A 72,089-nucleotide genomic window follows, 5' to 3' on the forward strand; every position below is an offset into this window, starting at 1 on the left:
CCATGGGTTGCACACATAGTGCCAAAACAGTTGTTCATCAACTTATGATGAATTCCGTGGGTTGCACACATAGTGCCAAAATGGTTGTTCATCAACTTATGATGAATTGTGTGGGTTGCACATATAGTGCCAAAATGGTTGTTCATCAACATATGATGAATTCTGTAGGTTGCACATATAGTGTCAAAAATACACATAGTACTGATATACAATTGTAAAATATAGGTTTAACACACACATTTATAACTCTTACTATACATAATAAATGCACTCATCTGGCCTGCCTCGCTATTATATCCAAAAAAACAAATCTGACTACTCGACAACTTTATCTTTGCCTTTCGTTTTGCTTGACTCGGGAGCTTGATTACGATCTACTCAAACATCCATTAAAGACACATATCATACTAAATATTATTATATTCTCTAACATTTATACTTTAACAATACTCAAAAGTACTATTATTAAATTTTCTATAGCAATCTCAACCTATTTTAAAATTCATGGCACACTAGTATCGGTACCCCTACCATGGTATCGATATGTCTATACTATAATACTGATACTTCCTTTTAGTATCGATACCATTTCTATATTCTGGATCCATGGTATCGATACTTTTCTCCTAGTACCGATACTTTTCTCCTAGTACCGATACTTTTCTCCTAGTACCGATACTTCTATACTATGGTATCGATACTCTATTACAGTATCGATATTGTTCATCTGGTTTCTTCCAAATTTAAGCCTGTAGTACCGGTATTGTTCTTCCAGTATCGATACCCTTACCCAGATTTTCCATTTTCAACCCGATTTTTACCCAAATTTGGTCAATTTCCCTTATTTTTACCTCCAACAATACTATCAAACTCCTCTTTACTTATCCCTACTAACTTTCCTTCACTTATTTCAATCTCCAAAGAACATTTCAATCCAAGAATCATACCACTTTTTCTAACATGTTTTCCATCCAATGCTTCTACTCTCTTATTTACTTCCTTGACAAGTCAAATATACTAGTAAACATCAATAAGAACTCATATTCTAACATATCATTCAAAAACTCATTTTCTTAAATCTCAAATAATTCATTCATCTCCTAGTTTTAATCTTATTTAACATTTCCTTAACCTTACGTATCACCTAAGGTTGCAAGAACAAACCAGAATCGAAAGTAAAAACTAGTTAGATGATGTTTACTTTTAGCTATGGAGGAGAGCACAACCCACGGGAGGAAGAAGAAGAGGAGTAAATAAATAACTCAACTTAGTTTTTAACTTTCCCCTTTTCTTAAATCTCTAATAAAAGAAATGAGTTTTAAATTCATTTCACTCTAAAAAGACTAAAATGTCATTTCAATCATCCATTTCTTACTAATTGGTTTCACTCAAATCATTCCTTATAATTTAACATTTATTAAATTCAATCCTCAAATTTTTTAATTCTTTCAAAATAGGCATTGACCTACCATTTGGGATATTACAGTTGTCAGCATTACAATCTAAGCTATCATGGTTTTTAATGGCATTGAAATGAATCATTTCTTTGATATTAAGCTCCTACATTGTTGATAAAGCACATTGTTGTACTTGTTCTGTCAAATTCTGAAGCTATTAACTCATTATGTGTGTCCCCATTCACACCATTTCTCTTTATGGCACCTATCACCACCAATGGTTTTTGTTTCCTTTTGATTAAAAAGTATGTCTTCTCTTTTTAGCTTCATTCCTCCTCTCCTTTGTTGCAGATGCTAACTTTGCCTTTTCCGTATGGGCTTTACGGACACCGTTTTGTTCATGTGAAAATGTTAAACAAAGAAAATTATCAATAAAAATGAACAGATGAAAAGAAATGGTAGTTTACTGATCAATATTGGTTTTTGGTTAATAATATATATGATTTTGTTGGTACATATTAGGTTTTAAATTATAAAGTACAACTAGTGGGATAGAGATTAGTGGTGTTTAATTGTGTTTTATCTCTTCAGGTCTGGACGGAAAGTTGTTAAGGAAGAATTTAGATTTTAGTCAGCATCGGTTCACTCCTATTACATCTGATGGAGAGTCATTAGAAAATGACGGTGATAAAAAATAGACGAGTTCAAATTCCTTTCTTGGAAGGGAAGAAGAGAGAGAATCTGTAAGAAGAAAGATTAGATCATTAGATCCCTTCGAGAGTTTTATTTTTTTTATTTTTTTATGCTCTGTGTCTTTGATGTTACAGGATGATTGTGGATGAATGGAATGTGACACCTACGTACTGATAAATGATATCAGGATTATCGTAGATCTAACTTATAGATAATCCGACAATGAAATGATTAAATCTATCGATTACTTGTCGGAGATGTGTATACAATTTCATGGAACGATTAAACAGTTAGAAATAGAATTTTCGAAGGGATGTGAGTACACCAAATATTACATAATTTGAAATACTATATGCTAAACAGGTTCCATTAAGTTAATGCAACTAATGAATCATGTGAATATATTTTTGAACCCTCGTATCTTTGCCATTATTGTCACCAAACATGTTTCATAATATGCACAGTAAAGGCAAGAAAGAAAAGCAGTTTAATTTTGATTCTAAGATGTAGAAATTTATTAAAGCATTACCCCCTAAACTAATTTCATACTTCTTTATAGGTCAATTTTTTATACACAGAAAAATTAGCTGCCTTAGCATTTAAGTTTATCTTCCCCTCTAATGGAGTTCTTGCAATGAGCAATGGCAGCTTGAATTGCAGCCTGCAACTCTTCCATGGTGCTATCACTGGTTGAAGAAGGAAACCCTGGGGTTGCAACAAGGAGACCACTGTTCGTCGGAGATGTCCTCATCGACGCAGGAGCCGACGAATAATCTCCTCTCCTTCCTCTCATCAAATCATCTTCTTTTTTGTTTCTCAAACCTAAATTACCCGAAAACGAATAAGCTTGCCTACGGACATGGAGCTTATCTCTCTTCCCTTTGAAGAACAACAAAGGCCGTACCATCCTTACGTATCTTTTCAACAGATGACTCACGTCGAATCTCATCTTTTTCTTCTTATGCTTCTCCTTGTGCTCAACGTCGACTCGTCCTTTTTGCCGTTTTGTGAAACTAAACAACGAGAACGACTTGGATTTTTCCCTTGCTGTTGATTCCATGTTGTTGTGAACTTGTCTGCCATTGATGCTTCTGATGTTTCTGTCGCTTTTGCTGGTTTTTTCCGGCTTCTGGTCGTCCAAAAGCTCTCTTATGGGAAGCGTGAAGCTATCCAATGAGTTGGTGGAGGAACGTGGGGAAACCGGGAGGTGAGAAAGGAGGTGTAGAGGGAGCAAATGGCCGTGGAAGAATATATCATCGGCCGGAGTCAAATCAATGGCGATGGAAGACGGTGGGGCTTTGGCTGTATTGGAAGAAGAAGAAGAAGAGTGGAGAGATATTGTGAAGGAGAATTCATGGGAAGGAGAGGAAGATGCTGAAGGAGGTGATGGAGCAGAGGATACCACCATTGATGATTGTTGCTTATCTGCTGATCCTTTTACTTTCTCCATGATTGCTTGCAAGCTTCTCTTTATGGAGGGGATAAGGAGATTAGGAGACAGTGGGGGAAGAGACAGAGAAGAGAATTTGGTTTAACGCGTCTTTAGTACAAAAATGGGACATATATTTTGGTTTACATTTTGTTTTTGCATAATGCTTCAATGGAGAGGAAAGGGTGTGGTGGCCATTGATGCACTAGGAAGATGAGATGATACATTTAGCAGTATATGTATCAAAAATGGGTTTGTGGGTCCATTTCTCCAAGACTACAGCTTTCTCTAAAACTGTTGATCCAAAAGAAATTTAGATCACAAACATCAAAATTTCCCCTCAACATGCAGATTATGGGATGCAAACCTAAAATCTCCATTCCCTATGCGAATTCATTTCACATAGGAATCTTAAACAAAGTACCAAACTCTTTTATCCTTACAAGTTACGGTAGTTCTACTGTCCGGCGAGAATCTTAAAAGTTAATTTTAATCTAAAATGATATATTATCTATTTCAAAAAGTTATACAATTAATAATAATTTAATTATAATCGAAAATATTACATTGCAACGAGTTTTAATTTAAAATATTACTTTATCTACTCTAAAAAGTTACACATGTAATAATTCCGATTACGACCAAGAATGTTACGTGAGTTTATTGACGATAATATTTTAGGTTATAATTAGAATAATTATTCAATTTACATGATTTATTATAAAGAATATAATATTTCGGTTTCAAATTAAAATATTACTCAATTTACTTTAAAAAGTTACATAATAAATTTTTCGATTACCACTTTTTTTAATCTTATATTAATCGGTTATATTTACATCCCTTCAAGTTAAAGTATAGGAAAGTTAAACTTTCTCTTTTAGTATATTGTTGTGTGGAACGAGGTTGTTTTTTTTTTCCCAACGTGTTCATCTTCACAAGGAAATGATGTCATTCATAGAATCGAAAGGTCTGAAGTTGGAGTTAATTCCGTTTTATTTTCAAAGTAATTAATGTTTAAAGTCGGAGTCTACTTCCATGGTTCAACTAATTTGAAATACACATTCCTTTTTGCCCTTTCTTCTATTGGAATAGACCACCGATTTTCAATATTTTAAGCTGATTTTGATCACTATCATCCATTTTGGTGTAACAAATTTCAGCGGTTGCCCATTGATGGTTGAATTTCCGGACAGAAGAAAATAAATTTTAGGATACACAATGTGGTTTGGTCTTTGCTTTGTATAAATGCAAATGATTTTCATGGGTTTGGGTGGAGAACGTCCCTACCATGTGATAATCAAATGTATTTTTGCCATTAAGATCAAATGTTTTCTTTTTATCATTCGTTAACACAACATGCAATGGATGTACTTTTAGCTTAGCTCTAGTTTGAGCCTTTGACAGGGAAATTGCGAAATCAAGCGTTGGTGTAATGGATGGTTTTCATTCACCAATCAATTTAAGAATAGGATAATGATAGATAATAATAACAATATTGATTCCTATACTTATTTAGAGATAAAATCTAATTACACGATGTAAAACTCTTTAATTTTTTGTATTTTTGAGATTGTTAGATGAGTAAAAATAGACAGCCGACATTAACAATAAAAATAAGATGTTCACTGGAAAAAAAGATATAATTTCAACCGTCTCCTCCAACGATCCTAAAACGTATAAACCTTAATAAATTTTACATTGAGTAAATGTATTTAACTCATTTAGGGGCAATATCCACTTAACAATGTAAAAAAAAATTAGTTTTACACGTTTTTAATATCATTAGATGAGTGAAATAGACGTTTGAAACTAACAGTAAGAAATGAGAATATACTCTTTGAAAAAAAAATCTCAACCGTTTATTTTTACTCGTTCAACTATCCTAAAACGTATGAAGTTTAATAAACAATGAGGCAATGATGGAAGAAAAAGAATGAGAAGGTAGACCCACACACGTGTACAGAGTGGTCCTACAAGTTGTAGAGCAGGAGTTTGGGTCTACCCATGGGGGAAATTTTGTTCGTGTAGTTGAGGTCAACATCTCAATCATGGAGGCATTATTTTGGTGGATTGACTCATCTCTGCCACTCAAAATCTTATTTTATTTTACCCTAAAGATAAAGAAGAAGAAAACAAGACATAAAACAAAGATTTCACCCTCATTACCCATTAACATCCTTTTGGTGGGGAACCTTTTTTAGCTTTCCTCCTTTTGCCGCTGGCCACTCAATATCTCCATCACTCAACAAGCAGAACAATAAATTCTTACAAAACAAAACCCAACAATTCTACCTTGTTAACTAAAACCTAAGAATCCTTTGGATGTTTTCTCTATACAAATATTTCTGCTCTCCTTTTGTTTTCTTTTTCTTCTTATTTTATAATCAGAATTTCAGCCCCTTTACTGAAATTTCGGTGTATGCTTTCATACTTTAATTTCATCTGACGTAATTTATGCGTTTAATTTTGTAATGTTATTAAAAGAATCCAATCAATAGACATGTAAATTTATTATTGTTTACATTTGATTGTTTAAACTTCTAAATGACAGTGTAAGTTATAACCGAATAATGACAAAATAGAAGATTATAAGTCATCAATAAAATAAGAAACTACCAAGTTAGACCTATTAATTACATATGGAAGGAAAAGGAATCAAACTTAATCCAATTAAAATTGAGTGATTAAATCTCAAATTTCTTACACATTTTTATTTCTAAATTATAATGAGGATAACGCCAAAAAGAAGTCTGGATGAGCACTAATTCGGTGTTTAATAAAATTCTATATTTATCTAAGTTTATTTTAATTAAAAAACGATTAAGTGTATTGGGTTAAGTAAAGATTATTCAAATGAAATGCAATTTTATTTTAAAACCGAACCTAACCTAATGTTGGTACTTGGCTTCTTAACAGAACTTGAAGGGTACAGTGGGGGGGGGGGGGGACGTGGAAAGCGAGTTCACATGTATGTTGACTAGAGTCCACATCCTCCAGCCAAGCAATGTCTTACTAGTAGAGATGAACATTTGTCGGATTTCAATCCGATCCGGATCGGTTTTTATCCGATCTGGTTTTTTCTCATAGAAAAAAAACCGATTTATAAAATAATCGGTTCGGTTTTTAACCGGTTTGGAGGGCCGGATATCCTAACCGGTGTAACCGGTTTCGGTTTTAAAAAAACCAGTTTTTTTAAAAAACCGGTTATAAAAAAACCGATTTTAATATTCCAGATTGCTCATAGGGAACCGATTCCCCCCCAAGGGGGTACCGATTCCTCACTGAATGGTTTAACTCCGAGATTTCCAGAATGTTCGGAGGGAACCGATTCCCCCATAGGGGGTACCGATTCCCCCCTATTCAACGATCGAAATATTTGAATTTTACACTTAGGGAACCGATTCCCTATGAGAGGAAACCGATTCCCTATGAGAGTGTACCGATTCCCCCACGCTCCAAGCATTTTTATTAAATGTTTTCACACTTAAACGGCTATATTATCTTCATTAATTATCACTAACGTTCAGAAGTGATTTAAGGTGTATTTAAGCAAGCTTAGAAGCCATTGATCAAAGACAAGAAACATCAAGCAACTAGAATCAAGAGAGAATCAAAGAGAAAGCATCAAACCTCAAGTTCGATAAATTCAAATACTTAATTGAAATACTTAATTAACTCAACATAATTGAAATACTTAAATACTTCCAAGTTTGATAAATTCAAATACTTAAAAACTTCCAAGTTCGATAAATTCAAATACTTAAAAACTTCAAGTTCGACAATTGAAACAAAGTTTACGATAATTGAAATAAAGTTATAAAATAAACTACATTGCCATCTCTTCTCCATCATCTTCGCCTTCTTCGTTTGGAGGGGATATTCCAAGTTCGACTTCTTCAATGTGTAAGTTTGCTTCCAAATCGGCATCAATTGCATCTTCTAGGGTGGTGATATGTTGCTTACGAGCCGCTCCATCCAAATAATCCTTTAAACAAATGCATACTTCCACCGACTCGGGACTTAGTCTTGATCTCCGTTGCGATATAACCCTGCCACTAACAGAAAAAGCGGATTCCGAAGCTACCGTAGAAGCTTGGACGGTTAGTAAATCACGGGCCATGGCGGCTAGAATCGGAAATTGTGCTTCATTTTCTTTCCACCAAGCCAAAATATCCAAACTTTCAAACTCTTCAAATGTCATTTTTGATAGAAAATCGCATGACATATAATTTCCCAACTCGCTACTTGGGGTGGTAGTACGTGATCGTTTGGATTGGGAATTTACAAGAGTGTTAAAAAGATTCAAATTTATGTTACTTGGACGTCTACTAGATGATTCCGCATTCATTCTCATTTGATCGTGTATTACACTACTTGATCCGTATTTAGTTAAATAAATTGCAAACATGTCTCGAAAACATTTGTTAAAATAATTTATTTAGTTTTGGACAAAGTTGGGTTCATCATCGGTTAGATTAAAAGCAAACGCAATTTGTTCAATTAGTGTTTCAACCCCACCAACATTTAACGTTGGGTTTAAAGCGGCGGCACAAGTAAAAATGGGGGGAATCTCCTTAAAATATTTTAAAAGTTTTTCTTTCATTGCAAAGCCAATTTCTTGAAAAACTTCGGTTTCAAATTCAAAGTCATTTAGTCGGGTAGCCAACAAAAATATTTGATTAAGAACCAACGGGCTAGTAGGGTAATAAACACCGGATAAAAAAGTTGTTGCATTTTTAAAAACCTCAAGCAAATCGGTTATTTTGGCTATAGTTTCCCAACTCGAATCCGGATAAATGTTTGGGACATGACCCCTCTCGAAAAGCCAATCATAAAATGTTTGCAATGTTTCCCTTTGCCTTAAGGCAGTATGCATCATCATCCAAGTTGAGTTCCAACGAGTTGGACAATCCAAATTAGGACCCAAAGCTTTTTTATTAACGGACTTACAAAATCGTTTATAATCATTTAGTCTTTTGTTGTTGTTACAAAGAACCGATTTTATCATTGTTTTAAATTCTAATCTAATCGGCTCAATAACCTCCAAACCGGCTTGCACGGATAAATTAATTATGTGTGCAACGCAACGGGTATGAAAAAACGCACCGTCTAAAATCGGTGAAAGTAATATTTTCAATCTTGGAACCGCGTTTGTATTATTCGATGCATTATCAAAGGATATAGAAAAAACTTTATTTTCTAATTTATAAAGACAAATTACCCTTTTTAAAAGTGTAAATAAATTAGCACCGTTATGTGGCTCACCGAATAATTCAAACGCGATTGTTCTTTTCATCATTTGCCAATTATCTTGATCTAACCAATGTGACGTAACGGCTAAAAAAGAATTTCCGGTATTATGAGGGGAACTCCAAACGTCACATGTAAGCGACACACCATAACGGTGTTCTTGGAATCCTAAAATCATTTTTTCCCTCGCCGTACGCCACATTTTTATAGCATCTCTTCTAAAGGTAGTACGACTTACTTGAGTATAGCGTGGTTGCATTAGTTGTTGAATTGTTATCGTGAAATCTTCATCATCAAAGTGGTCGAACGGCAATGCTTTTGTAATCACGAACTTTGTAACGCTTCTCGTAATTTTTCGTTGTCGTAAACAAAAACACCACCTTGCGGTGTAAGATTCGATTGACTAGGATCCTATCTTGAGCGAAGTGCCTTGCATGATTTTGTCAAATGGTTCTTCAACGTTGTGTTTCCTTCCGATGCAAGAAACTTTAGACAAAGTTTACAACGCGCCCTCCTCGAGCCATTTGACATCTCACATAAATCGTAGTGATCCCAAATGTCTTTGTTTCGAGTGTGTTCGATCACTCTCACGACTTCAAGGTTTCCCCCGACGGAAGATTCAGCCGTGTTACTCATGATGAACAAAAAATTACAAAAGTAAGATTTGAGAGATGTTTAAGTGTTGTGTAATAAGATTTGAGAAATTTGTAATCAACCAAATACATCCCCAACCTATTTATACATGTTTAGGGTGGTAAAATGGTAATTTTTTAAAGAAAAAAACGGTCAAAAACGGTCACAAACCCCCCCCCCAACGGCTATATTAACGGCAAGTTTTTTAAACCCAGACCGGTTTTTTTCCGGATAAAAACCGGTTTTTTAACCGGTTTTTTTCAAACCAATTTTTTATCCGGTAAAAAAACCGGTCTAGGTTTTTTTCTCCAAACCGGTTTAAATAACCGGTTTAAAAAAAATCCGATCCGGTTAAAAAAAAACCGGTTTTTCCCAAATCCGGTTTCGGATATTTTTTTCGCAAAATCGGATATTCGGATTTTTTGTGCACCCCTACTTACTAGTCCCCACAACAAAAGCTGATCCCAACATATCTATACAGTTTCAAATCGCGGCCGCAGTCGAGTTTTCGGTCATTTTGTGTTTACCGTGCTTTTGTCCGTCGCGGGCGCTATCGCGGGTGTAGTGGGGTAATTCGGTCGGCGGTGAAACCGCTATTTCGCGGGCGCTATCACGTTTTCGGAACGTGATTTAAAACCCTGTATCTATCCTCAAACATGGGCTATCCTCAAACATGGGCAATATCCAGCTACTAGGTTATCAACACATTATACTTATTCACATCAACCAAGCATACGTGTATATGTATGGCTAAACGATTAAAGAAAAAACTTTGAAATAGAACCAGAATTCTTGAACCTCTAGTGGGAAAGAATAATGGAATTTGCAATTTCTTTCTATACCAAAGATTACCTTCCCAGTTGTCAAATTTGGAAGGAAATAACAAATAACCAATGATACATGAACAAATTTCATTCAGCAAGCTAATCACCCAAGTTTTCTTCCTAGCATGAAACTCCCTATATTATAACAACATTACATCGATGTCATCTATCATTTAATGTTGGCTCTATTAATTTGGAGCGATTGGTTTATAATGCGATGAATACATATGAAGAAAAGGAATTACCTCTGAGGCATGCCACTATCCCACTGGTTGAGTCCATCAAAAACCTTCCAGCTATTTTTTTTCTTTCCATTTTCACTCGAGGTTACACACGTCTCCTCACTCCCAAAGCCACCTTGGGAGTATTGATTCAAATGGGTGTTTGATGCCCTCAAATAAGAAACTGAAGGAAATTGCAATATAGAGAATGCACCATTTTCCCCATTCATGACCACCACTAGAACAATCCTTAGGGCCCACAAAACCCAACAGTATTTAGAAAGGTCTAGCTAGTCACTGTCACTACCATGTCTATCTGAAAACAAAAGAATCAAGTATTTTTACTTCAGTAACATATATTTGAAATGAAGAAACATTGAGAGAGAGAGGGAAGAAGCCGTTACTTCTTGATGGTCTTTTCCCTTCCATGGCTTCTCTCTTCCCCTGGCAACTAGAACAAAGGAAAGGACCGTCCCATGGACGAAACTTTACTGAATTAGATTTGCCAGCATGAATCGAAATACCCTCTCCAGGTTTCATCTCTATTTGACAGATTGCACACATGAACAGCTTAAACATGTTGCACAGTGGATATTTTGTAACCAACCTGCACCCAACAGCAAGTCATGCCCCACAGAACAGACAAAAAATATAAAATAGATCTGATAATTGATCTGTGCTGATCGATGTGAAAATTTAAAACTACTAAACAATATAGTGGATTCTCGTAAACACAAACCTTTCTGAAAGCATAGCAGATCCCTCTTCAAATAATTCTTCCACCACATCAGGCTCCATGTATTCTTCTTTATCATGAGAAGATGATCCAGAATTCTTCTTGTGAAACATGGACTTAAACATACCTTTGCCTGGCTTCTTTGGTGGCGGCAAAGGAGCAGCTGGCTTCTCTGGTGGTAAGATATCAACAACAATGCAGGTTGTATCATCTCGAAGACCCTTTGACTGTACAGCTTCCTGTTCATTGAAGAGCAAGGAATAAGAAAACATGAAAGCAAACTTATACTAACATATGCAAAAGCCAAAAGGGCATAATGCTCCCAGCAGCAATATTTGAAGAATATAACGCAAAGGAATATGAGTGTACTTTCACAATCTGAGCAGCAGCTGCATCTGGTGGCAGTCCGCGACAAAAATCAAGAGCTTCTTCAGCTGATAAAGCATCCCAAACACCATCACTAGAGATGATCATCCTACCACCAACTGTAGATAACTGCAGAAAATAAACTAGTAGGTAAAATAAAACGATTATTAAGAATCAAGAAAATTTGTTTTCTAGTTTTAGATAAAACATTCAGTCAAAACCAGAACCTTTCAAAAGAAAACTGATTAAGAATCTATATGCAAAAGCACTTCAATGTGCGAGTATAGGACACGTGAGGATATGAAAATAATGGCTCTACTATGTACATAACTAGCATGAACTTGAAATGGTCGTATGTGGTTAGAAGTTCAAGGAACTCCATTACAGCCAAGAACATATCCAAACTCTTAAAACAGTTGCATGGGGGAGGGGGAATTAGCATGTTGTGAAACAAAATGTACAGAATAACGGTTATATCCACATCACTCCATGATGCTCCACCCCACTTCTTTTTTATTTTGATATTATAAAAAAATGTTTATAATTTATTTATGAACATATTGGCAGTATATATAATTACTGGTATATGTAAAATGTAAATATATAAACATATATATAAAATAAATATCACAGATATGATATTAGTATATATATTTGGTATATGTAAAAAATCACATATGGAACTAGAAAACACATAATTCCAATTGCCCCCCTTATAAAAAATGTCAAGATCTGACTCTATTGAGCACACATGTTAAGAATATATCAATTACATTATGCATGAGGATTATGAAAGACAAACCTTTACTTGCTTTACATATGGAACAGGAACGATGAACTCCCCAACATCCATATCACCAATGGATCGTGAAAGACACAAGCCTCCAGGCCAACATCTCAAAGGACCAATCTATAAAATAACCTCACCGTTAGGTCACCATCTTTGATCCACACAATTTATCAAATATAGTTCACTCATACTGCAGATACTGAAATTCTCTAACGAGAATCAATTTATCATCCTTTACAAACATATGAGTATCATGATAATTAGATCTGGCAACAAATCAAGACAGATACTGAAAAAGTTGTAGATAATTATAACTGTTACTGTTAGAATCAGCCGTGTATAAGTATTGTTTGTTTATGAATCTTTTACAATAAGGATAAGTCTTAGGAGTTTATTTATAAACCATTGTAATCTCCTAAATTCAATAATGAGATTTCTCTTTCATTACCTCTTTTATTCTTTCCTTCTTCTTCAGTCGATTTCTTTAGATTATAAAAGTTACAAAAAAAAAGTAAGTTCTACAAAAGGGTTCTCTAATTCACATTAGTTATCAAATAAGTTTACTGTCTTTTCGGTAAACTGCCAAAAGTGTCATGCATGTCTGAACCTAGCTTCTAGATTGTGTTTTACAAGCATTGTAGTTGCACATCCATTAACACTAATATCTCGAGGGGGTTAAGTTTAGGGGTAGAGGAGATACCTCTGCACCACCACCAGCATTTAGCCGACCAACCTCAGCCCCACATGCAGTGATCCGTTCCCTCCTAATAAGATGAAAACAAAAAGATCTCAATATTTAGGGGGAAATTAAATACAACAAATGCCATGACAAAAACTTACTCCACTTCATTGCATTCAAGCCTATGATCAGCTGACAAGTAATATATTCCACCTTCAGCTGATTCAAATATGCAGCGGGAATCACCAACAGATGCAACTGTTATAACCCATCCTTCTATTATCACAAATGTCACAGTTGTTCCTGATGTTTTTGCTGGAAAAAAGCAAACCATGTCTATCAAATACTAAACATGTGGTAGTAAACACAAGAAAAAGTTATTACTCAGTTCAAAAAATTAAAAGCACAAAAAGCGCCTACTTAATAATATGGTTTCTTCTCTTTATCGCAGTTCCCAATTCAATTGAATGAAGAAATTACGTGCTTATGTACACGAATTCTATAAGCTCATCTATAATCGTCTTCAAATAGAGGGTAAAATAATTAATTGGTGAAACTGCCTGGTGTTCTGTTGGTAAAGGTGGTGAATTATCAAGCTGGACACATATTGGTGATGCCAGCTTGACTATATCTAGACTAACTCAAAATTGACATCGCAAGACTATCAGTTAACTGTTGACGAAATAGTCATAAACCAAAATCTTACATGATATTATAAGAATATTGGCAAGCTGATCCATTGACAGACATCTTCTAACCTGCTATCTCTTTTAGTTGTACAAAGGAAAGCACTATATTTCCAAGTAAGAATCCGAACCAAACAGCCACACCGCTAACCACTCGTAGTGCAAATCAACTATCAAAGAACAATATCTACCAACTTCCAAAAAGCGACTCTTCCAACACATAAGCATGCTCTCTATGGAGATTCTTAATGATAAACTACCCTACATGGACCTCACAGAAAAATGAAATAAAATGATGGGAGAAAATAAAAGATTTAGTTGATTGAAATGGGATACAATCTAAGTCTACACTGATATGAGCATATGTCCTACCATTGCATGAACAATATGCATAAACAATAGCAACCACTCCGAAAGTAAGTGTATGATTATAATGTGATAAAAATTATATCTAGACAAATACTCCTTTCTCGACCAAAGCTTATCCGGTAAAACATCTGTTATAATCAAATATGTTTACATAAAAACAAAGCAACTCATACCTCTTTGTTGAAAATCTTTATCAGTTCTAACAAATCCTGCAACCAAAGCTCTTGGAAGGGCAGCAATCCATTCATCTCTATTAAGATCTAACGGCATGGCACTTAGAACATTATTTAGAAGATTCTCTTTAGTGTAAATAGCAGCAGCAGATCCATTGTGTCCATCAAAGAGCTGCCCAAAAAAAAAGTTTAGCAAGACCAACCTATAAATGAAAAAAAAAGGAAATAAAGAAATGATATGTATATATGTGTCAAATCAAACAAATTATACAGATAAATACACCAATATACCTAGCAAATAAAAGTTTATAAATACTCATATTCTAGTGATTCAAATTATAAGATTTTATTGTATCAGACACTTCAAGATCAGAGTATAAAGTATGTGATTACTGACGATCTAGTTAGTATGAGAGACCAAAAGTTCATACCCCATAAACTGAGAATGTGGTGAAACCATCTCCCATCGCTCTTTGGCATTCTGTTTTAAGCAACGTAAAATCTTCGCCTTTCTTACTATGGTTAGCTTGTCCGTGTACAATCACCGGGTCTTCAATTTTCTCACTCGCTAATTCTCGTTTCAGTAGAACTGACAGCGGAACGGTTTGATGCTCGCATCTCGAGGTCATTGTTCCAAATTTTCAAATCCAAAAACCACGTCAATAGCTAAAACTCAACCTCACAGACAAGATCTCTAACCCTCCATAAATTACACTAAAAGATCCTGTAAAATGCACGATGCAGCTTCAATAATCAAATCTAATCGCAAAATAATCGAAATAAAGAACTGAATACATCAATGATCATATTTAACATATAATATTAGACGGAAACGGCTAGGGAAAACATCAAGATCTTCCAAAAAAACTGATTTATATAAAAATTCGATAGACTAGATTCTTCATCAAAATCCAAAAACAAAATCCAAATCAATGTAGAGAATAACAAGTAATAAACAGTCCTACATATCTGCTCATCATAACAGAAAAATAAAATGAATCTAGATGTGTAAAGAGAATAAACTGGGAAAAAGATAAAAATCATATAAATATCCAAGGAAAAGAGATTGAAAATTACAAAGGAGGATTAAGAGAAATCGGTCGGTAGCCAATGATGAAGGAGATTACAAGCGAAGAGAATGAGAAGACGACGTGAGGAATTGGATTATTTGCTACGATCGAGAAACGCGGATCATGGCGTCCTGCGAAATTCCTCTCTTTTTTCTTTTTTGTTCGATCGGAAAACTGTTTTTGTGGGACAAAAAAAAAATAAAGAAATGAGAAAGAAAAAGGAAAATTAACGCCTTTTTCACAATACGGAAAGCCGGAAATGGCTTTTTTTTTAAAAAAAACAATCGCCTTTATAATATCTGGCGTGGCCAAAACTGCAGACTTCTTCTTCACTCGAGTCGGCTGCACAAACCAAAGGAGCCGTTCGTTTTCAAGCCGACGTGTGTAACTACTATGTTCTTTGGGCCCCACGATGAGTTTTAGGGTAATTGTGAACCGTTCGATTAAAGACGATTAAGAATCCAATGATCGTTATCAAATATGTTTCGTGGATATATATATTCGTGGGCCACACGTTCACCCCATTTTCCTCTTTTTAAAATCTAATTATAGTTTATGTACCTTTATATATTGAATTTTAGTATTTAATCTCTTCAATTTAATTTAATATAATTTGATTCATTTTAATAATATTATAAATATATCTAAATTGATAATACTCTTAATTATTATTGTTTAAATCATAATATAGAATCAATAATAAAAATATGATAATCGAATACTAAAGTTTATTTTAAGCAAAATTTGTTTCATCATTTTAATGTCATCCAATAATAAAAGACAATTAGTATAAACTAACTTACTTCAGTAGTTAAAGGAATCGTTATTGTTCCTAGAATGACATGTTCGAGCACCAGCAAATGTGATTGAGCATTCATTATCAAATAGTTGAGAGCATTTAAAATATATACTACTTTATAATCATCTTTAGCTTAATAAAAAAGATAATTATTATTTTAAATATTAATAATTTTGATGTGAGCACGAATTAAGCTATCTTAGAGGTTAAGAGACTCGTTATTATCTCTTGAAGTCCTGGATTTGAACACCGTAAATATCAAAGATAAGAACGTTCATTATCATATAATTAATATATACTACCTTATATTCGTTTTAAATTTAAAAAATAATTTTGATATATATATATATATATATTAATTTAAGAGGGGTGGCGCCGGTTAAACAAAACGACATGTAGGCTATGAGAGCGGATATTAACAAGGGACAGTCAATTTGTCAATTTCTCCGCTTCCCTTACAGGACGGGGGAAGCGATGATTTTGCAAGCAGAAAATAATAATTTTTAAAGAAAAATTAATAAATTGTGAATTTTTCGCTGGTTATTGTGACGTAGGTGTGAGCTAGTGTGGCCATGTGTCCACGGGAACTAATTTTCTCGAATTGCCAACCTAACCCTTTGACCTCCATCTGGAGCCTGGACGACCGCGCAATTCTCGGAGCCAATTGCTCTCTCTAATTCACAATCCCAACCAATCCCACTCGCTGTTAACCCCCGTGATTCTCAAATTCCACCTTACATCGTTTTTCATGTTATTTGCTCTTCTCCCTACTTTGGTATTTGAAGGATGAACCTGAAAATAATTAAGCTTGGCTAGAAGAAAAAATACGTTGAATTGGAAGAAAAAGAATATATATAAATAATAGTTGAACCAAGAAGAAAATAAATGGAATGGAATCAAACATTGGTACTCGTTTTAAGTTTGGTTAGGGCATGTTTTGCAGCGCGGGAGCGTGAATAGAGTTTGTATTGTTGTTCTTGGAGAGCATGTTTGCATTGCAAGCTCGAAATTGAATAAGTGAGGGGCCAGCTTTTGGCCAATCAACCAACACAGCTCACCACATCACATTCCTTTGCCCCCACACCAAAACTACAACAATTTGACTTCCACGATCATGCCCTGACCCTCTTCAGATATCACACCAATTATGGGTCCTGGAGATAGGGATTCCAACGGTGCACCCCCGGAATTAAGGGTGCTAACTAAGTTTAGCAGCTCGAGCTAGACTCGGTTAACATTTGATATGAGTGGATTTAATTTTAATTTTAGTTTGACTCGAAATCTTAATGAATTGAACAATGCTAAACTCAACTCAATAAGTTCGCGAACAAGTCGTTAATGTTTTTATAATTTTTTAGAATGTTGATTGTCTTATTTTTTTAAGATTAATTATAAATTCTGAAAAAAAAAATCTAGAATGGTTGTATTATGTTAATTTGGCGTGTTTGTAAATTGTTACTTTGATTGTAATATGTTAGTTTAATGTATTTGTGAATTGTTTTTTTTTTTGAAATAGGGTACTTTGTATTAAGAAAGATTACAAAGTACAACACCCCAAAGACCTCATTAAAAATCCTCTCTAATCCTAAACGGAGGAAAAAGAGTGTGCCTTGAGGTGGTAAGAATCAGCACACACAAAGCTAAAATAACACACAAACCATACTCCCGCCCTATAACAAACCCACAACCATTACAAGAGATACAACACAAACATACTATAACAATAAACTAAGAACTAAAAGGAGGTCGAAAACCGACAACAAATCCAAAGTAAAGAGCCCAACACATCAAACACACCACCACCCGAAACCAAAGCTTGATCAAAGATTAGCCCTGGGTCATGGAGAACCACACTAGCTGAAAACTACCTGCCAACAGATTCGTCCAAGGATCGGTCATAAAAGAGAGATCCAATACTACAAAAGACAACCCAAGCACTCAACTCACACTATCTGTCAACAGATACCTCCAAGGAACGAAACGTTTGCAGCAACTAGACAAGGAACCAGAATGTCCATGCTAGACCACCTGCATTGAAGAAAGAAAAAGCAGACAGCAGTTGACCATAATCAAAATAAAAACCCTGAAACTCACATTAGAAATTGTATTCACCTGACAACCTCCTAAAATCCACAAAAACAACCAGCACGCGCTAGCCTACATGTCAGAGCACTATCTCCGACAGCCTCTTAATTCCCCATACAATACTTACCCCATTCACCTGATCTTTAAAACGCCCCTTTCGAAACAGAGAAAAACAACGCCCATTGCCTCACCCCTTCTGACAGCAACACTCAACATTCACCTCCTCCTAACAACAACACTCAAACAAAACGGCCGATCACCAAAGCACAAGACTGAACCCATCCACCAAAGCACATGCCACTGGACACCACCACCGACCAAAACAGAAAACGGAGAAATGAAGAACTCCACCAGCAAATAGCTAAGCAACCGATGAAACTTGAGCCACAGAAATTCTGACTACAAAGAATTCAACCTACTAAACCTACTATTTTGATCATTTTTCTGTTAAATTTATTAATTTATGTTTATATTAAATTCTACAAACTATTATTAGATTTTACATATAGACAAATATTCTAGCGATCTTAACAAGTAACAAGTCGAGTTGAACAACGAATTTTTTAATGAGCACTAATTAAGTAAAATTTTATCTAATTTATCAGATCTAATCAAGCACAAGTCAAAAAAATTTCAAATTGAGTCGAGTATTTTTCAACTCATGATTAACACTGTCAATAAACACTATAGACTAGGGGTGCTTATCGAGCGAGTTGATCATGTATTGGGCAGTACTCGACTCGTGCTAATTAAAAAATTTTGTCGTTCGACTCGACTCGTTGCTTATTAAGATCGTTAAAATTTTGCTCGACTCGTTGCTCGTTAAGCTCACCGAAATTTTTACCTTGTTTTTTAATGATATGTAAAATATACTAATACTATATAGGGCTTAATATAAAAATAAATTAACAAATTTAACCACAAATTATTAAAAGGGTGTATGAAACAATTTTAAAGTCTAAACTCCAAAGTAACAATCCACAAATATATCAAATTAACATATTAAAACCAAATAACAATCCACAAATAAATCAAACTAACATATTAAAAACATTCTTGAAAAAAAGTTCAGCAATACATAATCAATCCTAAAAATAATAATTCAACATATCTTCACTCCTTTCATTGTTTCTTGCAATCACCAAACTACAAAGTTATAAAAAATATTAAAAAATTAACGATTTACTCGCAAACTTATCGAGTCAAGTTATATTTTGCTCTACTCAACTTATTAGGATCTCGAGTTCGAGTCGAATCAACCTGAGTCAAATTTTAACTAAATATTAACCGAGTCAAATTCAAACCGCTTACAAGCTACTCAACTTATTAATCTGCTCCTTCCCATCTTGACATCATTTATTGCTTATAGATGGTAGTTGGAGGTGAAGACATCAACACAGTGTAAATGCAGCAATAATAACTTTATATTATATAGTTTAAAGTTGGAGAGGTAAAAATATGCTAGTGTTAAGTAAATAAATGAACAACACAAGTATTTTCCCAACCATAATATTTTTGACAAACTTTAAGATGAGTTTGATTCGCAAAAAAATTTATTACTAAGAGAAATTATATTTTCACGTTTGGTTCACGAAAAAATCATTACTTAATAATAATTTACTATCAATAGTAACATTATTTTTGTTAAAATAGCGGGGATGTCATTACCTTCAAATTCTTAGGTAATGAACAATTCTTGTAATACCCCAAATTTTTTTATAGTGACTAAAAGATAAGTTTTGAAAGTTTAGTGGCTAAAATGTAAACTTTGAAAAGTTCAAGGACCAAAAAATGTAATTTTAAAAAAGTTATATATTTTATTTATCCTGTAAATGAACAACTTGGTCTAAAACAAGGATTTTCACGGGAATCAGATTTTCGGTACGGGATTTGTATAAAGCATAAAAGTTCGATATTGGAATCGGATAATCGGATCGAACCGAAATTTTCATGGAAATTTTAAGGATGTTAAAAAATGGTTGTAAATAGTATTTCCATATTTTAGATCAGAGAAATTTTGCTCAGAACAGTGTAATTTTATTGACTAAAATGTAATTTTTGAAAATTACATGGCCAAAGTAGAAGATAAAAGTCAAATTGGTTCTTCTTTGACTAAGGAATATTTTAATGTAAGACATGGTAATGAAAATTGATAAATATCAAGTTTCATTAATGGTATTTTGAGGATTTTTCATTAATTGATTTTTAAATTCAATTTAATTGTTTAAAAGTCATGAGTATCATGAAAATTGCTAGAAAAATCAAGAATTCTTCTTCTCTATCAGCTTGCTGCCGTGAACCCCTCCAACTTGAGAAATATTTTCTTTTCTATTTTTGAGCTATTTTAGAAGAATTTTGGACTAAGTTGTGAAATAAGAAAATGTTCTACATTCAATTCTCTACCTTTTGGTATACGAAATTCTTGCTAAACATGCTTGGATGTTAAGATTTAATGACTAGGGTTTAGAAGGGTTTATGGATTTTATGGATTTAATGAAAGATTTGTATGTTAGTGGTGTTGGAGATTAATTCTAAACTTTGTGTAATAACCAAAATGATGTATAGGTGCTTATATATCACTTGGCCATGGCTAAGGTTTTAAGAGATGATTGGATTTGGATTAAATTTGATGTTGTGATAATTAGAATAGCATGAGTTTGTTGTAAAGAGGTTGAATTCATGCTTGAAATTGAACAAAATGTCCCCCTAAAGTGACATGGGGTATTCGGCCATAGGGAAAATATTAAGGGAAAAATGTTGAAAAATTTCCTATGGTTTAGAAATGATATTTGAAGTATTCTATGTGATTTGGAGATTGATTTGAGTCAATTTGAAATCTTAAAAATGAAAAAGGGCTAGTTTAAGAGTTTTAAGGATTGTGGGACATTATTATATAAATGTGAGCTTTGGAGTATTCAATGATAATATTTAGTATTAAGATGCTGGAAAATTAAGTTGCAAAGTTGGTTGGAACCAAATTGCAAGTTTGGTAAAATTTAGGGGTGGAATTCGAAAAGTCCAAGAAATATAGAGACTTGATTTCAAGTTTTTAAATGTGAAAGTACCATTTGGGTAAACTAATATATTGCTGGAAATTTTATTTATGTACTGATTTTTGAGTTTAAATGTTGAGTTGGGATCGAATTTCAAGTTTAACAAGTTGGGTGGTTGAAATTGAAAAGTTTCAGAAAGTTAAGGATGAAATTGCAAATTTTTAAATATTCAAGTGTTGATTTGCATATTTTATTAAGGTGCTGGAAATTTTATGTGATTAATGTGACATGACCACAATAGTTAAAGGCTATTATGAATTTAATGGGAAGTTATGATGAATTCTAGAAAGAATTCATAATTTGTGGTTTGATTGTACAATTAGCAAAAGCTGAAGGGTTGATAATGAAAATATATATTTTTGGAATTTAAGGAAATATTTTGATAAGTTTGAAATTTTGATGGGAGTACGATTTAGTTTTATATCGATTTAAGTATCGATTTTATTTCTATCGAATTTTATATTTACGCTTAGATTATATTAGTTTAATACTAACATATACCTTGAACATTTTATTTTATTATATGACGTCGTTAGACCTCAATAAATCTATTGATAAAAGCAACTCGAAAAAGAAGGAAATTGAGAAGATTATCGAGGAGGAGATTTGACAAGAAGACTTAGGTGAGTGCATTAGTTTCGTGTTTATGTTATCGTACAAACATTGGATTGCGATGAGTCAGTGACAGAGTTACTATGGTAAGAAGTGACTCCTAAGGTTATGTGAATTGTGATTATAGCCTAAAGGTTCATTTATTAAGCTTATATAATTATGAAATTAAGCTAAGGGTGTTAATTAAGGAAAGTTGTCTAGAAATTAGGATTTGAACAGTGATTTTAGAAATTCACCATAAATTATACATAATTGATTAAAGAATGATCTCTAGACCGTTAAATTAGTATGTCAATCTAGCTTCGTTTAAAATAGACATATACTGATTTTGAGTTGTACACAAAAACATATACTGATTTTGAGTTGTACACAAAAATATATGAATTTGTAATCGTGAATATGTCAGAAAACAAGGCAACAAATTATGCTCAAAACAACTTCTATCAGTCAACTTTGAAAATTTGCTATTAACCATACAAGTTGAGCTACAAGAGTTTCCTTATATGGTTAGATTCGTATTCGAGTCTAGTTTTCATTGGTACAAACAAAAAATTTTAGCATATATATTAATACATAATAATATTTGTTTAAATGAAGTGCAAACTGCCAGAATATGGAATTTTGATAAATTGTGTATTGAAAGTAGTGGAAGGTAAAAGATTTAAATCTAAAGCTTAGTTAGGCTTATATTTTGATTAAAAATAATAATAAAGTGTCAAAGTGAGTGTAGTTTATTTATTTGATTATTATAACCGAGGACGACTTGTGATAAGTCAACCTTATTTTATTTTCCAGTATGATTTATAAATTTTTAGTATGAAATATTTCTATAATATTTTTTCAACAAGTTTTATGAATGATTTTGGATATGAACTGCCCAAGTATGATATTTATGGTGGTGAATTATAAATGTTAACTGTTGTAAGATGATTTTCAGTTATCAAATATTTATAGATATCATATGTTTTACAGTTATCAGACACATATTAATAAATGATTCTATGATGATACATATAAGCCCATTGTATGTTGCATTGAGAGTCATAGGTACATTTGGCATGCCATTTAGTGATTACTTTTCAGTTATCAATTATCAGTTCAGCTTTGGTACATTCGTGTACCAATGTTCAACACCGTTGGTGATCAGGTTATAATTGCACTAAATTGCATCATATCGCAGTTTCAATTATAATACTTTATGAAATGTATATTTTATATCATTTTAGTTATGTTATTGCCTCACCAAGTTTTAATTAGTTCGTGGATATTTTCATGCGTAGGCTCGAATAAAGTAGAGGACGTGAAGTGAGGAGTTTGCCAGCATCTTATGGAAATCAAACCTACCGACAATATTAGTAATATATCCTAACTTTGATTTATTAGTGGCATGTACATTATATCTGTTAGGTTGCTTTGTCACATTTATTTTCAAAAGGGTCCATAATAGTAATTTATGACTGTTAATTTTGGTTAATTTTAGTTATAGTCGTAAATAGGAATGAATTTTACGAATGATTTTTAAATGGTTTTAAAATTAAGCAATATTTGTTAGTTGTATATAAATAAGAAACCACATGGAACTGCCTAATTGCCGCATAAGATCAACGTATTTTAGAATGAAAAATTATTATTTTACGAATATACATGCCAAATGAAGCAGATATAAATTGATAAAGAATTGTTTTAAAAAGAAACTAAATTTTCAGCATTTACTTTCAATAAACGTTTCTAAAGTTGATGTGACATATTTAGCTCGTATTTTAAGTCATATACGAGCTATGTGTGTTACATTTATTAGTATCAGAGCAGTAAGTTTAGTCGATTCTCAGCTTAAATCAAGCATATGTTATGTTAGAAATATGTACATGCCACTAGGATATCAAAAATACTGACCTGATATGATTTTATTATTCTATTAAGGATGTTACTCTTTACTAATGTGATATGGAAATGTATGTGTTAGATGTCGGAAGTTAAGAACTAGAGTAAGAACGAAGATAATACTAGAAATAGAATCAAGACTAAAACCGATCCAAATGGATCTGGGAGGACTTTAGTATCTCGCCCTATAAGGGTTAGAGTTGTAAGGGATTTTTCTCCGTTTTGTGAAAGAAATGTCCCAGAGTTTAATAAGGTAAAAAAATTAGAGGAATATATCAGAAGGTTTAAAAGGATTATAAGAGAAGTTGAGAATGAGGAGAATCCGGAAAGTATTGAACTTTTCGATGATCCTGGAATTCCTATAGGTAAGTAGATTGTATGCTAGAAGTTTAAAGAAAACTAAGTTCTCAGTGAATCGGATGATAATTATGTTATTGTTTGAAAATATTTAAAATTAGTTCAAATAAGAATAGTTGTTTATTTGAAGAACTTGAAGAGTTTCAAGATTTATAGTCACTGGAGTAAGATTATAGAAATGAGAAAGTATATGAAGAATGACTTCAAGTAATAGAGTAGTAATTTAATGTTGGAAATATAATTCTTGAATAAGTTGTATTAATAAAACATTACCTTAAACATGTATTTTCTTAGAATTTATTTATTATAACAACGAAACTGTTGGGTCTTAGTGTCAGAGTAAAGCGGATAAGTAGAAATTTCCAAATGTATTCCCGGAAGAATAACCCAGATTACCTCTTAATCGAGAGGTAGAGTTTAAGATTGATATTGTTCCAGGCAGAACACCTATTTCGATAGCTCCTTACCTAATAGCTCCAATGGAATTTAGAGAGCTTAAGGCTCAATTGCAGGAGTTACTTGATCAAAGTTTTATCAGACCACATATAACTTTATATGGTACATTGTTACTATTAATTAAAAAGAAAGATGATTAGATGGGGCTATGCATAGGTTATCGTCAGTTGATTATAATGACAGTGAAGAATAAGTGTATTCTCTTCCAGAGACTGATGACCTGTTAGATTAGCTCAGGGGAACTTCCATATTTTCAAAGATTTATCTTCGATTGGGGTATCACCAGTTAAGGAATAAAGAAGAAGATATATCGAAGACAACTTTCAGGACCCGATACGGTCACTATGAGTTCGTAGTCATGCCATTTGGATTGACTAATGCTCTAGAAGCATTTTTGGATTTGATAAATCGGGTGTTTCAACCGTATCTGGATCAGTTTGTAGTCATATTCATCGATGATATTTTGGTATATTCTAAGACTCAAGAAGAACATGATGCAAATCTTTGCGCTATATTTCAGGTGCTGCAAGATGAAAAGTTGTATGCTAAGTTGTCAAAATAAAAATTCTGGCTGCCAGAGGTTGCTTTTATGGGTCATGTGATTTTAGTAAAAGGAATCAGAGTAGATCCCAACAAAGTACAAGCTATAGTGGAGTGGAAAACTCCGAAGAATGTTTTTGAAATTCGAAGCTTTTTGGGATTAGCAAGTTATTATCAAATATTCATGAATAATTTCTCGATGATTGTTTATTCACTTACCAAACTACTTATGAAAGATGTACCACTTGTTTGTATTGAAAAATGCCAAGAAAGCTTCAATATGCTTAAAAAAATTCTGATAGAGGCACTGATATTAGTGCAGTCAAAGTTAGGCAAAGATTATGTAAACTACAATGATACATCCCATAATGGTTTGGGATATGTTCTAATGCAAGAAGGTAAAGTGGTAGCCTATGCTTCAAAGTAGATAAATACACACGAACGGAATTATCAGATGCATGATTTAGAACTAGCAGTTGTGGTGTTCGCCTTGAAGATTTGGCGTCATTATCTATATGTTGAGAAATGTTACATTTATACAGATCTTAAGAGTTTGAAATATTTGCTCACTCAGAAGGAATTAAATTTAAGGAAAATGAGATGGATTGAGTTTCCAAAAGACTATGATGTGATTATTGACTACCATCCGAGGAAAGCTAAAGTAGTAGTTGATGCACTTAGCTGAAAAATATTCTTTGTCCTGAGCGCTTTAGATCGATGTTTAGTTTTCAATGAAAAATGATAGTATACTTGTTGCAGAGTTGATGTTGAGATCGGTATTGTCAGATTTGATTGAATGTTAAGGAGATGATAAAGTATTTCTCAAAGTTTTACCTTAGAAAAAAGTTTTGAGCTCGAGCATAAAAGAAAGTTAAGTCCGAGATTTATCGGTTGTATTAGACTGTAAAGAAATTTGGTCCAAAAATTTACCAGTTAACATTACTTCTGGAGAAGGATAAAATTTATAATGTGTTCCATGTACCGATGTTTTGAAAGTATATATTAGATAATTTACATGTGATTACACAGAGAAAATCAAAATTCAGTTAGATTTGTTATATGAAAAGAAACCAATAAAAGTTTTAGCATATGGAATCAAAGAACTGAGAAATAAGACGATTCTGTTAATAAATGTTCTTTAGCGGAATCATAAAGTTGAGCAAGAGACTTGGGAACAAGAAGAAGATATAAAAAAGTGTTTCCTCATCTGTTCATTTCAGCCATGTAATACATATAGAAAATTTGAGGATGGATTTTGTTTAAAGGGGGATGAATTGTAATACACCAATTTTTTGTTTAGTGACTAAAAGGTATGTTTTGAATGTTTAGTGGCTAAAGTGTAAACTTTGAAAAGTTCAGTGACCAAAAAAATAATTTTGAAAAGTTATATATTTTATTTAGCCTGTAAATGAACAACTTGTCTAAAACAAAGATTTTCGTGGGAATCAAATTTTTGGTACGAGATTTGTGTTAAAAGCTATAAAGCGAAAAAGTTAGGTATTGGAATCAGATAATCAGATCAAACCGAAATTTCATGTAAATTTGAAGGATGTTATAAAATGGTTTTAAATAGTATTTTCATACTTTATATCAGAGAAATTTGGCTCAGAACAATGTAATTTTTTAGATTTGACCGAACAATGGAATTTTAGTGACTAAAATGCAATTTTTGAAAATTAAATGGTCAAAGAAGAAGGTAAAAGTCAAATTGGTTCATCTTTGACTAAGGAATATTTTAATGGAATATATTCTAATGGCAATTGGTAAAAACATCAAGTTTCATTAATGGTATTTTGGTGATTTTTCATTAATTGAATTTTAAATTCAATTTAATTGGTTTAAATGTCATGTGTATCATGAAAATTGCTAGAAAAATCAAGAATTCTTCTTCTCCATCATCTTGCTGCCGTGAACCCCTCCAAGGTGAGAAAAAATTTCTTTTCCATTTTTGAGCTCTTTTAGAAGGATTTTGGATTAAGTTGTGAAATAGAAAAATGTTCTACATTCAATTCTCTATCTTTTGGCATAAGAAATTCTTGCTAAACATGCTTGGATGTTGAGATTTGATGACTAGGTTTTATGAATGGTTTATGCATTTTATGGATTTAATGAAAGATTTGTATGTTAGTGGTGTTGGAGATTAATTCTAAAGCTTGTGTAATGACCAAAATGGTGTGTATGTGCTTATATATCACTTGGCCATGGCTATGTTTTAAGAGATGATTGGATTTGGATTAAATTTGATGTTTTGATGATTAGAATATCATGAATTTGTTGTGAGGAAGTTGAATTCATGCTTGAAATTGAACAAAAAGTCCCCCTAAAGTGACATGGGGTATTCGGCCATAGGGAAAATATTAAAGGAAAATGTTCAAAAATTTTCTATGGTTTAGAAATGATATTAGAAGTATTATATGTGAATTGGAGATTGATTTGGATCAATTTGGAACCTTAAAAGTGAAAAAGGGTTAGTTTACAAGTTTTAACGATTGTGGGACATTATTGTGTATATGTGAGATTTGGAGTATTCAATGATAATATTTAGTATTAAGATGTTATAAAATTAAGTTGCAAAGTTGGTTGGAACCAAATTGCAAGTTTGGTAAAATTTAGGGGTGGAATTCGAAAAGTCCAAGAAATATAGGGACTTGATTTAAATGTGAAAGTGCCATTTGGGTAAAATAATGCATTGCTGGAAATTTTATTTATGTGCTGATTTTTTAGTTTAAATGTTGAGTTGGGATCGAATTTCAAGTTTATCAAGTTGGGTGGTTGAAATTGAAAAGTTTCATAAAGTTAAGGATGAAATTGCAAATTTTTAAATGTTCAAGTGTTGATTTGAATATTTTATTAAGGTGCTGAAAATTTTATGTGATTAATGTGACATGACCACAATAGTGAAAGGCTATTATGATTTTAATGGGAAGTTAAGATGAATTCTAGAAAGAATTCATAATTAGTGGTTTGATTGTACAATTAGCAAAAGCTGAAGGGTTGATAATGACAATACATATGTTTGGAATTTAAAAAAATATTTTGAGAAGTTTAAAATTTTGATGGGAGTACAATTTAGTTTTATATCGATTTAAGTATATATTTTATTTCTATGAAATTTTATATTTACGCTTAGATTATGTTAGTTTAATACTAACATATACCTTGAACATTTTATGTTATTATATGAAGTCGTTGGATCTCAATAAATCTATTGATTGAAGTAACTCGAAAAATAAGAAAAAAGTGAGGAAATTGAGAAGATTATCGAGGAGGAGATTCAACATGAAGGCAAAGGTGAGTGCATTTAATTCGTGTTTGTGTTATCGTACAAACATTGGCTTACGATGAGCCAGTGATGGAGTTACTAAGGTAAGAAGTGACTCCTAAGGTTATGTGAATTGTGATTCTAGCCTAAAGGTTCATTTATTAAGCTTACAGAATTATGAAATTAAGCTAAGTATGTTAATTAAGGAAAGTTGACTAGAAATTAGGATTCAAATAGTGAGTTTAGAAATTCACCATAAATTATATAGAATTTATTAGAGGATGATGATGATCTCTACACCGTTAGATTTGTATGTCAGCCTATATTCATTTAAAATATACGGTGATTGATTTCAAGGTGTATAGAAAAAGATATGAATTTTTAATCGTGAATAAGTCAGAAAACGGGACAACAAATTCTACTCAAAACAGGTTATGTAAGTTAACTTTGAAAATTCACTATTAATCATAAAAATTGAATTAGAAGAGTTTCCTTATATGGTTAGATTTGTATTCGAGTCTAGTTTTCAGTGGTACAAACAAACAAAAATTTAAGTATATATATTAATACATAATAATATTTGTTTGAAGGTAGTGCAAACTGTCAGAATATGAAATTTTGATAAATTGTGTATTGAAAGTAGTGGAAGGCAAAGGATTTAAATCTAAAGCTTAGTTAGACTTATATTTTGATTAAAAAATAATAGTGTTAAAGTGAGTACAATTTATTTATTTGATTATTATAACCGAAGACTATTTGCGATAAGTCAACCTTATTTTATTTTCCAATATGATTTATAAATTTTCATTATGGAATATTCGTATAATATTTTTCAACAAGTTTTATGAATGATTTTGGGTATGAACTGCCCAAGTATGATATTTATGGTGGTGAATTCTAAATTTTTACAGTTATAAGATGATTTTCAATTATCATATATTTATAGATATCAGATGTTTTACAGTTATCAACCATATATTAATAAATGATTCTATGATGATACATATAAGCCCATTGTATGTTGAATTGAGAGTTATAGGTACATTTGGCATGCCATTTAGTGAGTACTTTTCAGTTATCATTTATCAGTTCAGCTTTGGTACATTCATGTACCAATGTTCAGCACTGTTGGTGATCAGGTTATAATTGCACTAAAGTGCATCACATCGCAGTTTCAGTTATGATTTGGCACCATGTTGTGCCTAGTGCGCACCTTAAACTCGCATACCTTATATTCTCTTACATATACATTGAGCTATACAGATAAATATGAAAGTTATGATGGAATATGAAAATGAATATGAAAGCTATGAATGACGTCCAGTTAAAAGAAATCATGATATTGTGATTTTATCTGATATTATTCATCAGAATCTTTATGAGTTTATAACTTAAAATGACAGGAATATGAATTGTTTATGATAGTTATTATTGATTTACATGATTTTTGATGAAATCATGTGAGGATGATTTTCAGGTTTCAAGGGAAAATCAACTTGAACAACTCGGTTCAAAAGCTTTAGTATTTTCATTGAAATTACAGCTTCATGTTATAATACTTTATGAAATTTATATTTTATATCATTTTAGTTATGTTATTGCCTCACCAAGTTTTACTTAGTGCGTGATGATTTTTATGCGTAGGTTTGAATAAAATTGAGGACATGAAATGAGGAGTTTGCCAGCATCTTATGGAAATCAAACCTACCGACAATATCAGTAAGATTTCCTAACTTTGATTTATTAGTGGCATGTACATTATATCCATTAGGTTGCTTTGTCAGATTTATTTTCAAAAGGGTCTGTAATAGTAATTTAGGACTGTTAATTTTGGTTAATTTTAGTTATAGTTGTAAATAGGAATGATTATTACGAATGATTTTTTAATTGTTTTAAAATTAAGCAATATTAGACAGTTGTATATAAATAAGAAACCGCATGGAATTGTCTAATTGTTGCATAAGATCAACTTGTTTTGGAATGATAAATTATTGTTTTACAAATATACATGCTAAAAGAAGCATATATAAAGTTGATAAAGGAATGTTTTAAAATGAAACTAAATTTTCAGCGTTTTCTTTCAGTGAACGTTCCTAAAGTTGATGTGACATCTTTAGCTCCTATTTTGAGTCATATACGGGCTATGAGTGTTACAATTCTCACCACCTTGGACTCCTAAAATAATAAATTATTTTCATATGAATCATTCTCGATTCTTATTTTTCATGTTATACTCAAAATTATAAAATAATAATAATAATATACAAAGAGTTTTATCTAGTAAACTATTAATAAATTTGAGTAGTTAAAATTTTTTTGACTTCTCAAGTAGACAACCGTCATAGGAGGGGGTCAGAGTGTTATTTTAGTGGTGGTTCTCTGAATTTTTGGAGATAACGGTCTGGTTTCTTGTGAAGAATATCATTTGTACTTTTGCTCTATGTTGTATGGCTATATATAATACACTGGACAGGTGTCTATTAGGAGGATGACGTGACATTCATTTTGATGAGACGTCCCAAGAAGTGATGATAAGGATTGATTAATCATATAGTAAGGCCACGTGTATCAACATGTGATCGTTAGTGAGTCTGCAATGTATGTTCTTGAGGTTATAGACGAGGGTCACATGTTAATTAATGGGAGTTCACAAGATACAATTTTCATAGCTCAAGATTCGTGTGAATCACGGGATTACATGTAGTAACAAAATTATTTTATATTAATATTTAATATATTAATCATTTTATAATTTTAAGAAGTGAAAAAAATGATATATTGTAGAAAAATATAATTATTTAAAATAATATCTAATTTTGAGTTATTAAAATAAATAAATTTTATATATTAAAAATTAATATCTTTGTCCACCGGAGACTTTAACATTATTTTTCATATTTTATTTTATATAAATAAATATGATATTTATGAAAATTATTTTAAAATATAAGTTTGATATAATAATTATATTTATTATATATTGAATGTATTTTTCTTAAAAGTTAATTTGTGTAACAATTAAAATATTTTTATCAATTTTCATTCAAATATTTATAATTTAACATAAAATTTTAACTTATTGAAAAAACATATTCGTCCAACCAAACATTATAATCTTAAATTCCTACTAAACATACCTAACAAGGTAATATAATATTCTCATAATAATGTTATATTCTAATAATTTTATTCCCAAAGGTAATCTTATGTTAAAGACACTACCATTTAACTTGTAACATGGAAATCAAACCACGCAACAAGTGAGACAATTTAATTATTTCAGTTAATGTTTTGTTGGAAAAAGTATATTTTTAGAAACTTTGAGTCATATTTTTAAAAGGTACATGTGGAGGTTCGATTAATAAAATTATAATTTTATATTTCACTTCATGAGACTTTTACAACAATATATCATATACTCAAAATAGTCAAGTGATGAATAGGAAATTAATGCTCAAAGTAAGCTATTCATGAATTATGTTGAGAAAGATGAAAAGCTTAAATCTTATATTGGTGGTATATCAAGTGTGAAAGGTATTTATATACATGAACCAACTTGGGAATTATAGAAGAGAAAATAACCTCAGTGACCGAAAATTCCTTATAATATACGATTTTAACCAACTTTTTTACGATTTGCCAAAATGACCAACAAAATCGCAATGCGATCTCTAAATCGCAACGTGATCTCCATTATCGCAATTCAGTTTCCAGATTCGCAACGCGATTTTGACCATCGCATTGCAATTTTCGAAATCCACGTTGCGATTTTAGATAATCGCAATGCGAATATGTAAATCGCAATGCGAATATGTAAATCGCAACGCGATAACACGTGATCGCAACGCGATAACACGTGATCGCAACGCGATAACACGTGATCGCAACGCGATTCTGACTATCGCAACGCGATTCTGACTATCGTAACGAGATTTTGACTATCGCGTTGCGATAATATAAAATCGCAATGCGATTTTCAAAGCGCCATTAGTATCGCAACGCGTATTTTATCTTCAAATTCCAAACACGAATATTTACCTGTAATCGCAACTCTTAACCTAAAACCCTAAATCACAACTCAGTCTCATCTCCATCTCTCATTCTCTACGGCGACATCCGTCCCCATCTCCGACGAAATCCGTCCCCATCTCCGGTGAAATCCGTCCCCATCTCCGACGAAATCCGTCTATCTCCATCTCTTAGAGCCACCCTCACAATCATTCACGATCAGAAATGGAAAATCAACCAAATCAACCACCGAGGGTTAGTTTTTTTAATTATTTTTATTTTGAAATTTTTGCATTATTATTAGGTTTTTCATATTGAAATTAATGATAAGTTTACTGGTAATTTCAATAATAGATTGCTTCCAATACTGCTATTGTTTAGTCTTTAACCCTGTGAAGTTAGTATTTGTCTTTGTTTTGTCTTTTGGTTGAAGTAATGCAATTCATTCAAGTTTCAATTTTAGACAATGACCATTTGAAACCGAGAATCGCAACGCGAAATGAAAATCGCAACGACAAAATTCGCGTTGCGGTAGCCATTTCGCGTTGCGATAGTCAAATTCGCGTTGCGATAATCATTTTCGTGTTGCGATTTTCATTTTCGTGTTGCGATTTTAAGTTTCAGAAACTATTCTTCTTCTGCAAATTGAAACTTGAATGAATTGCATTACTTCAACCAAAAAACAAAGACAAATACGAAATTCACAGTGTTGCAAAATTAAGCTTGAAGAATAAACTACTACGCTTTATGTTTATTATTGTTTTTGGTATATCTTCACAGTGTAGTTTTTGGTATATCTAACTTGATATGTTTATTGTTTTTGTAGAACTTTTTTTTGGCTCAATTGACCTTAAGGAATAAAATAAGCCTAGTCACTACAATTGTGTCGAAGCTTTCACTTGTACAAAGACAATTGTTTGAGGATACTTGCTTCGGGCCATGGCTGAAAGTACAACATCCGGGTGGAGATGTTATGTTGACCCATTTGTGGCTTCAGACCATGACACGCGATCTACCCGAGAGTATAGAACATGGTAATGAAGAGATATGATTTTATTTTCCACCGGCGCATACGTGTTTTGGGCTGGAGGAGTTTTGCTTAATCACTGGCCTACGCTTCGGACACGATGATGTAGGTCGATACACTAGTCATATTACCCGCCCATCATGGTTATCCCGGGTTTTTCCTGAGCTGTCAATGGAGAAGCCGAATTTACACGTCGACGACTTGACGAGATTATTTAATAAGAAAGATGGTTTTACTCGGATGGATGACGTCGATGTTGTCCGAGTATGCCTTTTAGTACTTTTGCATGCTGGCTTTTTAGGCAGAGAGGGCAGACAACCTATTCCTAAGGACCTAATATTATTGGTAGAGGACCTAAATGCATGGAACCTATTTCCGTGGGGTTCGTATCTATGGAAAGCTACCTGGAATAAGTTGTCGTCTGCCTTTGATGACCGCAAAAGTTTGCGTGGCGATGGTTCCAAATACACTTTGTTAGGTTTTATTTGGGCCTTTAAGGTAAGAATTTCTATATAATGTTTCCAAAATTATAATTAATTATTTTAACAATTACTAATGTTTGTGTATTATATTGTTTGTAGATTTGGATATTTGAGGCTTTTCCCGACAAGCAGATATATGCATTCAAAACTTCAAATGATATTCCTAGGGCTATTTCCTGGAAGAGGAAACGACGACTGTTGATTTGGGAAGAGTTACTACGGTATACGACAATAAATGATGTAAGTTAACACAAATACTATCATATATAAACAAGTTATTACTAGTACACGTTTAACTTTATTTGAGCTTTTATATTGTTAGGAAGCCAACACTCCATTACAGAGGCTGACACCCACGGAGGCTGAGCTTGCCACTGATTGGTGGCAAGCTAGTAAGCGTTTTTTTGATGGCATGGATGATGAGCAACCTCCACTTCGAGAGCCATCACCTGATCGAACACACTATACACCTCTACAACGAGAGTCATCACCTATTCTGTCACATCATCGAGCCTCTTCTCTACCATCACCTCATGATAGGCGACCGGCAAAGATGCCACGACATTTTTCTCCCTGTTCTCCACCTCCACCTCCACGGGATGAGTTAGGGGAGTTACGTGATGAGGTCAATGCCTTGCGTGAGGAGGTCAGTACTTCACGCGATGACAATGGTGAATGGCGTAAGGAGGTATCTACTTTAAGTGGTGAGGTAGCGGCTCTACGTGAGATGGTAGCATCGTTGCAGAATGAGGTTCATACTCTACGCAACGAGGTAAGTTTAAGATTTTTCATTTAACTTGATTTACTCGTAATTTCACTTAGATTAACCATTTCACTTGGATTGCTTAGTAAATTCATTCGGTTGCTGCCAATACTGCTAAACAGTTCTAAAATAACTTAGTATTTGTCTTTGTTTTGTCTTTTGGTTGAAGTCAGTAAATTCATATTTGTCTTTTGGATTGCTTAGTAAATTCATTCGGTAGTAGTTTATTCTTCAAACTTAAATTTGCAACACTGTGAAGTTAGTATTTGTCTTTGTCTTTTGGTTGAAGTAATACAATATATTCAAGTTTCAATTTGCAGAAGAAGAATAGTTTCCCCTAGATCTTGATCAAATTTTGGATATGTAATGTAATATAATATATATTTATAAACAGCCTTTAAATAATTACATAAAAGAAGAAAATCCTTGTCAAATTTGTCCAACTCTGTCATTGTTTGGTAACGTGTCTCGTTTTTCACCGACTTGAGCTTCAAGTAAAACTTGGAAGTAACTCTAAAAGAACCATCTTATGGAGAAGTGGAGAAATATGATTCACTTTCAAGGGTCTCCACGTGGAATTTTTTAATCCCAGTTGATGACAATCACACGGTAATTTCAAGCTGAAAACTGGGATTTTCAGTGCCATTTGTTGATCTGTCTTAGCCCCCTTATTCCCCCCCCCCTTTTAACTTGGTCATTACCCCATAGTATACAAGAATCCCAGTATATTCAGTAAGCTGTAAGGCCGCTGTCAGCACAATCAGGTCAATTTCCACAGCGAAATAAAAAAAAAGAACTACAATTCTTATAACAATCAATGTCCTTTAAGAATATGTATAATATGAATTATGTTCGCCAATATAAAGTGTTCGCTTCATTTTTCTCATTGTTTGTGGTGTTGTTTACAGGTAGTTATTATGGAAATTCAAAGTCAAGCAATGGAGAAGACGAAGAGAAGGCCAAGTCTAATGGTGGAAAGCTTCTCCTGGGTGTTATCTCCATCAACGGGAGAGCTAATTTATATAAGCTCAAAGCACCCCAAAGAAGAGACGATGATAATGAAGATGATGAATTCTTTTCTGCAGGGAGTTGTTTCTCAATGTGTTCGAGTGGTGGTGCAAGCAGAGAAGCATTTATGTCGACCAAGTCGAACTTTTCCCATTGTTGGAGCATAAACAATGTCAACTTCCCGGAGACTAGTAAGTTCGATTTGGAGGATTTTCCAGGGCGATCAATCCTGAGGGAATTTTGTGAGTGGGATGTTGCTGTGTAAACGCAATGCTTAACTTTGTAGTTACAGATCCTAATAAATGATGGTGGAAAATCTTCTCATAAAAGAAGCATGATTTTACACTTTGATTTACTGTTGTTGACAAACATAAGCCATTTATTTAGCTACCAAGGTTTTCCAGGAGAACACCAACCTGTCCCCTAATATTCATAGACATGATCTAAAACAGGGGGGGGGAAATGTTAACATGAACTCCCTCAACACTATAGTGCTACGCTCTTTGCTCCACATAAGATCCAGAAAGCCCAGATGTTCCAAGAACAGTAATCTGCAACGAAAGCAACCAGTCAAAATAGATTTGCATTATTTATAACAACCAAAATATTTGCGCAGGAACACAAGCAAATTGGCATCAGTATTTATGCACAGTGCTTATGCAAACGACTACCATTGAAAAATATCATAAATGCAGCAAAGAAAAATGAGCGAATGGCAAATGAATCTATTCGCTTGTTTTACCTTATAACCAAACCAGTTCTGTTATGGCAGATTCTCTAAACGAGTTAACCTTTAGCCTAGGGTTCAGATTGGTGTTACAGAACACCAGATGGTTAGGATGTTAAACACAGATTAGGGAAGAACAAATAACAATTAGTACATATGATATAATCTGAGGTGACTTTCCTTGCTGTTCTCAAATCTTATTTACTATCTGGCACCTTAACGGTAATCATAATTCTCTTGTTTCACAAACATGAACTACAAAAAAATGCTACGCAGTGCATGAATGAACTATGTTATATGCCCTCGAGGTAGATCATGTAGTCATAACCGAATTTATAAATACTTTGCAAATATTTTTAGTACCTTTCCCCACTCAGCACCAAGGTGACCGCATCTCATCTTTAGGTAGATCATCTTTGATCCCAACTCTGTCTCCACCTTCTTTTTCAAGTAGGTTTCATCAGGACCAAATGCATCCAAGTAAGTTGCATATTTTTGAAAAACTGTCTTAAGTGCAGCCGAAAAATCACTTGACAAAGGTTTTACATTCTGCGAAAGAAGATCCATTTCATCAAATGCCAACAGTTGGTAATAGTAAAGATGGAGAGAAGAATATCATCAGGGTCTTATAGATTACAGTAATACCTCTCCACTCATTCCAATGCTGTCATCAAGTTCCATTTTCATGCTGATCAGAATACCACCAAACTCTTCGACAGCTTCAGCAGCACGGAAGACATTTTTCAAAGCTTCCTGGCCGGCTTTGTCATCAGTATTCTTGGACAAGGCTTTCTTTGCATCCTGTACCACTGAATAAGGAAGCTCATCCCAACTTGCAGCCATTAAGTCCTTAAAAACATTCAGAATCTCGGTGTCTGTTATGACAGGCATATGCGATACATCATCGCTAAAATAGCGCGTGCTCCCCAATCTATGGGAAAAGGATGACCTGCCACCTGAATATTTTTCCCTCATAAATAAATTGCGTTGAACTTGATACAAATTGGTATTATTACAAGTTACAAAATGCTACACAATCCACTAGAAGTTCTTAGTAGTTGTTCTGAGAGAATTATAATCATAAATATAATCATAAACATACACCAAAAGCACATCAAGAACCCATCAATTTCTATGTTAGCAAAACACCAGAATCCTAAGGGGGTTCTAAAGAGCATTAATCAGACCTTTTAAAGAGCAAGTAAAAAAACTTGAACAGGTAAACAACCAAAAGGATACAATTTGGAAATCCAATGAAGAAAAGCCAGCCACGAGCTATATCATTAGAAAATACTAAATCTAAGTCGATAAACCCAGCGACTACCAGGATAATGAAAAACGAGAAATGGGTAATCAAATAATGATAGAAGAGTACCCGAAGGAATGTTTGTGGGCGGATTAGAGGCGGAAAGTGTTGAGATAGAGTAGAGATTCCGGAAACCCAAGTGGTGGTTGTGATTGGCGGAGGCAACGGCGATAGACGAGAAACGGGAAGATCTGGAACAGGCAGCTCTAAAAATGGATCTCAGAACCATCATCTTCTCCATTTTTTTAGGCTGTTTGATATAACCAAATATGCAGGAAGACAAAAAACTAATCATATGACAAGAGGAAGGTTGAAATGGATCTGGAACAGGAATATTTGTTACAATTTGGGGCTGGGCTTTTGGGTTGGTTATTGGGCTCTCCATTCGCATCAGCTGGATATGAGCTATTCTGGTGATGCAGGCCAGTTATCGAGTTAAATTTCGAGTTAGTTATGTAAAATATTTTTGGATTAAGTTTTTTGAATTAATGTTTAAATTTAATTATAATGATTTATAATATTATGATATAAATTGATTTAATTTAAATAATTTTATCTAACAAGCTATTAAAATAAATGCATCCATGCATCAAAGGCCCCAATACAATCAAAAGTCTCCGAATTTTTACCAAAACTCGTGAAGCGAGATTTGAAAATTCGATGGTCGAAGGCCTAGAGTATCGAAATTGGTACAAGAGTTTCAGTATCAAAACTCTTCACTTAGATTTGAAATTCTTAAGCACGCTGAAATTGAAAGCATCGAAATCACTATAAAAGTTTCAAGTTATCCACTTCAAGTGGTAGCTGTGCATCACTAAGCTTCGTAAAATTCATTGTTCGAAATTATTTTTCTGTACGCTAAACATTTCCCTTATACTTTCTTCTTAATTCCTTTATATGATAATTTTTTTAACACCTGCCCCTTCAAAGCAATGAATCTCAAAACACATACAAACACATCGAACAAGCTAGCTAAACTGCAAAATGAAGAATCTCGAAAGAACTACCAAAAATATCAAGGTAAGGAGGGAGGGAGAAATTAACGAGACAACTTAAAAGTCACTTTCAATTTTCACCAAATAATAAAGCAGTGCGCTTCACCAACAATCTATGATACCAATGTAGATGCGGTTCCGGAATTTGAAAACAGTATACAGATGCTAAGGAGTTTAGAACACCACCGTGTCAAGCATGGTTCCCAAAGTCTGAACTATGTTGGAGGACATTAAGTTTGAGACATGTTCCTCCAAGTGTTTCTTGGCATCTTGTCGCCCAACATTTGCAATTGCCAGCTTCTCAGGTGGTAATTCGTCTTCTTCCTGCACTGCCTTGTTGTATTTTATAGCTAAATTCAGCATTTCCTGCACATATCATGGCAAACATGCATCATAACTTTGACTTATGGAAGACAACATTAAGTAAATAAGGAAAGAAAATTATTTGGCATTCATTTCAACTCTTTAAGCAACGTTCTAAAAGCAGCTTTTATAACAAAGTGTTCACAAATTAGAAAAATAGTCCATATATTTGAGAACCCATTGCCTTCTTTTCACGGGTATTCATAAAGTACTCATGGCTTACAAATGTTTTTTTCCTATTTCATGCTGAGGATACCTCACTTCAGCAAGGGCCAACAGCATACACACACACACACACAAGTAACATGGTCAACAGTTAAACAGCATAGACTAGGATGATAAAGTCCATTCACTCACTTGAACAGTCTGCTCATTAGTTTTGGAATGGGTATCAAATCGTCTAAGTGTTAATCCATCTGTCCACTTCTTCTTATGAAGATTCAGCAACATCTTTTCCTCAAGTTCATTCTTCCTGTAGTTAATGGCTATGGAGTAATAATGTCTATTTAATCCATGGATTAATGCCTGCAATGAAAATTATGAGATGAAATAATTTCCCATATAAAAGATGCACAAAAACAGTCAGATATATTCTTCTGGAACTCACTTGAATAGATGGCTTATTAAGATGCCCAATATTAGATGTTGTCTGACGTGGTTCTTGGCCAAGCATCATGGTTTGGGGGTTGATCAAACGGAATGCATCAATCACCACCTTCCCTTTAACACTCTGAATTGGGTCCACCACCACTGCTACAGCCCTTTGATTCAAAGCTTCAAAACTCTGCTAGCAATGAAAGATGTTAAACGTCCAAGGATAAGACTTTGACACATTTTTTTTTGTCTTCCTGAAGATCAAAGCTTCAATCTAGGAAGGTGGCAGAGAGAGAGAGAGAGAGAGAGAAGGGAGCAGGTGAGAGTTTACAAAAGTATGAATCACAATTAATACAATGCAGTGTCCAAAATGATGCCTTCCCTCTCCTATCCATTACACGACTGCAACCATTATGCCCTAACGTTATCAATTAAGGACAGCATAGTCAAGATATACCACCTATTTGAACCACCCCCGCCCTCTAACAACAGAAAGAAAGAAAGAACCAAAAAGTTCAGGGATAATAATCCACTAAAACAAAAAACTATCAGGAAACTCGATATAGAGCCAGATAAGTTGAATGTTTTCATTTCTTTCCAACAAAAGTATGAGCGATCAATGACCTGCATGCTAACTAATGATATTAAAGCTCATATTCTGACAAGAAAATCTTCTAAGCAACAGTAACATGGCAAGTTGACTACCATGTATATGATGCAGCGCTATGCAAAAAGTTTAAACCCAACCTGCTGTGTGTTAATGTCAACACCAGAAAGCCAGCAGCCAAATCCAGGATGCGAATGGTACCAACCCACCACCATCTCCGGCCTGCAACACCAAGCAAAAATGTCAGTTCAATCGAGAGCAACATGTCATCAAGGAGTACAAAACCATCAAATCTTGTTGAATAAATATTATCTCTTCAAATCTTTGGGTTATTACCAACAATATCATAAATTTATATGAAGGAAAGTTGATGGTAGCTAATACCTTCCTGTTTTGTTTGAGCATATCAAGCATATTTGTTTGAAAAACATGATCCACAGCTTCAACACTGACACCGGTACCACTCTGTGGCATTGCAAAGACATCCACCACACGCACCGTGTACTCGTCAACAAATTCTCCCAACATCAAACCCATAACTTCCATGGGAACTCCAGCTCTTCCTATAAAGTGTTCACGTAAACCAAGCACAGAAACAGAATTACAAGTTTACAACTACTACCAAGAATAGGTTAAATTAAACCAAAAATTGAAATCGGAACAGCTGACATTTGTCATAGGCAAATACCTTCCTGTTTGTTTGAGCATATCAAGCATATTTGTTTGAAAAACATGATCCACAGCTTCAACACTGACACCGGTACCACTCTGGCATTGCAAAGACATCCACCACACGCACCGTGTACTCGTCAACAAATTCTCCCAACATCAAACCCATAACTTCCATGGGAACTCCAGCTCTTCCTATAAAGTGTTCACGTAAACCAAGCACAGAAACAGAATTACAAGTTTACAACTACTACCAAGAATAGGTTAAATTAAACCAAAAATTGAAATCGGAACAGCTGACATTTGTCATAGGCAAATACCTTCCTGTTTGTTTGAGCATATCAAGCATATTTGTTTGAAAAACATGATCCACAGCTTCAACACTGACACCGGTACCACTCTGGCATTGCAAAGACATCCACCACACGCACCGTGTACTCGTCAACAAATTCTCCCAACATCAAACCCATAACTTCCATGGGAACTCCAGCTCTTCCTATAAAGTGTTCACGTAAACCAAGCACAGAAACAGAATTACAAGTTTACAACTACTACCAAGAATAGGTTAAATTAAACCAAAAATTGAAATCGGAACAGCTGACATTTGTCATAGGCAAATACATGGAAGGCAGATCAGCAAATTAAAAATTTAATTCAATAAAAACTCTGACATTTGTCATAGGCAAATACATGGAAGGCAGATCAGCAAATTAAAAATTTAATTCAATAAAAGCTAAACTGCAGAAGGAAAATAGGCTAAGTCCATCGATTGTTTCTATCATTTTTCTGAAACAAAACTATGATGCGGATAAACACTAATCATATAAGCAAGAAAAAGGAAAACTAAAAGGAAACATTGTAAGCAGAAATTGAGAAGGAAGGAAGGAAGGAAGAAAGAGATTACCGTGTTTGAGCATTTTGAGAAGGGCCAGAGAGGAGATGTAGACTTGCTCCGACGAATCAAGAGTAGGCGAATCCGGAGGCGGGTGACCCAACGCGCCACCAGCACCGGCGAACATCCTCTGCAACCTCTCCATGCCGGACATTGTCGATCAGAGTTTTGGAAACTTTTCTTGGGAGCAAGACAACTGAAATGAGGAGTTTCCTGAACTTTTGCTCTCTTGAATCCTTCTGGGCTGTAAAACGCCATAATATATAATACAGCTCATCATGTCGGTCCAGATCCGGTCGATCCAATTCGAGCAATAGCCAGTGGACTTAAATGACACAAAAATCAAATACATGGGCTTTTATGAGCCTACCACTTAATAACGAGGATCTCATCTTATTGGTGATGATTGGGTAAACTACACAATATCATTGAATTTTAGGCATTATATTATGTCACTAAACTTTTAATTTTATCAATTATAGTAATAATGATTATTGAACTTTATACGTTGTATTATGTCACTGAACCTTTATTTTTATTAATTATAACAATAATGAATATTGAACTTTAAGCATTGTATTATATTACTGAACTTTTTATTAATTATAGTAATGAATTTTGTTTTTATAATTATGACAAAATGATGTTGTTTTATTGGATAGAATTAATCTTAAATTACTCTTTATTAGGCTTGAACCAAAACTTAATGTTCACATTTGACCATTAGGCAAACTTAGATCTTGAAAATAACTCTAACATAAATTATATATATAGTAAACTGCATCTGAGATTAATCTTAAAGTTCAAAATATCCCAAGGACTAAACCCAAATTTTCTCATTATATTTCACCCTCATCCTCGACTTGGTCTTCTCGACTGCCTTCGTCTTCTAGCCTAGAAGTCATGATCTATCTTCAATCAAACATTCCTCAACCGTGAATTCTTGTTTACCATATAAAGAAAGCTTCCCATCATTAAAAAGGTCATTTTCTTCTGGTCTTATGATTATTAAACACAAGGATATCCTATTGCCATATAATTTCCAGCTTAAGTCCGTCCCCATAGTCACCGGGAAATCCAAGCACGTACCATTTAGCTACAAGAGTCCCCAAGAACAACACCTTCGAGTCCTGCTCAGATCGGAGCTCCGACTGGACACTGATCTCGACCCACGACGGTGCTTTTTTTTTTTTACGAATAGCCTGAAGCGAATTCTCTTGGGATTGGCGGAGATTGGGTTGTTGTTGTTGTCGTTATCGTCGTCGAGGAGGGTTCGCTTGGAAAGGTCAATGGAGAAAGAAATGGTGCAATTAGAGGGGCAATGACCCTTGGGATGGAAGCCATTGGTGGAAGAAAGTTTCGGTGGGGTATATTGAGATCAAAGGAGTCTAAGGTTTGTCGGAGGTGAAAAGGTCTCCATGAATGGAGATGGAAAGTGCAGGTGTCTACTGAATAACGTGGGTCTAGAGCCTTGTGCAACATGGAATGACAGATTCTCCTATGAAAGGATGATTACAAACAAGAATTCATTGTTGAGGAATGCTAAATTGAAGATATATCAATGGCTTCCAGACTAGAAGGCAAAGGCTGTTGAGAAACCAATTCAAGGATGAGTGTGAAATATAATGATAAAATTTGACCTTAGTCTTTGAGTTGTTTAGGATTTTAGAATTAATCTCAAATACAATTTTTGTTAAAATTATTTTAAAAACCTAAGTCGGCTTAATAGTTAGGTGAGAACTTTAAATTTTAAGCGACTTTGGTTCAAGTCATGTGAATAGCAATTTAACATTAATTTTATTAAATAAAATAATGTTTTGATTTGTTTCGAGTATTAAACTAATCACATCAAATGGCGTTGTTTCGATATAATGTCCATGTCAGAAACCGTGAGTCATGTTACTGTGTCATTAATGATTTAACGGCAGAGTGATATAATAAAAACGAAAATCAAAATTTAATACTATAATTGATAAAATTGAAATTTTAATAGCATAATCGATACAATAGCTAAAGGTCAATGATACATATGATGTAGTTTACTCTTTTTTTTTTTATTTTGTAAGAAAAACTATCATATGTTTTAGAATTAACATTAGGGTGTTAACCATGTATAATTTATGTATTTTTAATGAATTAGATGATGATGCTACATCATCATAAGATTTAAAGATTAAACTCAGGGGTTGTTTGTTTAGCTCTAAATGGAACCATTCAACGCTAAATATTGAAATGTTCAGCATTCAGCGTGTTTGTTTCTCACCTTTGAATGATTCAGTGCTGGCTGATTCAACAAAATAGTGTTGAATGATTCAGCATCAAAGAAAATTCTGAATGATTCAGAGCCATTATCAAACATGTCACATTCAGAGCTAATTCATACAGAGTCTTTGAATCATTCAACATTTGAATCATTCAGCGCTTAATCATTCTGAAGTAAACAAACAACCCTTCATTTAAGTTTATTCCTTGTAACACCTTAAACTTGATTCACAATATTCTCCAGACCTATGATACCACATTAGACTATCAAGATGATCATCTATTTCAAGATTTGTAAAAATTTAGACAAATATCTTCAATACTCTTTACAATACCCATAACGGATAAAATCCAAAATATAATAAAACAAAAGTGTTTATACAAAAATTGGAGCTTCAAATGCGACAATATATATCAAGATCAAATATAAATGACAATAGAGTTTACAGATTAAAATATTAGTAAGGTCATATGGATACATCTGAATAAGAAATTATACTCTGAAAAGAGGTATCAAAATTCTTTTGATGATGATATTCCTCTAAAATTAACAGTCTATTAACCTACGAACATAAACATTCGGACATTAAGCAGTACAAGTTCAATGACACTTATATTATATTGTGTTTCATATAGTTCATAAATATAAGCATGCAATGCACGTATAAACAGAGAGAAATGAACTTAAAACACATGTCATCACTATACATAGGATTATTCATATCAATATTTAGTCGTTTATTGAAACGATAATACTATTAACAATAGGACTTATTCATACAATCATAACAATAATAGTAAGATACATGGAATCGACAAGCAACTAGTATTACAAATAATGAAGGTACCTGATGTCACTAAGTATACAATTATATAGAGTTCCATGGGAGGTGCTTTTCATGTTTTTCTAAAAAAATAGTATAAATACTTAATTATTATAACTCTTAATCATTTGATATTAAATGCTCATACTCCTGTCATTTATGATACTTGAACTCAAAGCTTTTAGGAATAACAACAATTCCTTTATCATTGAGATCGCTTGGTTTGTGTTGAAATATCCATATTTTTGTTAAGAGTGTCCGATTCAATGCATGAATCTGACATGAATACAATCAATTTTTTTTAATTAGTATGATGTGATTATAGTAATATAATATATGTTTAGAATTTTCTTAATTAATTGACAATGTATATATATCTTGCAAACTCAACTGCTCGAACTTAGAACCTTTAGGAAAAATAATTTTTCCTTATCATCGAGGTCACTTGATGAAACCGTATCCCTGAATACTATCATACTTATATGTCCCTGTATACTTCCTACAATATGGAATAACATTCATGCTAAGTCTTGGTGACAGCCATGCTCACTTGTTCGATTTTTATTAAAATATAATTCGAATTGGTTTTCGCTTCATTAGCTAAAACGACCCGAATTAAAAACGATCAAAATTTTTACATTGGTAGGTCTCTACTAAGAATAAAAACAATATAGGATACTACAGAATGACTACTAATCCTGGATATTTGAATGATGATAGCCATCTAAACACCACCATTAACAACTCCAACACAGTGACTACATCTGATCATATGCATGTAGAAGTTGAGATTGGAACCAGTTTCACATGGAACCTTTCTTCTTTTTCACTAACCATTCTTTATTGCTTCCTAAATGTAAGAATTTCAATGGATATTCATATTAGAAGACCAAAGATCAGATATATGCATAATCATGTTCCTCGGTTTGTCTAATAATAAATTGGTCAACGATCCTCACAGTATTCACTGGATCTTGCTGAATTGCAGATGCACTCCACTTGCTCGGATGTTTTCTCAGGTGGCTCCACTTCGGTGGCTTTTTCGCCTCCTCGTCCCAATCGGGATCTAACTTCCATTCCTTGGGAACCTGCACGTCAAATGTATCAGTATCCAATGTATACATTCCCGAAAGGAAAAGCCGGCGAGAAACCTAAAGAAAAGTGTGACAAGGGTATAAATATCAGTTTCTTACCTTATCGATTGCAAGAGTGAAAACTTCAAGATCGCCGTCTGGATTGATATGGAATCGTGTGAATGACTTGTAATTAGCAATTCTAAGAGATGAAAATGCTTCATCAAAGTGTATGTGAAGCCAGTTAATGCAGATATATAAGTAGCTCCCGAACACAAGCGAAACCACAGGAGTCGAAAACACCCAGAAGTAGAGGAAAACAGAAGCATAATATATGATGGCACCTCCTCGGGAGAGTGACTGTATTCCATTCTTGCAAATATTGCTACGAGTGACAGAAATAACCTAACAGACAACGTTTCCCCCATCAATGTTAACAAGTGGAAAGTTATCATATCTACCAAACAAGGAGAGGCTTCTTTACCTCTGGAACATCAAATGCAGACATTAGATATTTAATACATGCTGGATAAAGTCCAAATGTCCATTGTTCTATCCGTTCTCGAAGACCGGTGGGATCCGGAAAATGTTCACTTTCCACCGATCTGTACCACTGGTACAAAGAGTGGTAACCTAGACACGATAACTAATTGTTACTACAATTATAAAGACAACATGAATCCAATCATCACAAAACTATCATGAATTATTTTTGCTAATCTCTTTGATTTGTTTACTAAGAAAATAATAAAACCATAAGGTAGTACACATGAAAGTTAATAGTAGGGGTGCATTGTCTCATGGATCAAGAACAAATTTAAACTACTCGAGCAAACTATGAAATAAAGAATTGGAGTTCAAGTGCTCAAAGGAAACAGAATTCATAATCTTATTACTGCAGGAGAGATAATTAAAATGTAACTCACCAGAAGTAGCTAGCAGTTTATGCCGGATACATGTCTCTAGACCTAGCTCCAAGAGCAGCATAAGAATGAGGGCAGAAGCTAGATGTGCAGAAACATGAAGAATTCCAATTATTGCACGTTTCCTGCGAGCCAACTTGGAAGGAACAAATGCAATTGACGCAATCAACAATAGCACAACGCCGGTCAATGATACAAAAGAATGCTCCAGAACGTATACAAAAGAATTCCATACTGTGCCAAAGAAACTCATCAGATGATCAGAAAATGAATCATCTTGCAATATGTGATCGAGCTTACACTGGAAAAAGAAAATGAAAACAGATTAGTCAGTAGAACAGTACCTCTGTGTAAGCTTTCTGAGAGAGAAGGAGATTGCAGCCAATAATAATGGTCATTTTTTGTCCAATGGCAGCTAAAGTTAGGATAAACAATTGAAGATAACGAAGTTCAAAGAATTTAAAAGAAATATACCTGTGGAAACATAGAGAAAACCAATATGAAGTATATAATACCACCAATGAAATCAAACTGCCAGTTCATCTTACGGAACTTCAAGATATTTCCCAATGCAATCTGCATCAAGTTACAACCCCTATCTGAGTGAGAACTTAGAAAACAAGATAAATGGATTCTAAGAAGAAGTAAAGAAATGAAAAAGTACCCTGCTTGAATCATAAAAAGAAGGATAAGCAGCTTTACACTCGTATGTTTTCCCATAAAATTGGCTAAAATTACCAAACACGTGAGTGGGGTGTAAAAATGCACCTCCACACCCATTTACAAGAAGATGCTGCACATGAACTGGACCATCTGAAGGAACACACGAATGACGCATATAATGATGCAGGTCCCCAGCAATTCGAAGTTTACACCTTCCTTTTAAGTAATCACGTATCAGGTGCGAGACATTCTCGCCCGAAATATTATTCCAGTACCAATCAAGAAGCCAGTGTGGTTCATGGGTCATAATGATAACAGAATCATTCTCACCAACCTGAAAGGAAAACATAGGATCTCAACTATCATAATGTTATAAAATATAATAAATAGGAATAGCCAAAAATATATTTTCTAATAGGTTATACTAGTGACTATATCAATTGGTAATAGTATAAGACTTCAAAAGCTATGCACTAGTTGAAGAACCAAAATTTGTGATTGATCGATTCCATACTATATGAATCACTATTTATGTGCATCAAAGCTAGTATACCTCATGCCTTGGTCATCAAAATCAAAATGCAGCATACGAGAGTCAAAAAATAAGCCAGAATCATAGCAATGTGAAACTCTGGAATGTATTAATGCATGAAAATTAATGACACCATAAAAGATATACGAGTCTTCCATCAAGTTAAAATAAACCCCCCCCCCCCCCTTCACCTGGGTGTATTTCATAATCCTAGACAATTCAAATGTAAAGTTAACACCAAATGTAACAGAACTTAGAAATAGTTAGTAACAATACCTTGGTCTTTACTAAATCAGAAAAGAATTGGAATTGGTACACATCAATGTCAGCATGGAGAGACAAATCGAGACCGAATACCCACCATCTTTTTGGGAGCTGCAAAGCAAAGTAACTCTTCTTCTGAGGCATAAACCAGCCACCCAACCAGCTCTTGTGACATATATACCTCATAAATGTATGAAGTCCATCGAACCAATCTATAAAGTCAAAAGAATAATTCGATTACACATGGTTGAATCTTTAAATAACAATAATAGTACTTATTCATTAACAAGTACATGAAAATAATAATATACATTCTTTTGAACTTTTCTTACATGCAAAAATAGATCATTCAAGATAAAAGTTGGGAGTAAAACATATGACCTACCATGATTTCCAGGAATGACAAAACACTGGGGTCCTTCATATTCCTTGAGTTCAGATACCCCTTTTGGTAATTCGGGCTTGTTTACAGCTATTTGATCTGGTTTGTACCAAGCTGGAGGCTGGAGAGCATATTGAAAAGGACAAAAAAGACGCCTTTCATATGTAAACCTCGACGGATTAGGATACCTACACATAAGTATAACTACTTTCTGAGTAATGAACTGTTAATATGAGAATACTTTATGACCAAATCATCAACCACACATTACAACTACAATAAAGGTTAAGCTTCATGAATAAAAAAACAACCAACAAGAAAAAAATATCAAGTAAAGCTACAAATTGTACCAAAGACATAGAACTTACGCAAGATCTCCTCCAATAAGTAGCAGGTCCCCACGTGGTAGCTTAAGCACAGAATCATCGTTAATTAGCCGTAAGAAAGGTTGAGCCAGTAGCCGAGCCACAGCATATGATGAGTTTCCACCATCACCAGTATCAGCCATGAAATCAAACCATAGATCTGTCTTTTCACTTAAATGATCATAAAGAAGATCATCTTGTTGAGCTCCTTCATGAACCCTGCTCATTGCAGCCTAACAAAGGCAACAAAAGAGATAGGAAGTCATTTGTTGATGGAATATTTAACAAGAGACTTATAACACAGTAAAAAAACACATTAATGAATAAATACCAAAATTTTGAACTAAACCTGCATCATGCGCATGTCAAATCGACCAACAAACACAGTTACTGATACTAAGAGGTCAAAAACAGTCTTGAACAAGTCAGCTGAGGTTCTGGAAAATTAGGATAAGCATACTAAGTTAAAAGATTGAAACCTTTTCCCTTCTACAACATAGTGAAGAAAAAAACAAATGAAGTAGAAGGTAAAAGACAAAAATATTAAAGATTTACCCTGAATACCAAGGAACCATATCTAAGAAATCTGGTTTCATCTGATTCCATTTTAGCTTCTCATATTCTTCAACAGACAAAGGATAAGTAAGAGCCCGCCTGGATTAGATGTAGAAAGTAAAACAAATAAATAAGATATAGAATAAGGATCAAGGCATGTAGAAGAAAGTGTAGCTGAATCTTATAAAAGATACAAATCTTAGACTCAGAAACTGATATGATTGATCTAAAGGATGGATAAACAAGATATTCGGAAATAATTATCAACAGAATAATCATGAATGTACAGTGCCAATGCCATGAAAATGAACCTCAATGCAAGAATACCAAGCAATCTAAACAGTGGAGCCCATGCAAGATATAGTACAATTGTCATTCAAGAATATGCAACCAACACAAATAGTTCACACATTTTAGAACAAGCTAATATGCTCCTACCCACCCTGTTGACCTTTCTACTACATAATGGACAATGTAAAGGCTGATAAATGTAGCCCACAATGAGTATATAGGAGAAATTTCATCTGAGGGACCTGGACATGAACTGCTGCAAGCTATCTGCAAATAAAATATCAAGAGGCGAATATGTAGTAAGGATTAAAAATGAAAGGAAAAAAAAAACTGACCATAAGAATACTCATAGAGTTATACAGATAATTTAAACCTCATATTCAATAAGAACCTTACCTCACCATAAATTACCCATTTTGACAAAAGGGGATAATCACTTGCAGAGCCAACTGGAGCAAACCAAGAGGAGCAGACCTGGTCTTTCAACTCATTCATATGAAGAAAATTTGCAAGCCATGTGCTTCTTTCTCCTTTTTTCCCAAACCAATTAGATTTTTTTTGTTCAAAAGGTATCTTCTTTAACATAGCATGGTTGCCACAATGACTATAAAATACACAGCAGGCTATGCTAATAACCTACAAAGGGTGAGATAAGAAAATACCTATAAGAAGAAGCATTACACAGAGGTTAAAACCTATACTGTAAATAAAAGACCATCATATGCATCTTCAATACTTACAGCACAATTCTGGAGAATGGTCAAAAGTTCTGGTGTTCTTCCGACCACACGAGAAATAAGACCAAGATACCACAGGCTAAAGAATATTATGTGGAAGACTAGGAGAAAGAGAACTGAAGAGATATATATCGACAAAAACAAAGACAAATTCATCCTCATGTCCACTCCCATTGACTGAAAACTCGGAAGATGATACACAGCTGCAACTAAAATCCAGGCTATGTACCTGCAAATTTAACCTATGCAAAGTCATAAATAAGCCATTGCTACTTATTATCATCCAACAGCATATCAACATTCATTTAAATAAATTTATGTGAAGAGAATTTGCAACATGATTAACGAAGGCAACAGATTATAATACTCACCAACGACTGAAATTCGAATAACTTGGCCTGATAGTCTTCCCAATAAATGGAGATGAAAAGAAATAAAAGAATCCAAGAAGACAAGCATACATAGACCACCATTTGATATTATTATCCAACCTTTCTATCAAAGTGTGCATGTTATCTGATGAGATAAAGAACAGACAACCCGACACTACAGCAATTATGGCATGACGTGAATGTTCATGCGGATAAGGGTATTTATGAGTTAAAATCGTCCGAACCCTCTCCATTCTGAGGCTAGGTAATAGTCCAGTTGAGTGCTTATCAGAGCCCATTTCACGAGGGAAAAATCATTTTTAAAAAATTCTCTTATTTAGCTTAATTCAACGTCTCAAACATTGCCCCTACATTTCACCTGCACAAAATTTCGAAAACCAGAATCATGGCCATCTCCAAGTTCTTGATATCAATACCGAATACACCTTCAACTTGAAGAAAAACATAAAATTTAGTAATCAACATTTCTAGTTTCAAAAGTAATTAACAAATCCCAGAAAACAAGTAAACCATTGTTATCAAACTGAAATGTTGTATAAACAGAAAAAACCAACTAATCAAATACGAAAAAACCACATGGTTATAAGTTAAACCTTAAAATGCTACTTCAAAATCATTAATTAAAGTAAATCCAAAACTAAATAAGTAAACAAATACATAGAAACATAAAATTAAATAATAAAAAAAACCTAAATTTCCAGTTTCCTAATCATTTCCTTTTTCCTCCACGATAAAAAATGCCGTTGGGGGGGGGGGGTTTCTTCAAATTGTATTAAAAGGCGCTGAAAATAAACAATGCAACCGCCATGGAACATAAACTTCATTATTACAAAGTATTGAAATCATTCGACAACAATCACATAATCTGAAAACAATGTAAACCAAAAAAAGAGAGGAAAACAACCGAAGGCTATGATAATTGAAGAAAAAAAGTAGAAGAGAGAGAGAAAGAGAGAGTACCTGAAGAGAGAGAATGTGTGGAAGAACGACAATGGCATATTCTTTTTCACATCTTCGATTACTTGCAGAGTTATTTTCAAAAAAATATAAACAAGAATTGACGTTGAAAATGATTTTGAAGCTCATGGGGCTGTGAATCGTTTCAATTGGGGAAGAATTCGTTGAGGTTAAGGAGAGTTGAGAATCGAACAAGTGGAATGTTGTGCGAGCGAGAAGCCGACATTATAGTGATTTGTCGATTTCCCGAAATGTATTGTGCTGTTCCCGGTTTTAGTTTGGAACCTGGCCAACCAACATACGATTCAATTCATATCAAGTAGCATATTTATTAAATTGATACATGGCTAGTTTAATGATTCGATTACTAAAAAGTATTTTTTTAGTTAAATTTGATTTATTAAATTAAATTTATTATTACTCGCAAACCTCTAGCTCCGTAAAACCCCAAACACATAAACCTTCACGCATATGGATCATATCTTCTGAATAACTAGTAGCGATCACGTATCGATCACATATTATCCGCAAACACATCCTACGTATAATTATCAACGATCACGTGTTGACATACATGATATCTTTTAATAATAAATTAATCTAAATTATCACTACCTACGACGTCTAACCAGTATCAATGTTATGACAATTCCTAATTAATATTTGCCAATAACATTAGAAATAACCATAAAATAAAGAGTAGAAGAGATACTTTTTTTTATCACAAAACCATACCAGAACCATCGAAGCCGTAATCCAATCATCTTTTTCGATTATTGATCATTCTACCGATCGAAGAAAGTATATAATCGATGAAATGAATTCAATCATGGCATTAAATTATTGAATAAAATTACACTCCATAATTTATGAAATAAATTCAATCGTGCCATTAAAATTTGTAAATAATTAACATATGCATGAACATGTTAACATTCATGGAAAATAATTTATTTATATGTAAAATATATAAAATTATGAAACATGGAGTAGTTTCATTGGTGGAGGGGAATGTTTTTTTTTAAGTGTTTGAGTTTGAACAATTGTGTTTATAGAGTGCGTGCATTATCAATGAAAAGAAATTCATAACATATATTATCTTGTGATCATCCTAAACTATTAAAATTAAAATAAAAAAATTGACAAAGTATTAAACATAGAAATGGCATGAATCGGATATATATAATTTTTGAACTATATGAAATTATAAATTTATATAAAAGTTTAAAATTATTTTTTATCTATAAATTATTGGTGCACTACCATATGAATTCGGATTAAGTATTATTATTTATCGAAATGTTCCTTAAGCCGGACGAGTTTTAAAATGAGTTAAATCAAGGTCACCACCAATCATTTTTTAAGTGAGATCAGACCACTTAAAATCAAATTATTTAAATAAAACATTATTTTTTTACTAAAAATAACGAAGTTTTGGTCTGTGAAATCAAAAACTAAGTTTAAAAATCGACATAACACCAAAATTTTGGAAATCACAAGTTCAAATTTTTATTTAATTTACCATTCATTATGTGTGTAATTCTTAAAAGAATATCGATTTGTTTTGAAAATTAATAAAAGTAATCCGCAATAAAAACGGAAATTACATCATTAACCCATAATAATTGAACATTACTTTAGAATTTTTTATTCATGATATACAATCAATCAATCATTTATTAGTCTTAAATTATATTGTTAATAATATATTTTAAACAATATAAAAATATAATAATTTCATTTTGAAATAACAATGAATTTAATGAAATAAATCTATCAAAGGATCAGGTAAATTGCACTCGATAAAAGTGAGATAATTTTATTTTGTACGATTTATTTTAATAAATTCTATAGGTTTCGAAGTGACTTACTAAGGTCTTATATTTTCCTATTACTCTAACGATTAAACTAAATTTTTATTTGAATAATTAATAAATAATATTTCGAAAAAAAGCGAAAATTACTCCTTCAGTTCCTCTTCTAATTACTAACAACTTAATTAACTAACTTATATACTAGGTAAATTAATTAGAGTTTAAAAGGCTTAATCTAGGTAGGGAAATTATGAAACTTAAAGGACCTAATAAAACTAAACCTAAAATGAAAGCTCTAATATTTAACCTAAATTTAATTTTAAATTTTATTAATCGGATAATTAAAATAACACTATACCAAAATCGCATGTCATTTTAAATTACTCTCCTAATTAAATTAATTAAGGGACTAAAATGAACTAAATCTAAAACTATGACTTAATCTAAGTCAAGGATGAATAATTTATTAAAGGACCTGTAAAACCAAGTCTAAAGTCAAAGTTCTAATATTTATCCTAATGTTTTAATTTTAAAATTTTGATCTTTGTTCGAATAATTGAAATAACACTCCAAAGAATAAAAACTATTTTAAATTATCCTTCTAATTAAATTAATTTAGGGATTAAAAAGGGAAAAAACTAATTTCAATGTGGAAATGACGAGTCAAATCACTGATACATATTGCTTTATGAGAAGTTTAATGGTTGGTGTTTGGGCCCAACAAACCCTTCAAGGCCACTTCCTTTTGATCTCAATTTGAGGAAGAAGAAGGGAATCCTTTTTATTATTCGTAAAGCTGAATCATTTCTTTGTACATGAAAAGAGCCTTCGGATTAATAGTAAGGAAACTTAATGGAAACGAATACAATTTTTTCTTCTATGATCTACATCAAAAAGAAGCAAAAATTACAAATGATTTTATAACCAGAAGCAAAAATATTTAAAGCATTACTGCAGAATATATTGTCATACCAAACAACTCTTTCACAGGACCGATCATCACCTTAGCATCTTCTAAGGATCCCAAGGAGTATCTCCAAATTTCTAGTTTCATCTCACCTCAGGGATTTATGAAAACCAGAGGAATATCTTTTAGAGAAAGGTCATCGAATACCTAACATTCCAATATGAAGTCGTGTTCTTAGTATAACCTCTAGTAGTTTATGTATTTATCAAAGTTAAACTTATTGTTAGTTGATCATATTTAATGAGCCTGTTTATTTACGGATAGCTATAATGATCATACATTTGACATTAACACTAAGATTTAGAGAAGCGATGAAACCCATTACATTCCTTTGCAATTCAATTCTCCTCTATCTCCCTACGGAGATATTGGATTTAGTCAATTTCTCACTAATCGCGATTATCAGTTCAAACACTAAATGTTGCACATTTAGACTTTCGAGTTGTTCAATGAATAACTATTGCGACATTTGCCAAAAACAACCAATTAAATGTCAAAAACATTTCAATGATCAAATTAATTTATGATATTTCTCAACTAAGAGGATAAGTATTGTACCCTTTCTAGAGCTTCTATGTAGGACTGACCTCCATCTTAGGACCTTTAGAGGATCCCATGAGCATCTTCGAATCTTTGATCTTTTATGCATTTTAAAGAATTCAGAAAATCTCAAAGAAAGGACTTTGAATACTTAACCTCCTTTAGAAAGTCGCATTCTCTTGACACGACCTCTTATAGATTTACTTGACTTATAAGAGCTACATCTATTTTCAATCGATATATCTATTGAGTCCTTTTAATCTACGGGTAACCATAATGAACATACACCAAACATCAACGCTAACAATCATTATAAAATCTATCGACCAAGATCGAGAAAAGGATGAAACCCATTATTCTCCTTCACCATTTAATTCTCTTTTACCTTTATATAGAAATAAATAATTTAAACATCGAACAACAATTAATCTCTCATCGATTACAATTCTTCGTACTGCTTATAGTATCTACACTTGTGTTGCTCAAAAGTCAAAACTCAAATCTGCATCGCAGAATTAGGAAATATTAATAATGAAGCCCATTTCTTCATGATCAAAACTAACCTCATCGGAGTTCCTCAACCCGAGGAGCTAACACAGGCACAATCCTATCCCGTCAATTTTGAAGACAGTCTGACATTATAGTGGAAGCTCAACATCATTACATCCATACATACATTACCATTGGGGTACTTTTGGATTTCCATGGAGCTCAAAGGGAGGGTTGATGCACTTTTTTCATATTTCTGGTAAAAGCTTTGACACTGCACCCACTCCTCTACTCCCAAGTGCTTTTCCTAATAATTTCATCATGGGGCACTTTCATGGGAATGTCTCAGGAACAACGGGTTAATATACGATTAATATACGGCGTTATCGGATATATTAAAAGATATTTAATAAATTCAGTTTAGCGCTATCGGAAATGTTGACTAATAATAATGTAGTAGGTCTAAGTCATGAAGAAATATTAAAAAATTGTGCAACCGGCAAACTTAACTTGTCGATTCGTGTCGATCCAAATTAAAAATGTATCGATCCACAACGATATAACAGGTAAAACTATGACAAAATCAGTATTGAAATGATAAAACCGGTAAAGCGGTACCGAATATATTTAAAGTGTCGGTACTTTAATATAAGGATCGGCACTTCGTTAATTTAAAAGAGAAACAGTTTTAGCGCCTATAAAGTGTCGATACTTTCAAAAAATATATCGATTAACAACGATATAACAGGTAAAAATATGATAAAACTGGTATCAAAATGATGAAACCGGTAAAACGCTACCGAATATATTGAAAGTGTCGAAACTTTATATAAGGATCGACACTTTGTGAATTTAAAAGAGAAGCAGTTTTAGCGCCTATAAAGTGTCGATACTTTAAAAAAATATATCGATCAAACAACGATATAACAGGTAAAAATATGATAAAACCGGTATCAAAATGATAAAACCGGTAAAATGATACCGGATATATTAAAAGTGTCGATACTTTCGTAAGTACGTGTAATAAATTATCGATACTTTCATAGAAATACGTAATTATCCTTTCGAAAGTATCGGCACCTGACATAAAAGTATCGATACTTTTGTATTTGTATCGATTAAATATAAATAACATATCCGATGAAAATATAAAGGTCATAGCTAAATATCATCTGAAAATAGATAGAACGGACGAGTTTTTGAAATCGAAGCGTAATTGTTACTGTATTTCAGAAGGCATTTCTAAAGCGAAGTTTGTTTGTTTGTTGCTGCAGTCGAATCGAAAAGTATGTTGTCGAAACCCTAATTTTTTATTATTACAATAATCGCGATAGGGTTTTTATGTGTTATTTGGGGTTTTGGAGTAAAGAAGCATTTGGGACCGATTGCAGGTAGAAAGTGATATTCAAGGAAAAATATAAATGTCGATGCTTTTATTAAATATTATAGGTAGAAAATGATATTATAGGTTGTATAAATGTGCCGACACATTTTGTAGTTGCCATTCAAATTCTTTTGAAGAAAACCATTTTACCACAAGAGTAGTTATCTATATTTGTATATTGAATAAAGTGTATGTAACAAAATAATTTGATTTGCGTAAACTGATATATAAAGGCCAGGAAAAATGGAGTCAATGGGTTGGAAAATTGTTGGCGGCGCATATGACTTTGAAATTGAGGCCGAGACTCGAAAGCAACCAAAGGGTGGATATATGTACTTCTAGTAAGTATCAATATCTTTTTGTTATTATTGTTGAAATGGTAATTGGATTAAAGTATCGATAAACTTTAAATTGATTACAAATTTTAAATGTTGACAGTATGGCCGAATGCAAAAGGATGAAGGAAGATGGCACACAGAGCGGTTCGGTATGTAAAATGAAATTGACATTGAGTATTATTTAGTGTTAATGTATTGATTAAGAAACGTTTATGTTTAATATTAGCTGAAAAAAGATGTGAGGTCCAAATGGAATTCGATGAGTGATGCTGAAAAGGAACCTTACATCACACAGTCAAGGAATGATAGTAAATAATACAAAGAACGGAGGAAAGCACATGAAAATAGGTATTCATTAAACTTGTAAATACGTTGATACAAAATATATAAGAACTATAACATTATATATTGTTAAAAATATAGGAAGTGTCGATAAGATGCAGCATTAAAAGGGTGATTCATTAATTAAACACCTTAAGGAGAAGGGTCAGTTGAATGTGCTGGGAGAAATAGGTTTTGGATCATTGGTAGGAGTAAGGGATCGACCTATTCGGAGGGAATTGTGTCGATCCTTGATAGCTCAATTTGATGTCAGACAATGTATTGCTAAGTATGGTGATTTTTCATTTCCTCTCGGGATCCCATGTGCTGCAGCCGTATTAGGGTAGAAAATGAAGGCAAAAGTGTTGTAGAAGTCTGTAAGAGTAAGGACTGGAAAGCACTTGCCTCCAAATATGGTTTGAAGCAGAAGGTGACATATGCTGAAATTGAAGAGGAAATAAAAAGTGGATCTTACGGGGGGATGAGCTGAAGGCCAGAGTTCTATTATACCTTGTCGGTATCTTTCTTTGTCCAACGGGTGATAAGTTAACGAACAAGGAATATATGAAGCTCATTTGCGATGAAGGCTTGAAGGGTGAATTCAATTGGGCTGAATATATCCATTCGAGATTGATTGAATCAATAATCACCTTTAAAAAGGGCAGCCAGAGATACCTCAAAGGGTGCATAGCAATTTAGAGGTAAATGAGTTGAATAACTTTTTTGTGTTTTTATATAAAATGATAGTATATTATTATATAAAAATATAAATTTTATTATAAATGCAGGTTGCACTGTTCGATTTTTGGTCGGGCTGTGAGGCAGTGCCGACTTATGAAAGAATCGGAGTGGCACGCATCCGTGCATGGGGGAAGAAAGAGGTGGTTAGAGTGATGGTGAAGTTGAAGTTGGATAGAGCGAAGAAGCAAGAAAGGGTAATAAATGTAATTAAATAATATTAAGAATATAATCAATGTCTTAATATTGTAATTTAATTTTGAAGGTTATTGGCAAGGATGTAGAGGAGCTAGTGGAGGTAGATGAGAAGAAAGGAGAGATGGTTGTATTGGGGGATGACGGTGAGGGGGACGACGGTGAGGGAAAACAGAGTAACTTCGACATTTTGATGTCTGAAATGGCTGATATAAAAAAATCCTATTTTATATCATGCAAAGACAATCAAGAGTCGAAGAGAAACTTGATAGAGTCGAAGATACACTTGAGAGGCATAAGGGGGTAGTTGAAGGAAAAATAGATGGAGTGGTGAAAGAATTAGAGGTGTTGAGGGGTGAAGTGGTGAAAGAAGTTGAGGTGTTAAGGGGTGATCTTAAGATGGTGACGGGTGAAAAATTGAGGGAGTGGTGAAGGAGGTTGTGGAATTGAGAAGTGAACTTACGGGGGTGAAGGGGGTGGTTGATAAATACTTGGATGAAGAAGATCAATTGAAGGGTGAAATAAAAGAGATGAAGAGCTATGTAGAGAAAAAATACGATGAACTGAAAAAATATGAAGAAGAAAAGAGGGAGGAGGAAGAAGAAGATATGGAAGAAAAGAGGGAGGAGGAAGAAGAAGAGATGGAAGAAATGAGGAGGAAGGAAGTCGATGTCATTTATACACCGGAGAGTGTTATGGCATCAGATTTGGATTCGGAATGTCCTGCACCCCAGAAGAAGAAGCAGAAGGTAAGTTGAATAAAATAAAACTTAATTTGATCTTTATTATGTTGTTGTGACAAAAAATTTTATGCAAAATTGTAGGTTGAAAAAGCGGATATTCCAAGCGGAATTGATGACATCGAAGCTGTAATTTGTGATTATTTATGGAATAGTGAGTTAAAATTGGGGTAAGTGAAATATATTGCTTTGTGAGTGATATTTAAATATTTCATGACAACATATTAATCCTAATGATTCATACAGATATTCTGTAATCTCAATGGGAAATCAATTCGCTACTGTATACGACGTTGCAACGTTGAAGCCTACGGAATGGGTTGGCGGTGTGGTAAGTAGAAAGTATAAAATGTTAAAACTTATTGAATATGTTCTGATTGTGTAATTAATTTTGTTAGGTTATTATTTGCTCGCCTGGACAGTATGCTACGATTCTCAAAAGTCACTCCGGAGGATTGGCTACCTTCCATACCACTTAGCGATGAGTTAAATTAATAAATGGAGATAAGTAGTGTTATAGACGGTAAATTAATAATGTTTGTTGCGTAATTGCAGCATCAGGCGTTGGATGCCAACAGGAAAGAAAGTGTTGAGAGTATTGCTACCTTCTAGGGTCCCATATTGGATAACTATGTGAAATTCACCGACTGTGAGAAGGTAAGACACCATACCAATTACAAATGTTGTTTTCGGATATAGAATGTTGAATTTTGTCAAATTGGGTGTGAAATTTGTTGCAGATCATGATCATAATAAACTACCATAATTCACATTGGTATCTGTTGGTGTTGGATATGGTAGATCGTGTTGCAACAATATATGATAGTATGTTTACATCTGAAGTAGCTAAACAGAGAGTGAAGGATGCTAAGAGATTGGTATGTATGTATGTATGAAAGGACATTATGTAAATTATAATGCATAACTTTTTTTGATCATAACTTCTTCTTTTTTAATGCAGATTAAAATATTAGATTTTTATAATAAGAAACGCATTTGGGTTGAATACTGTGGATCTCTAGGAAAGTTTCCCTTGAAAAACTTCAAATTTGTGGAGCATAAGAAGAATAACCAATTGAATGGGTATGAGATGTTATCATAAATAGAAAGCTTAATTTATGCAGGATTCATCATAATTGACATGTGTGGTTTTTAAATTTTGTAATAGACATGATTGCGGCATGTATGTGATGATGTGATGGAATCGATCGGTTCTACAGGGGCAACTGGTGATTTTGTAAGTGGAAAGAAAAAATTCGTTTGTGGTAAAATTGTTAAATGTCGTAGATTAAATGCTGTAGTTTACAATACTTAACGTTCTGACAATTTGAATATAGGTTGTTGGAGAGTGGGATCGATCGCGAATATTAAACGATCTCGTAAGCCACAATCAAAATCAACGAAGACAGGAGATAACAAAAGCTGCCATGAGACATAAGAATAACAAAAGGATGCAATGATGTAAATGTAGGGTTAATTTTGTATTAGATTTATAATTTTGTATGTGAATGTAATTATGAATGAGATGAGAAAAGTTAGCAGTAGGTTGTTGTACAGGACATGTTTCTTATACTTTTTAAGAGTCATGTTGATACTTACTATATATGGAGATTGTTGTCTGTATTATACCAAATGTCATCATAATTGTCATCATGTGCGAGACTGAATGGCAATTCCATATTGAGGGTATGCACAATAACTACAAAATTAACTTTAAAGCAAAAGGTAAATTTACAATATGGCAAACAGGGTGAAACCATAAAGTGTCGATCCATATATAAAAGGTGTCGATCCCAGAAACATCGAAACCCATAAGTATAATGTAATAGGTAATTTTTCAATATAACCGGTATAAGTATACCTGATTTATGAGAGAATATGTGTAATATATGTATCGACACTTTTTAATTTTGTGTTGATACTATTGGTCCAGAATGAATGGCAAACAGGGTGCAACCATAAAGTGTCGATCCATATATAAAATGTGTCGATCCCAGAAACATCGAAACCCATAAGTATAATGTAATAGGTAATTTTTCAATTAACCGGTATAAGTATACCGGATTTATGAGAGAATAGGTGTAATATATGTATCGACACTTTTTAATTTTGTGTCGATACTATTGGTCCAGAATGAATGGCAAACAGGGTGCAACCATAAAGTGTCGATCCATATATAAAAGGTGTCGATCCCAGAAACATCGAAACCCATAAGTATAATGTAATAGGTAATTTTTCAATCTAACCGGTATAAGTATACCGGATTTATGAGAGAATAGGTGTAATATATGTATCGACACTTTTTAATTTTGTGTCGATACTATTGATCCAGAATGAATGGCAAAACAGGGTGCAACCATAAAGTGTCGATCCATATATAAAAGGTGTAGATCCCAAAACATCGAAACCCATAAGTATAATGTAATAGATAATTTTTCAATCTAACCGGTATAAGTATACCAGATTTATGAGAGAATAGGTGTAATATATGTATCAACACTTTTTAATTTTGTGTCGATACTATTGGTCCAGAATGAATGGCAAACAGGGTGCAACTATAAAGTGTCGATCCATATATAAAAGGTGTCGATCCCAAAAACATTGAAACCCATAAGTATAATGTAATAGATAATTTTTCAATCTAACCGGTATAAGTATACCAGATTTATGAGAGAATAGGTGTAATATATGTATCGACACTTTTTAATTTTGTGTCGATACTATTGGTCCAGAATGAATTGCAAACAGGGTGCAACCATAAAATGTCGATCCATATATAAAAGGTGTCGATCCCAGAAACATTGAAACCCATAAATATAATGTAATAGGTAATTTTTTAATCTAACCGGTATAAGTATACCGATTTATGAGAGAATAGGTGTAATATATGTATCGACACTTTTTAATTTTGTGTCGATACTATTGGTCCAGAATGAATGGAAAACAGGATGCAACCATAAAGTGTCGATCCATATATAAAAGGTGTCGATCCCAGAAACATTGAAACTCATAAGTATAATGTAATAGGTAATTTTTCAATCTAACTGGTATAAGTATACCGGATTTATGAGAGAATAGGTGTAATATATGTATCGACACTTTTTAATTTTGTGTCGATACTATTGGTCCAGAATGAATGGCAAACAGGGTGCAACCATAAAGTGTCGATCCATATATAAAAGGTGTCGATCCCAGAAACATCGAAACCCATAAGTATAATGTAATAGGTAATTTTTCAATCTAACCGGTATAAGTATACAGGATTTATGAGAGAATAGATGTAATATATGTATCGACACTTTTTAATTTTGTGTCGATACTATTTTTAAATATCGAGTGTTTTCCCCCATTCATTATATTATATATAGTATACAAACTCTAAATCGACAAACCCTAAACTTTTACTAAAGGCAAGCAGACAGAAGAGAACTCTTCCTATCCGAAGAATACTAGCGTTATCATAACAGTGACGATCAGATATTCAGGTAAATGTATCGATATTTTATGGGTTTGATTGATTTCTATATTGGAGTTTTTTTCCTGAATGTTTGTGTTCCAATTGTAATAGCATCCAACCAAAATGGCTCCAAAACGTCAGCGTCAGAAGCGCGGTCTTTCTCAAAGCTCTTCTTAACCTAGTTCTTCTCAACCACAACCTCCTTATGAAACAAACGATTCTTCTGAGGAAATCAGGTCCTTCGAAACTCTGAACTTTAGATCCGATATGGAGAAACAAAGATGGCAGACGAGTTTTAAAGTAAGGAAGATTCGTCCCGAACGTGTCATTGACCTGGGTTTCTTGTTTGATGATAAATATGCATTTAGTTTTAAATCACATTTAAATCTTGGGGTTGGCTTGAATTCCTTGGTATAGAACCAAAATATTATCCCAACCTAGTTAGAGTCTTCTACAACAATTATTCCTTACAGCACGAGCCTAATAAGACTAATATAATAGGAATTAATACACATGTCATGGGGAAGGATATATATATATCTCCGGAAACTATTACGGAGGGTTTAGGTGTAGCGAATAAAGGGGATTCAGATGAAAATGATGTAGATTGGTCTACAATTAAACGGGTTCCTAGAAATAGCCCAATTCACCTAGATGTAGAGTCGAGAGTGTTTCACAAAATGCTCACATGGTATATCCAGCCTAGTGGGGGAAAACATTCAACGCTTCGAGACAGCGATTATTGGTAGATAGCAAAGTATAAATCCAAATCCAAAACGGCTCCAAACATTGCTAAACTCATATTTAATACAATTGTATATATGGTCACAAAGGGAGCAACAATTTCAACTTCACTACCATATGGATGTGTCATCACCCATCTGTTGAAGAAGAAAGAAGTTGATTTTTCGCATGACGCCCTGTTCGATTAACCCGCAAGATTGACATGTTATTTATTAAAAAAACGGGATATGATTTTGTTGAAAAACTCGGTTGGAACCGTGTCAAGGAGGTCGGATTAGATCAAGAGAGGGAGGAAATGGACCCCATTGGCCATGAAGAAGAGCAACCAATTGGAGACGCAATGATGGAAGAAGCTCCAGTTGCAGAGGATGTCACAATTAAGACCGTGATGGAATACATGGTCAATTTTCGAGAGCATATTGATTCCCTTGTGAGTGGAATGCGAGCCGATATTTCATCATTGCGCGATGAAGTCTCCATGTTGCGTGACGAATTACGTCAACGACATCAAACGAGTTAGGTAATTCAACCCTAATTCATTATTTATGTTTCTAAGCATTTACACATTCTGAACTGTATTGTATTTTCTTTTAACAGGTGTGGACAACCAAGCGGTCAATGAAGATGAAGCTGACGATGATGATGATGATCCAAACAATTATATCGTGTCTGCAACGCCGCCTTCAAGAAAACTTTTAATTTTTGATCTCAATGGTGTCCTTGCCTACATCCCAAGACTTCCTGCAGGTTTTAATTCTATTCTTTTGTATCCATTATTTTAACATATAAGTGTATAACTTTAATCTCATTTTCTTCATGTTGTAAATGTTGTCCTCAGAATAGGATTATTTGAATTTATGCAATTTTGTGTCGACAATTTTGTTGTTGCCCTTTGGTCTTCAAAGATGAGGTTAGAACATGTTTGGATCAATTGAATTACTGTAGTCAAAATCGTTAATATACATTTGAATGTTAAAATTCAAACTTGATTACAATCTCAGGCATAACGTCGACCGTGTACTTGAGAAACTACCTTTATTTTCTGAGCATTTTCTATTCGTTTGGGTAAGATGAATGTCATTACAGTTTACTGACTTTTCGTTGTCTATGATTCCTATATATTTATGTTCAACTGTTTGTGAACAGGATCAAGCAGGTCTCGAGTTTGAGGCCTTGTGTATGCAGAAAATTTGTATCGAAAGACTCACCCACTAAAATCAGGTGTGCGACATGAGTCGATCCAGATTAGTCAGGACAAAATCTTAAGGAACTGGAAGGACAACACATTTTTTTAAATTTCCTTTTAAATGGTATATTTTTTGAATTTATAGTAATTTTTAATGTTTTCTGTTGTTTTGAATATTATATAAATTTATCAATTTCTTTAAATATTCAATCATAGTTATACACATATCTTGTACTGATGAGAAAAAGTTAACATTAATAAATTATTATAGATCATTCTTATTTATAAATGTTTAATATATATATACATAATAAATTATTCTTATTTTCGAGAAGGATCATTTACTCATTTCATAAGAGACATATGTATTATTTAAATCCAATACTTCAGTTCAACCAATAGATTTAAGCTATATACTTCATTTTAATATATTTTAATAATATATCATCATTTAATCCATAACTAACATAATTAAAAGTTTTCGTAATCAGTAATGTGATTTTTTAAGTATAAAACATGAGACTAATCTGAACAAGAAGAATTATTTTGATAACCATAATTTTACAATATAAATTAAAGAGTAGATTTCACATTTTAGTTTTAGGGTAATATACATATAAAAGGTGGAGTAATAGAATTTTTAATGATAAGATGTTTAGTTTTTCTAAATAATATTTTTAATTAATGTAATAAATTTTTATAATATCTAAATTCAAACTAATGTAATGGTAAATTAGATATTGAATGATTATAAAAATTGCATGTAGGAGGATCATATAATATCAATTTAAAGTATAAAGACTATGAAATGGCCTATGTGCTGTACTCGGAATCTTTCAACCACCTTAATGCCCTATTGAGTTACAAACTCAAGATACGAAATTTGATATATTTAACAAGTGTTAGATATGGTAATAAAGTATTTTACACTTTTTAAGAAAAATAATTTTAATTTTAAAAACAACATTATTAAGAGAACATAAAAGATATCGTAAAATTGACTATTAATCATCTCAAATCCAAAACAATATAAACTCGAATGATTTAAATCTAAAACAACTTAAGATTTATATTAACTCAAATCTAATTAACAAGTCTAATTTAAACGAAAGAAGATTCTGGGAATATATGTCCCATACAAAATCCAGGTTAGAATCTTATCATAATAAGTGACACATTGCAAAAATATAAAATAAAATAGGGTGTCACCTATGACAATCCAAAAATATTTTTCAGGGTTGACACATATATATTAATAATATAATTTTTTTATGGAACATGCACAAATAAAGTTTCAGGATGAACACTACTAGTAAAATGAATAACTAACATAAAAATTTTAAATTTTAAAAATGAGCATATATTTATCCTGACGTACACATAAATCCGCCCCTTGATTTCACGCAACTTGGTTGAACTTTAAAATAGTGACAGACAAGTAGAAGCAAAATTAAAACTGTATTGCAGTAGAAAAATAAATACCAACCATCAAATGTTGAGGCAGCCAGGCGTCCTCAAGTCAAATAAGGTAATGCAATGATTCTTTTGGAATATTAAGAACGGTAGAGAATTCATCATCAGTTTGAGGGGCACAACCAACGTTGGAGGACACTTGGTTTCCCACTTTATGTTCTTTGGGACCAAAAGAAAAACAGGCCCGTATCAATTTTGATAATGAGAAAATAACCTCAGTGACCAAAAATTCCATATAATATACGATTTTAACAAACTTTTTCGGATTTGCCAAAATGACCAACAAAATCGCAATGCAATCGCTAATTCGCAATGCGATCTCCATTATCGCAAATCAGTTTCCAGATTCGCAACGCGATTATGACTATCGCAATGCGATTTTCCTAATTCGCATTGCGATTTTATTCGCGTGATATAATCGCATGCGAATTAGGAAAATCGCAACGCGAATACGTAAATCGCAATGCGAATCTTACTATCGCAATGCGATTTACATAGCGCCATTCGTATTAACGCGTATTTTTTTTTCAAATTCCAAACACGAATTTTTTCTTAATAAATCGGAAACTGAACCGTCCACAGTAATCGCAACTCATAACCTCAAACCTAAAATCACAACACTCAGTCTCATCTCCATCTCTCACTCTCTACGACGAAATTCGTCCCCATCTCCGAAGATTTCCGTCCTCATCGCCGGCGAAATCCCTCACAACCATTCACAGTCAAAAAATCCCTCACAATCATTCAGAAATGGAAAATCAACCTCCGAGGGTTAGTTTTGTTTTATTTTTATTTTGAAAATTTTACATTATTTTAGGTTTTTCATATTGAGATTGATGATAAGTTTACTGGTAATTTCAATAATAGATTAACCATTTCACTTAGATTTCTTATTAAATTCATTCAATTGCTGCCAATACTGCTAAACTGTTTAGCCTGTGAAGTTAGTATTTGTCTTTGTTTTGTCTTTTGGTTGAAGTACTGCAGAAGAAGAATAGTTTCGAGAATGAAAATTGCAACGCGGAAATAACTATCGCAACGAGAGAATCGCAACGCGAAATAAAAATCGCAACGCGAAACCAAAATCGCATTGCGATTTTCATTTCGCGTTGCGATTTTCATTTCGCGTTGCGATTCTCTCGTTGCGATAGTCATTTCGCGTTGCGATTCTCTCGTTGCGATAGTCATTTCCGCGTTGCGATTCTCATTATCTCGTTGCGATTTTCATTTCAACCAAAAGACAAAACAGTGTTGCAAATTTTAGTTTCAAGAATAAACTACTATTTATGTTTATTGTTTTTGGTATATCTTGACAGTGTAGTTTTTGGTATATCTAACTTGGTATGTTTATTGTTTTGTAGAAATTTTTTTCGGCTTCATTGACATTAAGGAATAAAGTTAGCCTAGCCACTACAATTGCTTCGAAGCTTTCACCTGCACAAAGAAAATTGTTTGAGGAAACCTGCTTCGAGCCATGGCTGAGAGTACAGCATCCGGGTGGAGATGCTAATTTGACCCATTTATGGCTTCAGACCATGACTAGCGATCTACCCGATAGTATACAACGTGGTGAGGAAGAGATATGGTTTCATTTTCCACCGGCGTATACTTGTTTTGGGCGGAAGGAGTTCTGCTTAATCACTGGTCTACGATTCGGACACGATGATGTAGGCCGGTACACTCGTCATATCACCCACCCATCATGGTTATCCAGGGTTTTTCCTGATGAGTCAATAGAGAAGCCGACTTACACGTCGACGATATGAAGAAATTGTTTAATAAAAAGATGATTTTACTCGGATGAATGACGTCGATGTTGTCCGAGTATGCCTTCTACTACTTTTGTATGCCGGCTTTTTAGGCAGAGAGGCCAGACAACCTATTCCTCAAGAGCTAATATTATTGGTAGAGGACCTAAATGCATGGAATCTGTTTCCGTGGGGTTCGTATATATGGAAAGCTACCTGGACTAAGTTGTCGTCTGCCTTTGATGACCGCAAAAGTTTGCGGGGCGATGGGTCGAAATACACTTTGTCAGGCTTTGTTTGGGCCTTTAAGGTAAGAATTTCTATATAATGTTTTCAAAATTATAATTAATTATTTAACAATTACTAATGTTTGTTATTATATTGTTTGTAGATTTGGATATTCGAGGCCTTTCCCGCCATGAAGACATATGCAATAAAAACTTCAAATGATATTCCCAGGGCTATTTCCTGGAAGAGGAAATGTCTGTTGGATTGGGAAGACTTAATACCATATGCGACAATAAATAATGTAATTTAACACAAATACTATCATATATAAACAAGTTATTAATAGTAGACGTTTAACTTTGTTTGAGTTTTTATATTTTTAGGAGGCCAACATTCCATTAATGAGACTGACACCCACGGAGGCTGAGCTTGCCACTGATTGGTGGCAAGCTAGTCAGCGTTTTCTTGATGGCACGAATGATGAGCAGCTTCCACTTCCTCCACTTCGAGAGCCATCACCTCACCCAGAGCCATCACCTGATCGACCCGACTATACACCTCTACAACGAGAGCCATCACCTATCCCGTCACATCATCGAGCCTCTTCTCCACCATCACCTCACGATAGGCGACCGACAAAGATGCCACGACTTCTATCTCCCTGTTCTCCACCTCCACAGGATGAGTCAAGGGAGTTACGTGATGAGGTCAATGCCTTGCGTGAGGAGATCGGTACTCTACGCGATAACGATGGTGCATGGCGTGTGGAGGTGTCTACTTTACGTGGTGAGGTTGCCGCTCTACGTGAGATGGTAGTATCATTGCAGAATGAGGTTCATACTCTACACAATGAGGTAAGTTTAAGATTTTCCATATTTAACTTGATGATAAATTTACTCGTAATTTCACTTAAATTAACCATTTCACTTAGATTGCTTAGTAAATTTATTCGGTTGCTGCCAATACTGCTAAACTGTTTATTAACACTGTGAAGTTAGTATTTGTCTTTTTGTTTTGTCTTTTGGTTGAAGTAAATTTATTCGGTTGCTGCCAATTCTGCTAAACTGTGTATTCTTTAACACTGTGAAGTTAGTATTTGTCTTTGTTTTGTCTTTTGGTTGAAAGTTTGAAATATATTTGTCTTTGTTTTCACTGTTTAAATATCATGTCTGTTTATTTACTGATATTTGTATTTAATTATTTAGCGGACCGATAAGGTGGATGCTTTATGTCGGGTTTTTCTTGCACGACAGAGTTCACGCATCAGACGGCGTGCACATGCTATTAAGTCTCCGTATACCCCAATAGTGCGAAGACACCGCAAGAAAAAGCCCGACTCGCCTGTCATCCCTCAAGAGTCCACTCCTATCGTTGAAGAGGCCCCTATCATTCCTCGAGAGTCCCCTCCCACCGTTCAAGAGGCCACTGTCATCGTTGAAGAGGTCCCTCCCACCATTCAAGAGCCCGATTCACATGGCGTCATATGTAGGATTCTTGAGAAACCCTCTGACGTGCCGGACATGATGGATTCAAGTTGGCTCTCGTATGAGTTACCGGCTAGTACCATACCGGTATCTGAAGTGGAGAGGAAACAACTACCGGACACAATTTTGGATAACACCCTTTAGGCTAAGACCGCAGTTGATTTTTATCTACATGAGCGAAGCCAGGGGTGTTTCACTGACATATGCAAGCTCAACGATGATATCTATTTGTTGCTTGATCGGTCTTGGTGGGGCGTATTATTAGGGGTTGAAGACAATGGCTATTTCGATGGAGGGGTAAGTCTTATATTTTTCTTATATTTTAATTTGATTATTTTTTTAAATTTATGTAAGTTACTAATATATGTCTTTTTTGTAAAACAACATATCGATGCGTGGGTGTCATGTCTTCTAATAATTGGGAAACTTAAGGAAAATAAAAGAAATACACGATATACAATTATGCCGACGTCTTTTAACGCCGTTCACTTGAAGAATCAACGAGATGAATCATTTGCGTTGGGCAATGGACAAGCTAAACTTTATCATGTATGGTGGGAGGTCGATAAGGTTAGTGTTTATTTTAGATTGAGTTTAAAGGTATTCATAAATAAGTGCGCAAATGAATGAATTATTACTTATGATTGCAGGTGTTTATCCCTGTTTTGGAACGTAACCATTGGCTTCTCGTCGAGCTTCAGATCCCATCCCTTAAGGCAATAGTATATGACAGCATGATAAATTACATATCATTGGCTGATTTAAGAGATATTATTAAGGGATGGAGCTCTTATTTGGCTAAATTCTTGGATGCGATAAATTATTGGACTCGTTCTGGAAACAAGAAGCCAAAGAAGCTCAATATTATAGTTAGCAGAGACGAGACCGCACCACAACAAACGAAAGGACCCAGAGGGGATTGTGGTCCTCTCGTATGCTTGGCGTTGGACCGTTTGATCACAGGAAGTATAAAGTATCTACCTCCCACCGATATAGATAGAGCTGCAGTAGGCTTGTGGTTTCGACATTATATGGCTATATCGATATATATGAGACGCTGCCTACCTGCATCTGCGTTATAAAAATGTCCATAAATAATTGGTATGTTTATAGGCTTGTGGTTTGAAAATGTTTGGTTAAGTACCTAGAATTCAATAATTTGCTGTTTGTAGGTTTTAGATGTGTAGAAAGTGTTGTTTGAGCAAATGTTTGGTTTATGCAGGTTAATCTCAGAAGTGAGCTGCGTGAAAATGATGTATGGCTGCAAAAGTTGATTCAATAGTAGAAGTGTTATTTTCTCTAAGAATTATTGCTTATTTTTTGATTGTTTAATTGATTTGTAAAAGGTGATTTGTAAAATTTGATTTGTTTAATTGATGTTAACATAATTCTTATTTGTGCTTGTTTAATTGATTGAAATGTAATGGTTGATTTTGTTGATTTCAATCTGCATTATGTTGAAGGCAAAAAGTACTATCGCAATGCGAAATGAAAATCGCAACGAGAGAATCGCAACGTGAAATGAAAATCGCAGCGAGAGAATCGTAACGCGAAATTAAATTCGCGTTGCGATTTTCATTTCACATTGCGATTCTCTCGTTGCGATTTTCATTTCGCATTGCGATAGTAATTTCTGCGTTGCGATAGTCATTAAGATGATTGCCTATTAAGTGATAACAACTGAACAGATCATAGCAATTTTCAAACTCAAGTTACTAATACATGCCTAACTGAAAATGTTAAAAGTTCACACATAAAATCTACATAATACAACGTTTGCATTTAAAAATCACCTAAGTTAACAGTCCCAAAAGGTGAAGCCAGTTGTAATTGGGATTTTAAAGATGATTGCGATTTTGATTGCCTTTTTCTTGACACCATATGAGCTTTGGATTTTGATGATGATCCATATTTTGGTAGAGGAAAAGATGATTGTGGTGGCACTGGTGATCCACATGTCAACCTTGTATGACCACTTTCCTTGCACCGACTACATGTCGATCTCTTCTTCTCTTCACCCTTAGACGGTATACGATCGTGACTTTTTGGTCGGCCAGGTAGCCTTCTGTCCATGGCTGGTGGTAAAACTGTTTGTAAGTCATCTGGTATGTCCCACTCAGAAGGATGTGGAATAGGGTAGACAATCTCGGTATAAGTCTGTCGATATACTTCTGTAGTGTAGCAATCCATAGCGTATGTGCTTGAATCATCTTGGTTT

The 72,089-nt window shown here is 33.7% G+C and overlaps 4 protein-coding genes, 1 long non-coding RNA gene and 1 pseudogene across 5 annotated transcripts; 1 reads left to right on the forward strand and 5 right to left on the reverse strand.

Moving 5' to 3' along the window:
• Positions 1–2,565: 2,565 nt before the first annotated feature.
• Positions 2,566–3,718, reverse strand: LOC120183197 (BRI1 kinase inhibitor 1-like). The gene has a single exon (XM_039187938.1). The coding sequence runs from the start codon at positions 3,538–3,540 to the stop codon at positions 2,683–2,685; it is 858 nt and encodes a 285-aa protein (XP_039043869.1). The 5' UTR covers positions 3,541–3,718; the 3' UTR covers positions 2,566–2,682.
• A 6,465-nt stretch (positions 3,719–10,183) lies between these two features.
• Positions 10,184–14,878, reverse strand: LOC120183205 (probable protein phosphatase 2C 12). The gene is made up of 9 exons (XM_039187946.1): positions 14,681–14,878; positions 14,250–14,421; positions 13,183–13,336; positions 13,043–13,106; positions 12,355–12,462; positions 11,556–11,681; positions 11,190–11,425; positions 10,855–11,057; positions 10,184–10,766 (listed from the first exon to the last, which is right to left on the reverse strand). Exons 1-9 carry the CDS (start codon positions 14,876–14,878, stop codon positions 10,741–10,743), a joined length of 1,287 nt encoding a protein of 428 aa, XP_039043877.1. The 3' UTR covers positions 10,184–10,740.
• Positions 14,879–18,270: 3,392 nt separating this feature from the next.
• Positions 18,271–35,814, forward strand: LOC120182874. The gene is made up of 3 exons (XR_005521882.1): positions 18,271–18,281; positions 20,860–20,862; positions 35,553–35,814. It is a non-coding gene; the product is annotated as an uncharacterized LOC120182874 (long non-coding RNA).
• A 141-nt stretch (positions 35,815–35,955) lies between these two features.
• LOC120183216 (succinate dehydrogenase subunit 5, mitochondrial-like) lies at positions 35,956–37,975 on the reverse strand. Its single transcript, XM_039187957.1, has 4 exons — positions 37,755–37,975; positions 37,025–37,335; positions 36,743–36,928; positions 35,956–36,203 (listed from the first exon to the last, which is right to left on the reverse strand). Exons 1-4 carry the CDS (start codon positions 37,924–37,926, stop codon positions 36,147–36,149), a joined length of 726 nt encoding a protein of 241 aa, XP_039043888.1. The 5' UTR covers positions 37,927–37,975; the 3' UTR covers positions 35,956–36,146.
• A 744-nt stretch (positions 37,976–38,719) lies between these two features.
• LOC120183236 (26S proteasome non-ATPase regulatory subunit 14 homolog) lies at positions 38,720–42,048 on the reverse strand. The gene is made up of 7 exons (XM_039187970.1): positions 41,818–42,048; positions 41,310–41,409; positions 40,933–41,010; positions 40,385–40,466; positions 39,651–39,827; positions 39,401–39,568; positions 38,720–39,046 (listed from the first exon to the last, which is right to left on the reverse strand). The coding sequence occupies exons 1-7, from the start codon at positions 41,957–41,959 to the stop codon at positions 38,855–38,857; spliced, it is 939 nt and encodes a 312-aa protein (XP_039043901.1). The 5' UTR covers positions 41,960–42,048; the 3' UTR covers positions 38,720–38,854.
• A 4,139-nt stretch (positions 42,049–46,187) lies between these two features.
• Positions 46,188–51,409, reverse strand: LOC120183226 (annotated as a pseudogene).
• Between the last annotated feature and the right edge of the window lie 20,680 nt (positions 51,410–72,089).

This window comes from Hibiscus syriacus, unplaced genomic scaffold (assembly GCF_006381635.1).
Source record: "Hibiscus syriacus cultivar Baekdansim isolate YM2019G1 unplaced genomic scaffold, ASM638163v2 tig00003725_pilon, whole genome shotgun sequence".
Taxonomy (NCBI): Eukaryota; Viridiplantae; Streptophyta; class Magnoliopsida; order Malvales; family Malvaceae; genus Hibiscus; species Hibiscus syriacus.

Excerpts from the sequence above, each read along its gene's own strand:
- LOC120183197 (XM_039187938.1), bottom strand. The coding sequence starts at position 3,540 with ATGGAGAAAGTAAAAGGATCAGCAGATAAGCAACAATCATCAATGGTG.
- LOC120183205 (XM_039187946.1), bottom strand. The coding sequence starts at position 14,878 with ATGACCTCGAGATGCGAGCATCAAACCGTTCCGCTGTCAGTTCTACTG. Across the intron at positions 13,337-14,249 it reads TAAAGATTTTCAACAAAGAG|CAAAAACATCAGGAACAACT; the intron begins GTATGAGTTGCT and ends GCTTTTTTCCAG. Across the intron at positions 10,767-10,854 it reads AGGGAAAAGACCATCAAGAA|ATAGACATGGTAGTGACAGT; the intron begins GTAACGGCTTCT and ends TTTTGTTTTCAG.
- LOC120183216 (XM_039187957.1), bottom strand. The coding sequence starts at position 37,926 with ATGGAGAAGATGATGGTTCTGAGATCCATTTTTAGAGCTGCCTGTTCC. Across the intron at positions 37,336-37,754 it reads GCCCACAAACATTCCTTCGG|GTGGCAGGTCATCCTTTTCC; the intron begins GTACTCTTCTAT and ends AAAAATATTCAG. Across the intron at positions 36,204-36,742 it reads TTGGTGCTGAGTGGGGAAAG|ATTACTGTTCTTGGAACATC; the intron begins GTACTAAAAATA and ends CTTTCGTTGCAG.
- LOC120183236 (XM_039187970.1), bottom strand. The coding sequence starts at position 41,959 with ATGTCCGGCATGGAGAGGTTGCAGAGGATGTTCGCCGGTGCTGGTGGC. Across the intron at positions 39,828-40,384 it reads TTGACATTAACACACAGCAG|AGTTTTGAAGCTTTGAATCA; the intron begins GTTGGGTTTAAA and ends CATTGCTAGCAG. Across the intron at positions 39,569-39,650 it reads TTAATAAGCCATCTATTCAA|GCATTAATCCATGGATTAAA; the intron begins GTGAGTTCCAGA and ends TTTTCATTGCAG.